The sequence below is a fragment of the Bufo gargarizans genome, chromosome 10 (genome assembly GCF_014858855.1).
Source record: "Bufo gargarizans isolate SCDJY-AF-19 chromosome 10, ASM1485885v1, whole genome shotgun sequence".
Lineage (NCBI taxonomy): Eukaryota > Metazoa > Chordata > Amphibia > Anura > Bufonidae > Bufo > Bufo gargarizans.
The window spans coordinates 123198830-123259777 of NC_058089.1; the positions used below are offsets into that span (position 1 = coordinate 123198830).

Here is a 60948-nt window from a genome sequence, read left to right on the forward strand (position 1 = left end):
TGATAGCAGGGAATACTTTATTCACAGCGGTATTAAAACTTCCACATACGCAGGGCAGTCAAATCTATGCATTTCGGACATTTACATGCTGGTCCTTAATCATGATAATGAACAGTATAGTTCATACACCGTGCTGCACAATATAATCCATACACCATGACGTATAATATACATTATAATTCATACACCATGCCGTACAATATACACAATAATCCCCCAGTGTAGGTGGTATACTGTATATTGTACGGCATGGTATCTGAACTATACTGTATATTGTACGGCACGGTGTATGAACTATACTGTATATTGTACGGCACAGTGTATGAACTATACTGTATATTGTACGGCATGGTATCTGAACTATACTGTATATTGTACGGCACGGTGTATGAACTATACTGTATATTGTACGGCACAGTGTATGAACTATACTGTATATTGTACGGCACGGTGTATGAACTATACTGTATATTGTACGGCACGGTGTATGAACTATACTGTATATTGTACGGCATAGTGTATGAACTATACTGTATATTGTACGGCACAGTGTATGAACTATACTGTATATTGTACGGCACGGTGTATGAACTATACTGTATATTGTACGGCACAGTGTATGAACTATACTGTATATTGTACGGCACGGTGTATGAACTATACTGTATATTGTACGGCATGGTACAGGGATTATAATGTACAGTATACTGTACAGCAAATGACAATATAACCCCTGTGCCATGCTGTACAATAAACAGTATAACCCCTACACGGTGTCCCTACACTGCACCTCTCTGTATATATTTCATTATTTTGCCCCTCTCTCCATCTCTGTATATATTCCATGATAATGAAGGATTTGCTGCCAGTGGGCCTGCCCTCATATGGCCGGCGTGGGCTCCCTTTTCTGAATTCAAGTGCGGCGTGCCCCCCCCCTCCCTATGAAGCCGGTGTGTGTGTGTGTGCATACATAAATAAAAATACCTTCTCTGCTCCACTCATCTGTCAGGACAATCCCGTCATACCCTCTCCGGCGCCGCGCCATTCAGTCATCCCGCCATTCGGTCATCCCGCGTGATCCTGCGAGACCTGTGACCTCAGTGCCGAGTCTCGCACTGTCACAGCTGGTGGCGCAGGCGCAGCACCGAAGAGGGTATGGGTTACTTAATGTGCGCACTGGGCCGGTAGCGCAGCCGGCCAATCGCACTGTAGGCGTCATAAAAATAAATTGCACAGAGAGGCCCCGAGCCCCTTACATAAAGTCCGGGCAGCAGCAGTGAGCGGGCCAGCAGAGGTGCTGAGCGGAGGCATAAAGGAAGCTGCGCGGCCGCGCGCCCGCGCAGCTTACAGGGAACACTGGTTGTATGCCCCTCTTAAATCTAATTTGGAAAAGACTTTAGCCCCAACAACCTGGTTAAATAGGTCCGGGATCAGAGGAAGCGGATAAGGGTCACAAATTGTGATATTGTTCAGCTCCCTGAAATCCAGACAAGGTCTTAAAGAACCATCTTTTTTCTTAACAAAGAAAAAACCAGCGGCAACAGGTGACTTAGAGGGTCGTATGTGTCCCTTTCTCAGACTCTCAGAGATATAAGCACGCATAGCGATCCTTTCAGGTTGGGAAAAATTGTATAAACGAGATTTAGGCAGCTTGGCGTCTGGGATGAGATTAATAGGGCAATCGTACTCCCTGTGCGGGGGCAAATCCTGAACTCCACTCTCAGAGAAGACATCCGAAAATTCAGAGAGAAAAGATGGTACAGTCTTAGTAGCAACCTCAGAAACAGATGTCGTGAGGCAATTCTCTCTGCAAAAGTCACTCCAACCATTTGCCTCGCTTGCCAATCAATGGTGGGGTTATGCTTAGTGAGCCAGGGCAGCCCCAACACCAGCGGGGTGGGTAAACCGCTAAGGACGAAACATGACACATCCTCAACATGAGCATCACTCACAATCAAACGGATATTGTGAACTATGCCCTTTAATGATTTCTGAGAAAGTGGAGCGGAATCGATAGCAAATACAGGAATATCCTTTCTCAAAGCGCACACCTGGAAACCATGAGTTATCGCAAAGTGATTATCAATGAGATTAACCGCTGCTCCACTATCCACAAAAATCTCACAAAAAATGTTCTTGCTCTCTAGCTCCACCCTAGCCGGCAGGACAAAACGGGAACTACAAGCAAACGGAAAATCTTCAATCTCCGCCTCAATCCTGCCAATAGTAACAGACGGAACATTTTTAAAAGATTTTTTCCTCTTTGTTTCTTTATTACTCCCAGAGAACTGCCTGAATCTCCTAGAGGGACAAATATTTGCCAAATGATTAATACCTCCACAACAAAAACAAACCCTCCCATGCGGGCTGAATCTTCTATTGTCAGAAGCAATCAACCCCAGCTGCATGGGCTCCTGCTCAGAAGGGGCTGACAGCGACTGAGACCCCTGCGCACAGAATGGGACCGCTGCACAGTCCTGGGACTGCGTATGACAGGAAGGAGATATCTCTCCTCTCTCTCTAAGACGCCTGTCAATACGAACGGCCTGAGACATAGCAGAGTCCAAAGAAATAGGCCTTTCATGAAAAGCAAATGCATCTTTCAATCCCTCTGAAAGACCATGGCAAAATTGACTTCGGAGCGCAGCATCATTCCAACCAGTATCAGCTGCCCATCTCCGAAATTCTGAGCAGTATATTTCTGCGGATTGTTTACCCTGGCATAGGAGACGTAGTCTAGACTCCGCCAGAGCAATACGATCCGGATCATCATATATCTGACCCAGGGCTAAAAAGAATTCCTCCACTGAACGGAGGGGCCGTGCCCCCTCCGGCAGCGAAAAGGCCCAGGACTGAGCGTTACCCCTGAGCAGCGATATAATGATCCCCACCCTCCGTTCCTCATCACCAGAAGAATGGGGAAGAAGGCGAAAATGGAGTTTGCAAGCCTCTCTAAAACGCACAAAATTCTCACTACCCCCGGAAAACGTATCCGGGAGCGAGATCTTAGGCTCAGAACAAGCTCCATGAACGCAAGCTGAACCGGTCACTTGAAGCTGAGAAAAAGTCCTGCGGAGATCAGCTACCTCCAATGAAAGACCCTGAAGGCGTTCAGCCAAAAGTGAAACCGGATCCATGCTTGAGACGGTTTTGGCGGTTTATAATGTCACGGACGGTGTACAGGAAACAAGGCAAAACAACATGTATAAACGACTCGCTGGATCCAACAGCTAAGGAACGAAAGGGAGACCCCTGCAGAAGACCTGGCACTTTCCCTGGCTGCTCAGCCTATGCATAGATCCGAATGGTGGAGGTTTGCATATCCACGAACCTTGACTATAAAGCCCTGAGCACCCTACAACAGTGAGGGGACACGACCACCGGCGCCCTACACAAGATACGGAGGGAGTCAGGGTCACCTGGGATCCAGCAAACAGAAAATAACAGATAACAGTGTAACACTTAACTTTGTGGAGGAGAGGAGAACCAGATGGGCAAGCACACATACTCCAGGAAGAAATATAAGCCGCCCAGAAAAGCCTTCTGGGGGAGAATTTAAAGGGAAACAATTAGTCCAACACATAACAGCTGAGAGACGCTAATGAGAGGAGGAGCTGAATACCAGAACACAGAACTCAAGGGGGAGGTTCTGAAAGGCCTCTGTCAGAGCTTCTCAGCTGTCTGGTTGTGACAGCTCCTCCTGGTCTATAACACGCTGCCTGCAGATTACACGGGGACAGGTTCTCTTTATATATAATCTGCTCAGATCCTCCTGCTGTATAACACACTGCCTGCAGATTACACGGTGACAGGTTCTCTTTATATATAATCTGCTCAGCTCCTCCTGCTCTATAACACGCTGCCTGCAGATTACATGGTGACAGGTTCTCTGTATATATAATCTGCTCAGCTCCTCCTGCTCTATAACACGCTGCCTGCAGATTACATGGTGACAGGTTCTCTTTATATATAATCTGCTCAGCTCCTCCTGCTCTATAACACACTGCCTGCAGATTACATGGTGACAGGTTCTCTTTATATATAATCTGCTCAGCTCCTCCTGCTCTATAACACGCTGCCTGCAGATTACACGGTGACAGGTTCTCTGTATATATAATCTGCTCAGCTCCTCCTGCTCTATAACACGCTGCCTGCAGATTACATGGTGACAGGTTCTCTGTATATATAATCTGCTCAGCTCCTCCTGCTCTATAACATGCTGCCTGCAGATTACATGGTGACAGGTTCTCTTTATATATAATCTGCTCAGCTCCTCCTGCTCTATAACACGCTGCCTGCAGATTAAATGGTGACAGGTTCTCTGTATATATAATCTGCTCAGCTCCTCCTGCTCTATAACACGCTGCCTGCAGATTACACGGTGACAGGTTCTCTCTATATATAATCTGCTCAGCTCCTCCTGCTCTATAACACGCTGCCTGCAGATTACACGGTGACAGGTTCTCTTTATATATAATCTGCTCAGCTCCTCCTGCTCTATAACACGCTGCCTGCAGATTACATGGTGACAGGTTCTCTGTATATATAATCTGCTCAGCTCCTCCTGCTCTATAACACGCTGCCTGCAGATTACATGGTGACAGGTTCTCTTTATATATAATCTGCTCAGCTCCTCCTGCTCTATAACACACTGCCTGCAGATTACATGGTGACAGGTTCTCTGTATATATAATCTGCTCAGCTCCTCCTGCTCTATAACACGCTGCCTGCAGATTACACAGTGACAGGTTCTCTCTATATATAATCTGCTCAGCTCCTCCTGCTCTATAACACACTGCCTGCAGATTACATGGTGACAGGTTCTCTGTATATATAATCTGCTCAGCTCCTCCTGCTCTATAACATGCTGCCTGCAGATTACATGGTGACAGGTTCTCTGTATATATAATCTGCTCAGCTCCTCCTGCTCTATAACACACTGCCTGCAGATTACATGGTGACAGGTTCTCTGTATATATAATCTGCTCAGCTCCTCCTGCTCTATAACACGCTGCCTGCAGATTACATGGTGACAGGTTCTCTTTATATATAATCTGCTCAGCTCCTCCTGCTCTATAACACGCTGCCTGCAGATTACACGGTGACAGGTTCCCTTTCTATATAATCTGCTCAGCTCCTCCTGCTCTATAACACACTGCCTGCAGATTACACGGGGACAGGTTCTCTTTATATATAATCTGCTCAGCTCCTCCTGCTCTATAACACGCTGCCTGCAGATTACACGGTGACAGGTTCTCTGTATATATAATCTGCTCAGCTCCTCCTGCTCTATAACATGCTGCCTGCAGATTACATGGTGACAGGTTCTCTGTATATATAATCTGCTCAGCTCCTCCTGCTCTATAACACGCTGCCTGCAGATTACATGGTGACAGGTTCTCTTTATATATAATCTGCTCAGCTCCTCCTGCTCTATAACACGCTGCCTGCAGATTACACGGTGACAGGTTCTCTTTATATACAATCTGCTCAGCTCCTCCTGCTCTATAACACACTGCCTGCAGATTACACGGTGACAGGTTGTCTGTATATATATTCTGCTCAGCTCCTCCTGCTCTATAACACACTGCCTGCAGATTACACGGTGACAGGTTCTCTTTATATATAATCTGCTCAGCTCCTCCTGCTCTATAACACACTGCCTGCAGATTACACGGTGACAGGTTCTCTGTATATATAATCTGCTCAGCTCCTCCTGCTCTATAACACGCTGCCTGCAAATTACATGGTGACAGGTTCTCTTTATATATAATCTGCTCAGCTCCTCCTGCTCTATAACACACTGCCTGCAGATTACATGGTGACAGGTTCTCTTTATATATAATCTGCTCAGCTCCTCCTGCTCTATAACACGCTGCCTGCAGATTACATAGTGACAGGTTCTCTTTATATATAATCTGCTCTGCTCCTCCTGCTCTATAACACACTGCCTGCAGATTACACGGTGACAGGTTCTCTTCCTATATAATCTGCTCAGCTCCTCCTGCTCTATAACACGCTGCCTGCAGATTACATGGTGACAGGTTCTCTCTATATATAATCTGCTCAGCTCCTCCTGCTCTATAACACGCTGCCTGCAGATTACATGGTGACAGGTTCTCTGTATATATAATCTGCTCAGCTCCTCCTGCTCTAGAACACACTGCCTGCAGATTACACGGTGACAGGTTCTCTGTATATACAATCTGCTCAGCTCCTCCTGCTCTATATCCTGCTGCCTGTAGCTCAGACACCATGTTTGTGATAGGTTCCCTTTAGGCCCCATTCACACGACTGTATTTTTAGCTGCATCTGGTCCACATTTTTTGCAGATCACACACAGGCCCACACATTTCTATGGCTCCTCCCTGTGCTGTCCGCATTCATGTCCGTTCCGCAGTCCTGCAAAAAAGAACAGACAAGACGAGGCGTTGTTACGACGGGTCCTCATGAAAAGAACGGATGCCACACGAACGTCACTAGTATTTCTTTGGATCTGCATTTAGTGGACTGCAAAATACATACGGTCGTGTGAATGTGCACTTCTCACTGTTACTCAGAGAAAAAGTTTTGAAATAATTTCTGTGAAGCTCGCAGTGTCAGCCAGGATTCCTGAGCTGTCCTCAGGGGTGTGAGGTTGGTAATCCTCAGGGGTGTGAGGTTGGTAATCCTCAGGGGTGTGAGGTTGGTAATCACCCTGGGGGCTGCCTCAGCTGTTGTCCTAGGGCGCCATCCTGAGGGTCCTTCATCACTGGATGTTCTGTCTGCTCCATCTCTAGTGCTGCACTACTACCTCTAGTGAACTCTGCTCCATCTCTGGTGCTGCACTACTACCTCTAGTGAACTCTGCTCCATCTCTGGTGCTGCACTACTACCTCTAGTGAACTCTGCTCCATCTCTGGTGCTGCACTACTACCTCTAGTGAACTCTGCTCTATCTCTGGTGCTGCACTACTACCTCTAGTGAACTCTGCTCTATCTCTGGTGCTGCACTACCACCTCTACGGAGCTCTGCTCTATCTCTGGTGCTGCACTACTACCTCTAGTGAACTCTGCTCCATCTCTGGTGCTGCACTACTACCTCTAGTGAACTCTGCTCTATCTCTGGTGCTGCACTACTACCTCTAGTGAACTCTGCTCCATCTCTGGTGCTGCACTACTACCTCTAGTGAACTCTGCTCTATCTCTGGTGCTGCACTACTACCTCTAGTGAACTCTGCTCTATCTCTGGTGCTGCACTACCACCTCTACGGAGCTCTGCTCTATCTCTGGTGCTGCACTACTACCTCTAGTGAACTCTGCTCCATCTCTGGTGCTGCACTACTACCTCTAGTGAACTCTGCTCTATCTCTGGTGCTGCACTACTACCTCTAGTGAACTATACTCTATCTCTGGTGCTGCACTACCACCTCTACGGAGCTCTGCTCTATCTCTGGTGCTGCACTACTACCTCTAGTGAACTCTGCTCCATCTCTGGTGCTGCACTACTACCTCTAGTGAACTCTGCTCCATCTCTGGTGCTGCACTACTACCTCTAGTGAACTCTGCTCTATCTCTGGTGCTGCACTACTACCTCTAGTGAACTCTGCTCTATCTCTGGTGCTGCACTACCACCTCTACGGAGCTCTGCTCTATCTCTGGTGCTGCACTACCACCTCTAGTGAACTCTGCTCTATCTCTGGTGCTGCACTACTACCTCTAGTGAACTCTGCTCTATCTCTGGTGCTGCACTACTACCTCTAGTGAACTCTGCTCTATCTCTGGTGCTGCACTACCACCTCTACGGAGCTCTGCTCTATCTCTGGTGCTGCACTACTACCTCTAGTGAACTCTGCTCTATCTCTGGTGCTGCACTACCACCTCTACGGAGCTCTGCTCTATCTCTGGTGCTGCACTACTACCTCTAGTGAACTCTGCTCTATCTCTGGTGCTGCACTACCACCTCTACGGAGCTCTGCTCTATCTCTGGTGGTGCACTACTACCTCTAGTGAACTCTGCTCTATCTCTGGTGCTGCACTACTACCTTTAGTGAGCTCTGCTCTATCTCTGGTGCTGCACTACAACCTCTAGTGAACTCTGCTCTATCTCTGGCGCTGCACTACTACCTCTAGTGAACTCTGCTCTATCTCTGGCGCTGCACTACTACCTCTGGTGAACTCTCTGCTCTGGTGCTGCGCTACTACCTCTGGTGAACTCTCTGCTCCATATCTGGTGCTGCACTACTACCTCTGGTGAGCTCTCTGCTCCATCTCTGGTGCTGCACTACTACCTCTGGTGAACTCTCTGCTCCATATCTGGTGCTGCACTACTTCCTCCAGTGTACTCTCTGCTCCATCTCTGGCGCTGCACTACTACCTCTGGTGAGCTCTCTGCTCCATCTCTGGTGCTGCACTACTACCTCTGGTGAACTCTCTGCTCCATCTCTGGCGCTGTACTACTACCTCTAGTGGGCTCTGCTCTATCTCTGGTGCTGCACTACTACCTCTAGTGAACTATACTCTATCTCTGGTGCTGCACTACTACCTCCAGTGAACTCTGCTCTATCTCTGGCGCTGCACTACTACCTCTAGTGAACTCTGTTCCATCTCTGGTGCTGCACTACTACCTCTAGTGAACTATACTCTATCTCTGGTGCTGCACTACTACCTCCAGTGAACTCTGCTCTATCTCTGGTGCTGCACTACTACCTCTAGTGAACTCTGCTCTATCTGGTGCTGCACTACTACCTCTAGTGCACTCTGCTCCATCTCTGGTGCTGCACTACTACCTCTAGTGCACTCTGCTCTATCTCTGGTGCTGCACTACTACCTCTAGTGAACTCTGCTCCATCTCTGGTGCTGCACTACTACCTCTAGTGAACTATACTCTATCTCTGGTGCTGCACTACTACCTCCAGTGAACTCTGCTCTATCTCTGGCGCTGCACTACTACCTCTAGTGAACTCTGCTCCATCTCTGGTGCTGCACTACTACCTCTAGTGAACTATACTCTATCTCTGGTGCTGCACTACTACCTCCAGTGAACTCTGCTCTATTTCTGGTGCTGCACTACTACCTCTAGTGAACTCTGCTCTATCTGGTGCTGCACTACTACCTCTAGTGCACTCTGCTCCATCTCTGGTGCTGCACTACTACCTCTAGTGCACTCTGCTCTATCTCTGGTGCTGCACTACTACCTCTAGTGAACTCTGCTCTATCTCTGGTGCTGCACTACCACCTCTACGGAGCTCTGCTCTATCTCTGGTGGTGCACTACTACCTCTAGTGAACTCTGCTCTATCTCTGGTGCTGCACTACTACCTTTAGTGAGCTCTGCTCTATCTCTGGTGCTGCACTACTACCTCTAGTGAACTCTGCTCTATCTCTGGCGCTGCACTACTACCTCTAGTGAACTCTGCTCTATCTCTGGCGCTGCACTACTACCTCTAGTGAACTCTGCTCCATCTCTGGTGCTGCACTACTACCTCTAGTGAACTCTGCTCTATCTCTGGTGCTGCACTACTACCTCTAGTGAACTCTGCTCTATCTCTGGCGCTGCACTACTACCTCTAGTGAACTCTGCTCCATCTCTGGTGCTGCACTACCACCTCTAGTGAACTCTGCTCTATCTCTGGTGCTGCACTACTACCTCTAGTGAACTCTGCTCTATCTCTGGTGCTGCACTACTACCTCTAGTGAGCTCTGCTCTATCTCTGGTGCTGCACTACTACCTCTAGTGAACTCTGCTCTATCTCTGGTGCTGCACTACTACCTCTAGTGAGCTCTGCTCTATCTCTGGTGCTGCACTACTACCTCTAGTGAACTCTGCTCTATCTGGTGCTGCACTACTACCTCTAGTGAACTCTGCTCCATCTCTGGTGCTGCACTACTACCTCTAGTGCACTCTGCTCCATCTCTGGTGCTGCACTACTACCTCTAGTGAGCTCTGCTCTATCACTGGTGCTGCACTACTACCTCTAGTGAACTCTGCTCTATCACTGGCGCTGCACTACTACCTCTAGTGCACTCTGCTCTATCACTGGTGCTGCACTACTACCTCTAGTGAACTCTGCTCTATCACTGGTGCTGCACTACTACCTCTAGTGAGCTCTGCTCTATCTCTGGTGCTGCACTACTACCTCTAGTGAACTCTGCTCTATCTGGTGCTGCACTACTACCTCTAGTGAACTCTGCTCCATCTCTGGTGCTGCACTACTACCTCTAGTGAGCTCTGCTCTATCACTGGTGCTGCACTACTACCTCTAGTGAACTCTGCTCTATCACTGGCGCTGCACTACTACCTCTAGTGCACTCTGCTCTATCACTGGCGCTGCACTACTACCTCTGGTGAACTCTCTGCTTTGGCGCTGCACTACTGCCTTGAGTGTTCTGCCTGCTCCGCTCTACCATACATACTTCATCAATACACCGACGGGATCGATAAAACATCAGCAATGAACAGTTATTTGCCCTTTGGTTCCGTTTTTCCTGATATGGTTCACCGATATTTCCTTCCTTGCAGCATGAAGCTCTAGGTCGATGATCTTCTCCTAATTCTCCTCTCACCTTCCCTCTCTGACCTTTCAGTACCAGGCTGCTTTGGAAATCAGCTGGAAGCCAAAGTGAACAAGGATGAGGTTGTGAGTTGGATGTGCTCCCGCAAGACGGACGATTACTTCACGGTCTGGCTCAATCTGAACATGTTCTTGCCTATAGGAATAGACTGCTGGGTGGATAATATCAGGTAATGTCAGGAAAGTCTTACAGGCTGTAATATCATCATCATCATCAGCCATGAAACCCTGCCCTAGATGTCAGCTAGCAAGAAAGAGTAGAAGACCACCAGGGTGGAGGTCCACCAAAAGTCTTCTCCTGGGCAGTGTTAGGGAGGTAGGCTATGTAGAATGGCAGTGGGTGTTATCCACTGCCGCTGACCACGTCCCATCAGATTTCTCCAATGTTCTCTGAAGGACCATACGTTGCTCCCAATCTCATTCCTAAGACAGCAGGATAAGAAACAGGGTGAGCAGGAGAAGGACACTTTCCTCTCCTCACTAAGCCACGTGTGATTGTGACCCTGGACTAATATGTGACTTGTGTCCTTTACAGGGTCATCTACAACAGGACCACCAGGGTGGCTTCTAACGCCCCAGGGGTTGACATCCGGGTGCCTGGGTTTGGAAAGACGTTTTCTGTAGAATATCTAGATCGAAGCAAGTTAGCTGGTAAGAGGTGCTACCTGCTGCGTCCGGTGCCGCTCCGGGCGGCAGGTGCTGCCATATAATATACAACCGACCGGTCCATATCCGCGCTCACCACTCTTCTCTACTCACAGGATATTTTCACACTCTTGTACAAAACCTGGTGAACAATGGCTACGTCAGAGACGAGACGGTGCGCGCCGCTCCCTACGACTGGAGAATTGCTCCCAGTAAGTACAGATAAGTATGAGAGCGGATCCAGCCTGGCCGGTCATCTCCAAAAATGTACGTCTATAACATTTTAACTACAAAATGTCATTACCCAAAAAGCCCGGGAATCAGCTTCTGTGACCAAATGGCGCCGGCAGATGAATTGAATGGTGAAGCAGGGAGTGGACGGCTCTCTGCTTCGTCATTATAAGTTGAGAGCGGGTCATTCCTCGGCCCTGCAGGATAGTCATTCGGGACCTTTTTACCGGATCCAGGACGGTTGGGAGCTATGTACTTGTTTGTGACATCTACCTGATTTAACCCTTGCTGTTCTGGGTCTTACTAACATGGACCTCTCCGTGCATCTGAATTATTCCCATCTCCAGTGATCGGCCCCGTTAACCCTTTGGCGACCACACTTTTCTATACTGCAAGCTCTCTGAGCGCAGCAGCCGTGATTTCCGACGTCGGAGCCACACCTAGAATTTTTGGAGCACATTTGTTGTCCCAGCTGCGGCCCATCGCTGAACACCAATGCAATCTTGTACATATAAGTACGTCCACGTATCACACGGGTACATCAGACCAGGGATGGCGGTATTAATACTTTGGGTGAAATTCTCTTTTCTTGCGATTTCGATGTCTCCCTGACAGATGTGTCTTTTGCACAGATGGCCAGAAAGAATACTTCGAGAAACTGAAGCTTCTGATAGAGGAGATGCACTCGCAGTACGAGAAGCCCGTCTTCCTGATCGGCCACAGCATGGGCAACCTCTATCTCCTGTACTTCCTCAACCATCAGCCGGAGCCGTGGAAGAAGAAATACATCAAGGGCTTCATATCACTGGGAGCACCGTGGGGAGGAGCGGTGAAGCCGCTGCTTGTCTTAATGTCAGGTCAGTGGGCAGACATTGGGCAGCCATATGCACATAGGGTTGTTTTGCATAGTGCACACAGCAGCAGGGAGATTACCATGGCAGCCAGGGCTTCAGTAGCGTCCTGGCTGCCAGGGTAACCGATTGGAGCCCCGGGATTACACTGCTGGGGCTACGATCAGAAGCTGCCACTGCACCACCAATGAGGAGGAGGGGACCCTGTGGCCCCGTCTCTCCTCAATGGCAGCGGCGGCACAGGGGGAGGGAGAGACTGCTTACTTCTCCCCTGTGCTGCTGAGAGAACTTAGAGCGCGCGGACAGCAGCGCGCTCCATGTTCTGTGATACTAGAGTGCGCAGTATCGCAGCCTAGTATCAAAGTAATGGAAATCCCGGTATCGTATCGAAACCGGTACAAAAGTATAGATTGGGTATCGAAATTTCGATACCCGAAACAACCCTATATGCACAGCGACCAAACCTGTCAGCAGGCAATCATTGTTGGGGCTCATTCAGACCACCATATGTGTTTTGCAATCCATAAATTGCAGATCCGTAAAACACGGATAGCGGCAGTGTACGTTTAGTATTTTGCGGAAGAGAAAGGGCAGGCCTATGATAGAAATGCCTATTCTTGACCGTAATTGCAGATAGGAATAGGACATGTTCTATCTTTTTTGTGGGGCCTCGGAACGGAAGTGCGGATGCAGGCGGCACGCGGTGTGCGGTCCACATCATTTACAGCCCCACTGAAATGAATGGGCCGCATCCGTTCTGCAAAATTGTGGAACGGGTGCAGACACAAAACATGCGGTCGTGCGAATAAGCCCTTACACCCGTCCCAATGCTTAGAAGGGCTAGCCTAGCTGAATGTAATGATCCACTTAGCAATCCATGGCTTCATTCTAGAGAAAAAGTGCTTTAATCCATATGCAAATGAGCAGTTAGGTGCAATGAGGGCGGGCTCAAGACACTGTGTGCACTCTTGTCCCTCCTACGTCCTCTTCCAGCTTCTCAGTCTCCTTCATCTCACTTGGGACTGTTAATCGCAAAGGAGAGGAAGGAGCCAGTGGGAACGTGGCCTTGGGGCCGCCCTTGGTGCACTCAGCCCTTAGGATACCGGAGGTTTTTTCGTTTTCGCATTTTCATATTTCTTCCCTATCTTCCTTGAGCCATAACTTTTTTTATATTTCCGTTCACATAGCTGTATGAGAGCTTATTTTGTGTGGGAAAAGTTGTACTTTCTAATGCCACCGTTTAATATGGCATATAATAGTGGGAAGCGGGGAAAAAATTCCAAATTAGGTGGAAGTCGAATTATTTTTTTAAGGGTTTTGTTCCCACGGCGTTCGTTTGCGGCGAAAAACTGACCTGTGCCCTTCATTCTCTGGGTTGGCACGATTACAACGATACCACTAGGGATGAGCAAATCGACTTCGGATGAAACATCCAAAGTCGATTCGCATAAAACTTTGTTTCAATATTGTACGGAGCAGGAGCAGGAGCTCCGTACAGTATTAGAATGTATTGGCTCCGATGAGCCGAAGTCATTACTTAATAACTTCAGAAATTAATTTGTACTGTGAAAAACAATTTCCCGAACTCGGGTTCGGTTCCAAGGTACCACTTGGAATCGAGCTCGAGTTCGGGAAATGTTTTTTTACAGTATAAATTAATTTCTGAAGTTATTGCGCAAAGTCTCGCGAGATTTCACAAAGCAATAACTTCGGCTCATCGGAGCCAATACATTCTAATACTGTACGGAGCTCCTGCTCCTGCTCAGTACAATATTGAAACAAAGTTTTATGCAAATCGATTTCGGATGTTTCATCCGAAGTCGCTTCCCTCATCCCTAGATGCCACATATGTAGAGGGTTTTTATGTCTAAATAGCGTAAAAATAAATTCAAACTTTGAGAAAAAATTAGAGCCTACAAAATCCTTTTTTTTAAAACAATTCTGAACGATCATTAATTGTTCAGAATTGCTCATTTCTTATGTTGGCCAAAATAAGAATTGCAGCTTTAATGCCCTGGGTTTCTTCAGCGAGACCCAGCGCATCGAAGTCAATTACCGGCATCCTCAATGGCCGCAAACTTGGTGCCTCACATGTCCTTGTGTTACCTGTCTTCATCTGGGTGCAGACTTTGCCAGCTGTCCACCATATTCTCATGTCCCCAGCACCCGGGTGATAACGCAGCGGTAAAATTTATACCTTCACTCACTACTTATTCACTGGTTTGCAGGAGATAATCACGGGATTCCAATGGTCTCCAACATTAAGATTCGAGAAGAACAGCGAATGACCACAACCAACCCATGGATGATTCCAACAAACCTGGGATGGCCAGAATCGCATGTCTTTATTTCCACCCCCGCATATAACTACACTTACAAGGACTACAAGAAGTTCTTCCATGATATTGACTTTGAAGATGGCTGGTATATGTGGGAAGATACAAAGGGTCTTGTGGAGGGGCTGCCCCCCCCAGGGGTGGACACATACTGCATATATGGCGTAGGTCACCCCACAGCTGAGACCTATGTGTACGGCGATGGCTTCCCCAATGAGCCCCCTATAGACATAACTTATTCTGATGGAGATGATACAGTACATAAGAGAAGTATGGAACTGTGCAAACGGTGGGAGAAGCAGCAGAAGGAGAAGGTCCAGGTGCTGGAGCTGCAGGGAATGCACCATCTCAGCATGGTCTTCAGCAACGATACATTAAATGCTATTAACGACATCCTGCTGGGGAAAGATCTCTAGACATCTGATATCATGAGATGGACTTTTCAGCAAGTGCCGACCCCCTGTATATGTGCCTGTTATTAAAGGGGTTATCCTATGAATAATGTAAAAAAATTAAAATCATATCATATAGTACATTACAGCATCTGTCTAACAAACTTAGATCCAGCCTTGTATCTCACATAGCTCCAGAGATGTCCCCATTCATTGCTCCAAATGTGTTGCTAGATGTTGGCGGGTAAGAGGCAGTGATCTTTCTCAGGGGGCATGTCCTTTCTGCTGCAGCTGGAGAAGGATCGAACGGAGCAGGTGCTTCCATCTCAGTGAGCTGGACAAGGAATTTTGAAAAAGAGCCAACAGCAGGTGGCGCTATACAGATTTTAGTGACTAACTTGGTAGCTATACAAAAATTTTAATTACATGTATTCAGGTCCAGGAGTTGTAGAAAATGTAGGATATTTTTCATGGGACAACCCCTTTAAGGGGCTCCATGTATATGTTCCTGTTACTACTGGGCCCCAGTGAATACTCTATGTGCTGTGGGGGTTTGCTCTGATAGGCAGGTTAGTGGACGCAGTATAGAGGCAAGGACCAGTTTATAACTCAAAAACTTCAGTGTTTATTCACACTTGTTTCAAGTACACAGTATGACAGTTCATTTGCAGTATTGGTGTTCGTTCACACCCAGACAGTTCCAAAAGCAAAAACTGTCACCTTTTATCCTGGGTGTTAATCCATAGCACAGGACAAAGCAGTCCTCCCGGATTCAGGCCTCCAGCCTGGCACAAGGCTCAGATCCCACAGAGATTGCCAGAGCTCCAATGTCAGAGAGAGATCCTCACCGCCACCTGACACTGCTGGCTGTTTTTTATAGGCCTGGAACGTGGGGAGTAGTCACCCACCCAGCACTTTGACTACTCCCAGTAAGAGCCGTCCCGGATCAGCTATTTACAGCCATACTAGATTGCAGGGTGTCAAACAGCAAATGCTGCTGACACATGAAAACTGGCTCTTACTCCACCGAGGCCAGGAACCTCAGTGACACGTACCTATCATCCACGATGACTCCTTGTACCTTCTTACAGTGCCTATAGGGATATGCAGCTCAATGACTCATTCACACGACCGTATGGTCACCGGGCCTGTGCTGCAGACTGCAAACATCGGTATGCAATGCACTGGCCGTGTGAACTCTGTGCTGCAGTGCGATCCGCAAAATATGGCAAAAGATAGGACTTGTACTATTTTTTGCGGTGCGGAGGCACGGACCCGAAAGCCCATGGGAGCGCTTCCAAGTGTTTCCGTGGGCTTGCGATCCCTGCCTCTGCTCTGCAAAAGATAGGACATGTCCTATCTTTTGCGGATCGCCGACCCATTTAAGTTAGTGGGTCCGCACTGCAGCACAGAGTTCATACAGCATAGCGGCCATACGATCATGTGAATAGGCCCTATCTCTGAGACAATAATCCGCTACATGTCCTCCTGCTCATATGTATGGCCATATACCTATATACAGCCGCCAGTTACAGTATTACTTGGTTCCATTGTATGTAGAAAATATTGTAACTTGAAATCATCCTATCACTATAAAAACTGGTGATTGGCTGCAAAGTGTCAGCCCCAGAAAAATAATAAGATTAGAAGTGAATGACTAATACAGATAACGGTGAGGAGAAGCTTCGGAAAGCCGTAAATCACTTTGTATGGTGAGGAGAGGAGCGTCGGCAGGTCCTGTATGGTCAACACTGTGCCAGAAAAATAAGATGGAAACCTCAACCGATGTGCGAGTAAGTACCGTATGTGATAACATTCACTGCACCAAATGTCTATGTCTTGTCTCCTTCCTATACAGTAGAAAGTCAGATGATGGCTTCGGCCTTCTGAGTGCCAAAGTGTCCTGATTATTATTTATTATTATTACAGCGCCATTCCTTCCATAGCGCTGTACATATGATAAGCGGTGCACATACACAATACAGATAATTGCACTAAGCATGAACAAGACGAGTTACAGACTGGTACAGAAGGAAAGAGGGCCCTGCCCGCGAGGCTTACAATCTACATGGTATGGGAGAAGGACATAGTAGGTGCGGGTGAAGCGGGTCATGGCGGTATAGAGGCAGCAGGGTCACTGGTTGTAGGCTTGGTGGTTTTCAGGTTTCTTTTGCAGGATTCCACTGTCGGTGAGAGTCTGATATGTTGGGGCAGCGAGTTCCAGAGTGTGGGGGATGCACGGGAGAAATCCTGGAGACGATTGTGGGAAGAGGCGATAAGAGGAGAGGAGAGAAGGAGGTCTTGTGAGGATCGGAGAGTGCGTGTGGGGTGTATCGGGAAAGTAGCTCAGAGATGTAGGAAGCGGACAGGTTGTGGACGGCCTTGTATGTGTTTGTTAGTATTTTGAACTGAATTCGCTGGGCAATGGGGAGCCAGTGAAAGGCAGAGGAGTAACAGGGTGAGAAGTGGATCAGTCGGGCAGCAGAGTTGAGGATAGATTGGAGGGGTGCGAGAATGCTAGATGGAAGGCCACAGAGGAGAGTGTTGCAGTAGTCTAGGCGGCAGATAATGAGGGCATGTACAAGCATTTTTGCAGATTCGAAGTTAAGGAAAGCACGGATGCGGGATAGGGCAGAATCTAAGGTCACTCCAAGACAGCGGGCTTTGTTGACTGGGGATAATGTGCAGCCATTGATGTTGATAGATAGGTCTGTTAGGGGGGTTGAGTAAGATGGGGGAAAGATGATGAATTCTGTTTTATCCATGTTAAGTTTTAGAAAGCGAGAGGAGAAGAAGGATGATATAGAAGATAGACATTGTGAGATTCTAGATAGTAAGGTGGTGATGTCTGGACCAGAGAGGTAGATTTGTGTGTCGTCAGCATAAGAGTGATACTGAAAGCCATGGGACTCTATGAGCTGTGCCAGGCCAAAAGTGTAGATAGAGAAGAGCAGGGGTCCTAGGACAGAGCCTTGCGGGACACCAACAGAGAGGGAATGAGATGAGGAGGTGGTGCGGGAGTGGGAGACGCTAAACGTCTGCTCTGTGACGTATGATGTGATCCAGGAGAGAGCCAGGTCAGTGATGCCAAGAGATGAGAGAGTTTGTAACAGAAGGGAGTGGTTGACAGTGTCAAAGGCAGAGGACAGGTCAAGGAGAAGGAGGACAGAGTAATGGGGAAGGCAGAGGACAGGTCAAGGAGAAGGAGGACAGAGTAATGGGGAAGGCAGAGGACAGGTCAAGGAGAAGGAGGACAGAGTAATGTGTAAAACACCAGAGGTTAGTGATAGGTTGAAGAGATGAGTTAGGGCTGGTGGTACATCCTGATCTGTGGTGGTACATTTCTATCATCATTTGTCTTTTCTGCGGGATACCACCACTTGAAATAAGGACTCATTAGTGAAAGGGTCAAGGGTTCTTTTGAACAGTAGGCCTTTTTGGATAAAGAGTTTTTTTTGCCACCATAAGTGGATCAAATCTGGATCAGCTATTACTCACATTCTGCCACTTGTGAACTAATCTTGAAATTCCCCAGTAACTTGGCTCTCAGTCTGGAGCTGGATCTATAGATCTATAGTGGTTCAGTTTTGGAGTTTGGGTTTTCATATGATAGGTATCTTGCTGGGTGAATTTGGAGTAGAATAATGGCATTTCTATATCTCCCCTGTAGTCATCTGAAGAAGTAGGATCTTCTTTTGTGAGCAAACTTGACAAGGCATTAGCATTTTTATTAGTTTTGCCAGAGCGATATTTGGTCACAAAGTCAAAGTTTGGGAGCTTGGAGGGCTCCTAGTCAAGTGGCATTTAGATGAGTAAGTACCGGCAGATTATTTTGGTCGCTAAGCAGTTCTTGAACTTCTCTGTTACGGCCCACACTTAAAGTGGATTTACATGGCCCGATTATCAGGCCAATTATTGGGAATGAATGTTCCTATGATTCTGTGTGTAAAGGCGCCCCAGATCACCCAACAAATGAGCAAAACGCTCATTCATAGTGTGAAATGATAGAAGGTGCGGGCAGCAGATTGTACAGCACCCTGCTGCCCAGGGGCAATGATTTTGTAGGGGGACGGAAAAAAAAGTTTGTACTCATACTGTGGAGGTGATCGATGCATGGAAATGCAACCCTTCACCTCCACTTAACGAGCAGCCCACTGTTGGGTAGGAATGCTTTCTTCCGGACAATCGTCTTCTCCTTGCCTGGTGTAAATGCACCTTTAGGAAAGAAACTGTAACTTTTAAGAGTTGTAGTGTTGGTCTATTGTCTCGGCTCCTCTCAAGAATCGGCTAGCATAAGCGATGTCTATTTGTTTCCCAGCTCGACCTTGAGATAATGTAGCTCCTAGGTCTTTTTTTACTCACATCTGTACACCGAAGCAAGTTGGTTGTAGTCAAGGACTCGTGCTTCTGTGAGCTTTTTTCGAGAAGTTGGAAGGTTATTTCACACTCTGCTCCAGTGAACAGGGATCTTGGCGTTCCGATAGGTCTTAGGATAGTCCTTCAGGAGTTCTTGGAGAGGCTCTGCAATTTAACTAAAGTGTGGTATGAATCTTCTGTAGTAGCTGGTGAAGCCGAGGAAGATTATACCTTCCTTTACTGTGGTTAGAGTTGGTCAGCTCTGAACTGCAGCTACATTTTCTGGTTCTGGTTTTACACCTTCTATGAACTGTTACCTTCAGGTTTAGTCTTGGTTTTTGGCCTCACGGAGGTGACTGCTCTCGGGGCCTCTAGCAAAGATAAACCAAAGTTTTGTAGCAGCTCTAGTCTCAAAGATTGTAAGTCTATCAAGGATTTGCCCTACAGTTCTAGATTATGGAGAGCAGCTCCTTCTAGGGTTTAGAATTTCTACTTTGTGGTCTGTGGCGACAGGATATAGCTCGAAGGCATCTAACATCTTTTCATGGAAGTATCTCCCATGTAGTGCGGGAGCCATGGCGCCCCCAAAATAGCACATAATAGTAAATGGCACCGTTGCAGGGTTGTGGCAGCTTGGCTGAACATTGTTCTCACTGTCAGACATGGCTATTGATGTTTTCTCCGGATTGCTTGGGTCAGCGGAAGGCAAAAGTCCAATTTTGAGGCACCTTGATGTGGGCAACAACAGCATACATTGTGTGTGGCCTCTTCAAGTGTTAGGGCTGTGTAGCAGAGGTGTGCAGCAGTGTTAGCGTTGGTCCCAGTCTTTTTATAGTTTTTTAAATTGTGTCTTTCTATTGTAAATATACATTTTTGTTCCCAAACAAAGAACATCCTACACCCCCCACCACTCCCTCAGAACATACAGATATTCCAGATCTGCTCTTGATCAGTAGTAGTCAATAAAGTCTCACCCAGGCAGGCCCCAAAAGGAATACAGAAAATAAATGGAGACTTAAGAGTACCCTATTAGCAGTAATAACACAAAGGCGGGATTGAAGGTGTCTCCTCCTGTTATTTCAACAAAGGTAGATATGGAGCCACCAACCACCAGGCTGAGCTCCAGGCCCTCTGATGACACCGGAATAAGATCAAGCCTTGACTGCAGAATATACTAGGCCCAAACGATACTTTGAGTTTCTGGGAAGGTAGACCAGGTTCATCAAGCCAAGCCTTCCGCATCATCTCAAATTTAGAGATCTTATCCCTCTTGTATATCCTTCCTTCAAGTTTAACCAGCCAGTCAATTTTGGCTACATACTCAGTTCTGATAGAACTATGTTCATCCAACCAGTGTTGGCTCATTCATTTCCGCGCCATATACAGTGGGGGAAATAATTATTTGACCCCTCACTGATTTTGTAAGTTTGTCCAATGACAAAGAAATGAAAAGTCTCAGAACAGTATCATTTCAATGGTAGGTTTATTGTAACAGTGGCAGATAGCACATCAAAAGGAAAATCGAAAAAATAACTTTAAATAAAAGATAGCAACTGATTTGCATTTCATTGAGTGAAATAAGTATTTGAACCCTCGAACAAAAAAAGACTTAATACTTGGTGGAAAAACCCTTGTTTGCAAGCACAGAGGTCAAACGTTTCTTGTAATTGATGACCAAGTTTGCGCACATTTTAGGAGGAATGTTGGTCCACTCCTCTTTGCAGATCATCTCTAAATCCCTTTGGTTTCGAGGCTGTCTCTGTGCAACTCTGAGCTTGAGCTCCCTCCATAGGTTTTCGATTGGATTAAGGTCCGGAGACTGACTAGGCCACTCCATGACCTTAATGTGCTTCTTCTTGAGCCACTCCTTTGTTGCCTTTGCTGTATGTTTTGGGTCATTGTCGTGCTGGAACACCCATCCACGACCCATTTTCAGTTTCCTGGCAGAGGGAAGGAGGTTGTCGCTCAGGATTTCACGATACATGGCTCCGTCCATTTTCCCGTTTATGCGAATAAGTTGTCCTGTGCCCTTAGCAGAAAAACACCCCCAAAGCAAAATGTTTCCACCCCCATGCTTGACGGTGGGGACGGTGTTTTGGGGGTCATAGGCAGCATTTTTCTTCCTCCAAACACAGCGAGTTGAGTTAATGCCAAAGAGCTCTATTTTGGTCTCATCAGACCACAGCACCTTCTCCCAGTCACTCTCTGAATCATTCAGGTGTTCATTGGCAAACGTCAGACGGGCCTGCACATGTGCCTTCCTGAGCAGGGGGACCTTGCGAGCCCTGCAGGATTTTAATCCATTGCGGTGTAATGTGTTTCCAATGGTTTTCTTGGTGACTGTGGTCCCTGCTAATTTGAGGTCATTAACTAACTCCTCCCGTGTAGTTCTAGGATGCTTTTTCACCTTTCTCAGAACCATTGACACCCCACGAGGTGAGATCTTGCGTGGAGCCCCAGAGCGAGGTCGATTGATGGTCATTTTGTGCTCCTTCCATTTTCGAACAATCGCACCAACAGTTGTCACCTTCTCTCCCAGCTTCTTGCTAATGGTTTTGTAGCCCATTCCAGCCTTGTGCAGGTCTACAATTTTGTCTCTGACATCCTTGGACAGCTCTTTGGTCTTTCCCATGTTGGAGAGTTTGGAGTCTGCTTGATTGATTGATTCTGTGGACAGGTGTCTTTTATACAGGTGACTAGTTAAGACAGGTGTCCTTAATGAGGATGACTAATTGAGTAGAAGTGTCTAACCACTCTGTGGGAGCCAGAACTCTTAATGGTTGGTAGGGGTTCAAATACTTATTTCACTCAATGAAATGCAAATCAGTTGCTATCTTTTATTTAAAGTTATTTTTTCGATTTTCCTTTTGATGTGCTATCTGCCACTGTTACAATAAACCTACCATTGAAATGATACTGTTCTGAGACTTTTCATTTCTTTGTCATTGGACAAACTTACAAAATCAGTGAGGGGTCAAATAATTATTTCCCCCACTGTACATTCTGGTTACTGCTTATTGACCAGGGTTGGTGATTGGCCGATCTTTGACATATCCCAGCACACATACACCGGGAGTCAAATCCACTGTAAGATAGTATACAGAGTGGATGAGATGTTCTACAGACCACAACATATGCAGCATGTCGGCCCCCTCCCTACCAGGGACATTTAGAATTCGATCTAAAGTCCTATACTAAAGAGGAACTGAGGAGTTTTAGAAACCCTATGAGTCAAATATATATAATAATATAATGTGAAAGCCTATGTGCCTCACTAAGCAGCAACTACAGGATCTTCTCCGGTATCTCCTAGCAATGGTTCTCCTCCAGGGGCTTTACCTCAGCCTCCCACCACTCCCTACTACATAGAGGATAATGGAACGATAGAGAGATGACCCCCGCCAATCAACGAGGCCAATGGTTTTATTCTGACTGATACATGTGATACCGCCACCATGGTCAACCTGGAACTCATGACGCAACTACAAGAAGATGGTGAAGTCTATGGAGACCCCATTGTTGCCATCCGCCTGTACCCTGTAAATGATATATGTGCTGCAGCCAAGGGGTGTCCTATATAAAAGTGTACTGTGTAGTCCCCTTTATATCCTGCGAATCCCTCACCTTCCACTAAACCTGATGCAGAGAAGTAAATTAGGAAATTACTGACCTGGATCTTCAACTTATTAGCCTCCAATGCCTCATACAGACTGGACACTCTCAAGAACGTCCCCAGTAGAGAAACCTAAGGATCCCTCACCTCCCAGGCCCGAACATGCCGAGGATGAGCTGACAAAGTAAACCTCAGGGTTGGGAAGGGCTTGGCCCAGTCCATCTTACTATGCTGAAGTCTCCAGTCTCATAGGTGCAGAACCTCTAAGCCACATGAACTCTCTAAAAGGCCTATTCATCAGATCGGAATACCTAAGAGGTATCCACAGGGCAAATTATGCAAAAGGCAAAGCAATTGAGGCATCCAGATCTTGATAAGGTTAAAGAGGACCTCTCCCGTCTCCTGACAGGCCTGTTTTAATAGCTTTGTGCATTCCCCATGTAATAATTCTGGAGCATCTATTCTTATGGCTCTATGTTGTGCCATTCCTTTATTATTTCTACTAGAAGTTATGAATGAATTGCTAGCAGTCTGCAGTAAGGGTACAGAGGGGAGGTAACCAGTTGGGGGTGTGTCCCTGCACAGTCTCCCTCTATCCAATCAGTGCTGCCATTTTCAGACTGTGCAGGACACACCCCCAACTTGTTACCTCCCCTCTGTACCCTTACTGCAGACTGCTAGCAATTTATTCATAACTTCTAGTAGAAATAATAAAGGAACGGCACAACATAGAGCCAGAAGAATAGATGTTCTAGAATCGTTATTACAAGGGGAATGCATGAAGCATTTAAAAAAGAGGTCAGGAGCGGTAAGAGGTCCTCTTTATCTCTTCCCACCACTGACCACGGTAACAGATCAGACATTAGTTTTTTTGCTTAAATCTACCAAGAAGAGGGGACAGATTAAGCTTTCATAATCTGTAAATCAGCGTCACACAACCGCCCCCATCGACCCGGAGTCCAGATGGGGCGTAATCCCCTAATCTGTCCACAATATCTAAGGGTAAAATAACTGATTTAGTCCAATTAATGAGTAAACCTGAATAGTGGCCGAAGGTACCAATGATTTTCATGACTATGGGTAAGGAGTCCCTAATATTAGCCAAAAACAATATGGCGTCGTCCACACATATTATGTGAGTTTCTCCAGTAAACCTGCCCGACTGAAACCAGAAACATCTGGATGATCCCTAATAATGGCCGCCAAGGGTTCAATAGCGAACAGCAAAGGAGACAGTGGTTATTCCCGATGGGTCCCTCTATACAGCCGAAACACATTGGATAAACAGCTACTCACAATCTAGTGAGCTGTGGCCGTGCGAACCCAGGATATAAACCCATCTCCTAAGTCAGACTATAATAAAACCTCCCAGAGATCCTTCCACTCAGGCTATCAACGCCTCGTCCCGGGGTTCTCCACTGGAGGTTGTAGGTATAAAGTCTCCTAATGTTGAGGACCGTGGATCCAGCCGGCGAGAATCCGGACTGATCCGTGTGTATGAGGGAGATAACTTTAGAAAGGCGCATGGCTAACAGTTTGGCCGGTATCTTAGTGACCGTGGGAAGCAGAAACATCGTCCGAAATGACTTCAGGACGAGAGGATTCTTCCCCAGTTCAGAGAGGACCACAATAATGTCCTCCTGCATGGACACAGGAAGAGACCCCAACCCTAAAGCTTCCTGAAATACCTGAAGTAATATATCCCAATGCTTCTTATATACCTCCACTGGGAGCCCGTCAGTCCCCGTCATGACCTCCTTGAGCTCGGCCATTCAAAAAGTCCCGAGATAACACCAGGAGCACCCCCCCCCCCTTGAATATAAGAAGAAATATCTCCCCGACTAGAAGGAAGACGAGACCGACGCAGGGCAGAACAGAAGGGGTGATACGCGGGTAAAATAGGCTGGGTGTCAAAACCTCCTTCCCTTCCGCATTCTTGAAGGCCATCTCTAATACCTCCCTCAGAGAAATTCCCAAAATTAAGTTTAGCCCTACTCTAAGACAAGCCTTCATGGCGTCCCACACCGTCCCTTTCATAGCAGACCCTTCATCGTGACTTAAGTATTCCTGTAAGGCCTGAGTGATATATGGACAGCCTATAACCAGAAAGGGTTAAATGACTATAACCACTCAGAGGGCAATATCATCGGGGGTGGGGCATAACCGTATCAATAGAGGGGAGTGGTCTGACACACCGATCCCACCTGCCAAATAATGGGTGCCAGATCAAAACAGGGTAAGTCCTCATGATTAGTGTTGAGCGAACTTCTGTTTTAAGTTCGGCGTCTAAAGTTCGGCTTCCGGTTAGCGGAGAATCCCGATATGGATTCCGAATTCCGTTGTGGTCCGTGGTAGCGGAATCAATAATCGGCCATTATTGATTCCGCTACCACGGACCACAACGGTATTCGGAATCCATATCGGGATTCTCCGCTAACCGGAAGCCGAACTTTAGACGCCGAACTTAAAACAGAAGTTCGCTCAACACTAATCATGAGACCTCGTATAGAATGAGAACTGGCGGACAAATACTCCACAGATACAAAGGTGATACCTCCTCCAGCACCTCCCAAGTGAAAATGGCGGACTATTCTCCTCCCCGCCAAACCTATCCCAATAAGAGAATACCGTATAATTAGTCGCCCGCCGTATTATTGGGTATGTCACTAGTAAAGGACAGAACGTCTCGAGAGCACTGGTATACAGAGGCGGTATATAAATGGAGACTGTGCCTTCACCGCCATCAAGCTCAACCCTGGACGTGTTCACCACAAAGGAATGGACTTCTGAACCAGTATACTAACCTACCTGAATGACTGACAAGTAGGGCTCATCCACAAGCTGTGGAATCCCTGATATAATCCACTCGCTTCGTCCGATTGCCCAAAACGCGCACATTCCAGCTCACAACATAAAATATATTAGCCGTAGTCAGAAAAAGGGATTATGGGGAACCCAGTAGAATGGGGCAGTGAGACCAGTACAGGGAGGGTAGAGCCAGTATCTCCGCACCTGCCGCAGCTGATTGATCCAGCCTCCGTATGCGGAAACGTTCACCTCAATGGTGCTTGGATAAAAAACGGAAATTACTCTGTGTGCATTCCGTGTCCGTATGTCTGTTCCGCAAAAAAGATAGAACACGTCCTATTCCTCTCCGTTTTGCGGACAAAGACAGGCATTGCTACAATAGATCTGAAGAAAAAACAGGAAAAAGACAAACTATTGCAAATTGATGGCGACATCGGCCTGTTCCTGGCGGCCTTGCAGACGGTGTCACGGTCCCTATAATGGAGCAACTTGACCAGCACGGATCAAAGTGGCGCTCCTGGGGTTAAAGGTCTAGTAGGGAACCGGCGTGCACGCTCCACCGCATACTGGACAAAGCACGGATGTCATCCGTATTCTTTGCGGATCCGTGTTTTGCATGAGACCTAACAGCTATGCGGACATATACGGAAACGGAATGCACACAGTCATTTCCACAAAAAAAAGCGGAGCGGCCATGGAAAAAATACGTTCATGTGCATTGGCGCTTTCTTTCAGCTTTTTTCCAGGCGGGTGATTCCAGACATCTATTGTATTACATGTTGCGCCTTCTCACATTTTATTGCTTTTTCTTCATATAAATATTTGTGGCATCGCATTCACAGTAATCACTAGCTGCTTTCGGAGATTTCTGGGCGTTTAGAAGCTCATTCTATCACACACACATATTCATTTCTGGCAGATAATTATTCAGGTCGCTGAATGTGAAGAAGGTTCTGACCCGTGCGTCTTCCGTGTAACCTGAGGAGCATTCCCTCCTGATGACGTCACCGACTCTCGGTAATATCCAGTATAATGGAGTTAGCGCCCTCTAGCGGCAGTTTCATAGCTATCACGGTGCCGCACGAGGGAGCCCCGCCCCTATTATAAATCACCCAATAACAAGGGTCGAAGGCAGTGATTGACAGGATGTCACCTGACGTCTGCACTAGAGGTCGAGTTGTGTGTTTCAGCGGCCATATTGTCAGAGACTTTGGTTGGTTACTGCGAGAGCTGTGCTGCTGCAGGAGAGCCAGGAGGCTGAAGGAGGAGCAGCAGCCTCTAGTGCTAGGAATGCTCAGATTTGAGTTAGGCGCCGAGATTGAAAGCTGAGGAGCGCAGGTAACGGAGGCAGGTGCGGCCGGAAGGGTCAGGGTGGGTCTGTACGGTACCGACCGGCTGGGTTTCTCTGGGTCTGTGGAAACAGCCTCGACTATGGGTGTGAAGGTCCTAGCACAGTACGACCTCTGATCTACCCGTCTGTACGGCGCAGTACGACCTCTCACCTGTCTGTACGGCGCAGTACAACCTCTCATCTGTCTGTACGGCGCAGTACAACCTCTCATCTGTCTGTACGGCGCAGTACAACCTCTCATCTGTCTGTACGGCGCAGTACAACCTCTCATCTGTCTGTACGGCGCAGCACGGCCTCTGGTCTACCCGTCTGTACGGCGCAGTACGACCTCTCACCTGTCTGTACGGCGCAGTACAACCTCTCATCTGTCTGTACGGCGCAGTACAACCTCTCATCTGTCTGTACGGCGCAGTACAACCTCTCATCTGTCTGTACGGCGCAGCACGACCTCTCACCTGTCTGTACGGCGCAGTACGACCTCTCACCTGTCTGTACGGCGCAGTACGACCTCTCACCTGTCTGTACGGCGCAGTACGACCTCTCACCTGTCTGTACGGCGCAGTACGACCTCTCACCTGTCTGTACGGCGCAGTACAACCTCTCACCTGTCTGTACGGCGCAGTACAACCTCTCACCTGTCTGTACGGCGCAGTACAACCTCTCACCTGTCTGTACGGCGCAGTACAACCTCTCACCTGTCTGTACGGCGCAGTACAACCTCTCACCTGTCTGTACGGCGCAGTACAACCTCTCACCTGTCTGTACGGCGCAGCACAACCTCTGGTCTACCCGTCTGTACGGCGCAGTACAACCTCTCATCTGTCTGTACGGCTCAGCACGGCCTCTGGTCTACCCGTCTGTACGGCGCAGTACAACCTCTCATCTGTCTGTACGGCGCAGTGCGACCGCTGATCCACCCGTCTGTACGGCGCAGTGCGACCGCTGATCCACCCGTCTGTACGGCGCAGGGCGACCGCTGATCCACCCGTCTGTACGGCGCAGTGCGACCGCTGATCCACCCGTCTGTACGGCGCAGTGCGACCGCTGATCCACCCGTCTGTACGGCGCAGTGCGACCGCTGATCCACCCGTCTGTACGGCGCAGCGCGACCGCTGATCCACCCGTCTGTACGGCGCAGCGCGACCGCTGATCCACCCGTCTGTACGGCGCAGCGCGACCGCTGATCCACCCGTCTGTACGGCGCAGCGCGACCGCTGCTCCACCCGTCTGTACGGCGCAGCGCGACCGCTGCTCCACCCGTCTGTACGGCGCAGCGCGACCGCTGATCCACCCGTCTGTACGGCGCAGCGCGACCTCTGGTCTACCCGTCTGTACGGCGCAGCGCGACCTCTGGTCTACCCGTCTGTACGGCGCAGCGCGACCTCTGGTCTACCCGTCTGTACGGCGCAGCGCGACCTCTGGTCTACCCGTCTGTACGGCGCAGCGCGACCTCTGGTCTACCCGTCTGTACGGCGCAGCGCGACCTCTGGTCTACCCGTCTGTACGGCGCAGCGCGACCTCTGGTCTACCCGTCTGTACGGCGCAGTACGACCTCTCATCTGTCTGTACGGCGCAGTACGACCTCTGGTCTACCCGTCTGTACGGCGCAGTACGACCTCTCATCTGTCTGTACGGCGCAGTACGACCTCTGGTCTACCCGTCTGTACGGCGCAGTACGACCTCTCATCTGTCTGTACGGCGCAGTGCGACCGCTGATCTACCCGTCTGTACCGCGCAGTAGCACTGTGGTTTTTCTCCCACAGATCTCTCGCGTGTGACGTGCTTCGGTCCAGATCCTTGTGACTGCGGAGGATGGAGATGAAGCGGCAGCCCCTCAAGCGTCTGTGTGAGTTTTCCCCTCAGGGGTTGATACAGCGGAGCGTGCCGTCCGATGTGATTCCTTGTGAATTTTGCTTTTTTTCAGGTTCAGACTTCACCAACGAGTCACCGAGGAAGAGACGCTACACTGCAGCAGAGGATGGAGCTGAGAACAGAGTCCCCGGGGCCCAGGAAGAGCCCTCCAATGGGACGTGGCCTTCTCTGCTGCGCTGCACTGAGCGAGAGGTGAAACCAGACACCCCGGCCATCGCATCAGTGAGGTCCCGCATTCAGAGGTTTCAAGAGAGGAGGAGAAGAGGTACGAGGCACACGGACGTCATCTGTATTATTGTGCGGATCCGTTTTTTGGAAACCGCAAAATACATACGGTCGTGTGCATGAGCCCTAACCCTTATCTTACCTCCTGAGTCCTCTGTGCTGCTTTGGGCAGTCTTGGTTTGCACCTCTCAGCTCTTGGTTCTCTTCTTACAGCAGATGGCGCTCATGATATGAAAGTCGACTCTTTGCCCTGGACGGAAAGTGAAGTGGTAAATGCCCTCTTTTTGCGCCCGCTGTGGGCTTCCATTTACTTGGTGTGGAGAAGCTTCCGGCTGGTCGCCGGCCGGCGCGAGCTCCCTGCTGGCTGGTCGCCGGCCGGCGCGAGCTCCCTGCTGGCTGGTCGCCGGCCGGCGCGAGCTCCCTGCTGGCTGGTCGCCGGCCGGCGCGATCTCCCTAAGTTTAGTAAACTCTTTATGCACCTATGATAAAAAAATATAAATATAACTGTCCTGCAAACAAATGAGCGAGCTCCATAGACCAGCACCCAAAATGTCACTTTGCTGACGCCCTTATCCTACAAAGAGAGGTTATGGTAGCGAGACATCTTACCCTGATGTCTTCAATGGAGCTGAGCTCTCTGTTCCAAAACGTAGTGTTTTCTATTCTCCTAGCCCCACTAAAGGTCAGTACACCTGTACACTTACCTCACACTGCAGAAATGTGGCCAGGTATAGACATCACTAAGCAGTTACTTGAAGTTAAGGGAGAAGATCCAGTTACACTTCGGCTGATGCCATGTCTCCTAGGCAGTGGTGTACTAATCGGTATGGCTGCTCTGCTCTGTTGTGTATGATGAACCCAGCTCTCTCCTCACAGGTTGTCTCGGGGCTGATGGACGCTGTGTCTGAAGAGGAAGTGGAGCAACTGGCAGGTAGCGCGCAAGCTCTGAGGTGCTGTGCATGCAGTGGAGCTGCAGTGACGTCACACTTTGTGCTGTTCTTGTAGGATGCAGGGATGAGGGGACCGTGGAGAAGGCTGGAGGTAAATGGGGACTGGAAGAACATCTGCCGATGGCTCATAGCACCTTGGCCACTCAACGCCCTCTACACTCAGACGAGGAGCCTGCAAGTACAGAAACGGCTAGCCGCCTCCGCAAGGTCAGTTCTGTGGGCTGCATGTCACGTTTTCCAGGAGCCACTGACGTCCCTCACACAGCTTTTCTGCTTCCTCCAGGAGCGTCAGGAAGAGCTGGCAATGGTGTGTGCAGTGCTGGACCGCAGCAACCCATGGAGAGCGGCCTCAATGAGGCAGCCACAGAAGAGGGCCCTGATGCCGACCACGCAGGTAATGGAGGGCGTCACAGAGTGGGGATGTCAGGTGCTGAGGTGTTTTTTTGCACTGGTGGAGTTTGGTCACTTGTGGTGAAATGCAGCTGATTTCATGGACCTGAACCCTCCCTCACTGGTCTCCAGGACCTCAGCGGAGGGAGAAGGCGACGCCGGGTGAGAACCGGACGTGGGCGTGTGAAAATGGGCCCCATTTTGGATTCAGACTCAAGTGTAAGTGACAGCCGCCCCATTAAAGAGCAGCTGCATTGTGGCCAAATCCATGGAGACCTCTGCAGTCAGCACCCTGTCTTCTGCTCACCTACCGTCCTTGTCTTCCATGCAGGGATCAGAGAGCGTGGAGTACTCTCTAGAAGGCAGCGATGGATCCCTCGATATATCAGATGATCGATGCGTTTCTTCTCTTGAAGTTCGGCTCAGAAGATCCTGTGATTCTGGTGAGGCTCCTTCTACAATTATTAGATGCCATTTACCATTTGTCCCCTATAGACCTCCCAGTCTGCTGCAAAGAAATAGAAACTGATGATTACTGGCCAGATGGAGGCCAAAATGACTGTCGTGGTCTATGGAGCCGTTTAATGCCGGTGCCGGGAGAGCTTCCCTGGTGCCAGAGCCTAATGTGCAGCGCAGGAGATGCCGGCATGGGGATGGTAACTCATTTCTGTCTATTCCAGACTGTCTTGCCCCAGAGGAACCTCCGTCTTCCTTATGTGACGCAGCAGACGGGAGCTCTCCAGAAGGTACTGTGCGTGGTATACCTCGCCGAGCTGCTCTGCTGCATGTGGCCAGACAGGTGGAAGAAGCGGCCCTTAGTAATAGTGGTAGCAGTGACACCTGGCAGCAGCTCCTCAATGATCAAGACTCCTTGCTCGGTGTCTAGTACTGGCCTTAGTTTCCTTTTTAGCCATTCCTAGGACACGTAGCTTTTCACTTGCTTACTCGTGTTCCACATTGAGCAGCCCCCGGACATCATGGTTTCTCCTCGTTGTCTCCTGTCACACCATGAATTGTGACATCTCGACTTCATAACACAGAAATAAAATGGCCCCTTTTTCACCATTGGAGCATAATCTCTTACCCAGGGTAGTGCCCATAATGGCCTGTCCTTGTAGAAATAGGTAGGAGGTTCATGGGATGCAGCTCTCTGGGGTTATTTCCCATATACTCCAGCCATGTCTTCTGACAGCAGTGATTCCAGATGGAGATGAGAGGCGGATAACCCTGAACAGCTCGGAGCTGATCGATAGAATATTTGAGGGTGTGCTGGATGTGAGCGAGGCCGCTGAAGAGCCTGACGTGGACCTTCCTCCGGTGTCTATTCTGTCTCCTCTTACCAAGTCCCTAGATATTCAGGCTGCTATCAGCCCCCTGGTGAGTCCTGCTCTGGGCAAAGTCTTTCCTCCAGGCTCCTCCACGTTTCTTATTCTCTACTGTTCCTGCAGAGTTCTGTTGTGTCCAGTTTGCCAGAACTGCACGAAGAGCCCCCAGAAACCCCAAAGACCTCAATCATCGAGGAGACCCATCTTCCCTACAGGTATGTTGGGGTGATGATGTTATTGTGGCTGGTGAGTCCTTTGTCAGAAGAGTCCCTGGACTCATGCCCTGTATGACATGAGGGATATCGCCTGCTCTCATTGCAGCATTGACACTTACCGGACTCTGCAGAGGAATGTCCTAGAGGAGCCCACTTCCCAGAGGCGTTTGGCTATCAAGAACCACCTACCCAAGAGGCAGACCGAGGAGCGCGTGCCAATGGATGCGAAGGAGAAAATCAAGGTGTGAGACGTCCTAATGGCAGCTGTGATCTCTAGGGACCCTTTTGGAGCCTGAGGAATGTGTTCTTGTCTGACAGCTCCTGAGTAAAGAGGTGACCTCACTCCAACGCATTATTGAGCAGTCCTGCTGTGCGCTCAGCTACTGCGTGGACGCTGAACATGGGAAGGGAACGCGGCAGGAGGCGGAGGCCGAGCGTTTGCTTCTGTTGTCCTGTGAGTGAGTCCTTCGGGTGTGTTATGTGCAGTAAGTGGATAAAGAGTAATGGCGGTCTCTTCCTGGTTAGGTGAGAAGAAGGCCGCGCTGCTGACAGAGTTGGAACGACTTCGAGGAGGAAGATCAGAGGAGCCACTGTCCAGTCCTGGTGGTGAGCTGAGACCTTGTCGTGGCTCGGTCACCTTATCTGAAATCCGTCTGCCCCTGAAAGTGGACTATGTGTGCTCCACCATCCTGGAAACAGGTACTGCTAAGGCTAGCTTCACACCATTTGTTTTCATCCCATGAAAGGGTACTCTAAAGGATTGGGCAAGATATGTACCGCACAGATGGATATACAGTTTACATTGCTGGGGTTGATGGACCATAGTTTGTAACAAGATGCAGAATCTGTAGTCTCTCCTCTTCCTCAGGGCCTGCCGGGCATTACTTCGTTATACTGATCCGTTACGGAGCCTATGATGTGGTGGCTACACCTCTAGCCAGTGCTTCCGATGCTCAAACAGGGGACACCATAATATTCCCTACAACGGTGACGCTGTAAGTGCTGTGACCTAATCTGCTGGGGTCCCTGAAGAGTTGGACCCTGGGCCACATCACATAATAACTTTTTATCTCCACAGGAAGGATGCCTCCGCAGACTTCAGAATCGAGATAGAGGTCTACAGCCTGGTGAGTAGATGCAGCACATGTAAACTTCTCATCCCCTGGACAGACTACTGCAGACGGGTCTGCTGGAGGCTAAAGCCTCTCTAGACTACAAACCGCCCTGCAGGGTCTGCACCTGCCGAATATATGGAAGTGCAGCTGCAGGATCAGACTACGCAGGGTTTAATCGTAGTCCATGGAGAGGCACCATTCTGCATGGGAGCTGCAGCCGCATAACCATTGGAGACTATCTTAAAATAGATTTGTTTTAGATCCACAGGAGCAATAGCACGAAACATGAGAAAGGGGTCAGATGGTCTTTAAAACGTTTCCTGCCGAGAGCGGCTGGAACATAATGGCTGCAGGTTTTACTGACCGTTTTTAAAGCCCAGACTCTTGGACGCCTTTACATGATCACTTTGAAGCAATAATCACCGATGTGGACACCTTAATCCTTGTCCAGAATTACGATTACAGCGCCGACGATTCTACAGTCGGCAGAAATGCGTCTGTCTGCCTGACAAACGATCTGTTACACAATACTCTGCACATCCGAGGGTTGGCGAATAACAAATCGTTTGTCGCTCATCAAATCAATTATCTACTTCTGTAAAATGGCAGGGATCGGAGTGAGAAGGTTCTTGGTTATGTTCGTGCTGAAGGAGAGGTGCAGGTACTAGGTGGGGGAGTTTGCATCAGTGATCTGTGCCCCCCCCATCCCCCATTGGATGGTTAGGCGAGGATATGTGCTTGTTAGTATAGACCAGGGATCAGCAACCTTAAGCACTACAGCTACTGGGAAACTACAACTCCCAGCATGCTCAGCTGTTCTCACAACTCCCAAGAAGTGAATGGAGCATTCTGGGAGTGCCAAATTTTACTCGCATCTGAAATGTCCATAACCCCCTGCTGTGAAAGACTGAGATGGGCCAGTGACGGCCGATCCTGTGCTGATCTGTATAGGGGGATGTTGGCTTTGGGCTGCCTTGCTTCTGCACAGTCATTGTAAATGTCTTCCAGGCACAAGTCGGAACTGCCCTGATCCTGGATAAGAGGAAGTCGCTGAAGCCCAAGGTACTGTGACCTGATAAACCATCACCAGTTGGCGACATGAATTGACAGTCTTGTTCCCATTTGGATCTAGTCCCACCACTGCGGCTCCTTGTAGTGACCAAGTGCCGTAGATGTATGGCGTGGGATTAAAGCCCTACGCTCCTGATGATATCAATTTGTGTCAACTTGCACATTTAAAGAAAATGAAACTATAGATTACATAAAAATATTTTTCTTAAAATGAAACAAAAAAGAAAAAAAAATCTCTACAAAGCCCATAACAGAGCCCTATGTGTCATGTAGAAAGCATTGCACTAATTGTTCTGATAGTCCAGCAAATAAAAGTTGTCAGGGCCCTTTAACCACTGTAGCGGGAGTGGGCAAGGTGCCAACTAACCGCTCTGACTGTGGGCTAGTTCTAAGGGTGCTATCCTGATAATCCCCTTGTTTTCACCCTTTAACCCCTAAACGTGGATCTGGCCTTCGCTGCAGGGGACCCACCAGGCCACCACCTCTAGAAATAGTCCCGATGTAGTTGACAGCTGACCTACAGAGATCAGAGACACCGATGTGAAGTGCCAAGGGGTCAGGCAATATTCATAACAGTCAGAAGGCAGCAAAGGGTCAGGACGGTAGACGGGCTAATGGCAGGCAGCAGAGTCGGTAAACAGGTAGAAGTTCGGTACACGGGCAGACAATCAGAAAAACACAACTTCACTGGTTAAACCAGTAAACTAGGATCTGGAACTCGGGCAAGAGTGAGACGGCAGCTTAGCATTTATAGCAGAAGCCGATTAACAATTGGAGGCCGTTGTGGAACTGCACATATTTATTATATGCACTTGTATAGCGGTGACATATTCTGCAGCGCTTTACAGACATTAGAATCACGCTGTTCCCAATGGGGCTCACAATCTAAGGTCCCTATCAGTCTGTCTTTGGAGTCTGGGAGGAACCGGAGAACCCAGAGGAAACCCATACAGACACTGGGAGAACATACAAACTCTTTAATGTCATTCACCAGTCAGTAAGTGCATGGTTCGTGCAGTGGTCCCCCATATACTGGTTCTCCACACAGTAATAACAGTCAGAGCTCGCCCTCATGCAGGCTCACCATCCTCCCCCAAAGCTGTCAGCATCTTGCTCCCCATCATCCCCGTATGCTCCCTAGCAATCAGATGCATGCTCACCATCCTCCCCCCCCCCCCCACCCCCCCAAAATAGTCGAAAGCATGCTCCCCATCTCCCACCAGCAGGCTTGCCCACCTCTCCCACACCTTTGCTCCCCATAGTCCCACCATCCTCCCTCCACCCCAAAATAGTCACCATGCTCATTAGCTTTATCCCCATGCTCACCAGCGTCCGTACACGTCAGGAGAGGGGACGGCTCCTCTAAGTATCAGAAGAAGCAGGGTGATGTGGGGCACTGCACGCAGTAACCCTATTCATTGGTGACAAAACATTTTGGGGGAGATTTATCAAAACGAGTGCAAAGGAAAACAGACTTAGTTGCCCATAGCAACCAATCAGATTGATCCATTCATTTTCCAAGAGCTATGAAATATTAAAAGTGGAATCTGATTGGTTGCTTTGGCAGCTTCGCCAGTTCCCTTTTGCACCAGCTTTGATAAATCTCCCCCCTTTGTCTTTATAGCCGCAGCGCAGCGTCGGGGGTTTTGCTTTAGGTAGGTCAATGCTGTGGGGGGCAAGTGTACGGTTTTATTTTAGCACAAGGACTGCAAATGAGACAATTGTCAGCGGAGACTCCACAGCGGTCTAATATCGGGGTGACGGCTCTGTGTGCCAATGAGACCGCTGCTCTTCAGGCCGTTTACTGTTCTAGGAATACATAGTAAAAGCGTGAAACGCACGATGAACAGTTCAGAAAAACCGCATCATCTAAAGGAAGGATTTCTATAATCCAGTTCCTCCAGAGCAGACTGTTCGCACAGCGCCGCCCTTGTGAGGATGAGCATTTCTCCGGTATAGGCAGCGTGACAACAGTCACATCGTACATGGCTGTCGTTGGTTCTCGTGTTCAGCGTCCCGTCCTCCATGTAATATGGACGTCTGATGTGACGTATATCCTGCCTACAGCGCCGCTCAGGAATCCTGTATTCCTCCTCTGGACCTGGGTTATAGAAATCCTTTCTTTCGATTATGTGATTTTTCGGAATTGTTCGTGTGTTTGACGCTTTTTACTATGTGTTTCTGGAAGCGGTCTCATCGGCACACGGCGCCGTCACCTGATATCGGACTAAGTCTCCGCTGATGATGACGCCATCATACTGTTAGCGCTGTACATTCTCTAGAAGTCCTGATCGCTGCTCCTTCTTCTCAGATCACACCCAAGAAGCTCCTGTCCTCCCGAGTAAGTGCCGCCACGTTCTGTCTGTTGATTTCCTGCGGTTATGAGGTAGGTTCTCACTTCTCTTGTCTCTTCTGTGCAGAAATCCTCTTTGAACTCTCCAGGTAAGTGTGCGTGCTGCTCCCCTAAATGAATCCTCCTCATTCTTCTAGTCATCTTCCTGAACCCCCCACACGGGTTTTCTTTATGTGCTGGTAGTTTGTAATCTTAACGCAAAGAAGCGCCCCCCAATGATTCACTCTCCACCTGCAGCCTATAGTCCTGCACTGAGGAGCGCCCCCCAATGGTTCACTCTCCACCAGCAGCCTATAGTCCTGCACTGAGGAGCGCCCCCCAATGATTCACTCTCCACCTGCAGCCTATAGTCCTGCACTGAGGAGCGCCCCCCAGTGCTTCACTCTCCACCTGCAGCCTATAGTCCTGCACTGAGGAGCGCCCCCCAGTGATTCACTCTCCACCTGCAGCCTATAGTCCTGCACTGAGGAGCGCCCCCCAATGGTTCACTCTCCACCTGCAGCCTATAGTCCTGCACTGAGGAGCGCCCCCCAGTGATCTACTCTCCACCTGCAGCCTAATGTCCTGCACTGAGGAGCGCCCCCCAGTTATTCACTCTCCACCTGCAGCCTATAGTCCTGCACTGAGGAGCGCCCCCCAGTGATTCACTCTCCACCTGCAGCCTAATGTCCTGCACTGAGGAGCGCCCCCCAATGATTCACTCTCCACCTGCAGCCTATAGTCCTGCACTGAGGAGCGCCCCCCAGTGCTTCACTCTCCACCGGCAGCCTATAGGCCTGCACTGAGGAGCGCCCCCCAGTGATTTACTCTCCACCTGCAGCCTATAGTCCTGCACTGAGGAGCGCCCCCCAATGATTCACTCTCCACCTGCAGCCTATAGTCCTGCACTGAGGAGCGCCCCCCAATGATTCGCTCTCCACCTGCAGCCTATAGTCCTGCACTGAGGAGCGCCCCCCAATGATTCACTCTCCACCTGCAGCCTATAGTCCTGCACTGAGGAGCGCCCCCCAGTGATTCACTCTCCACCTGCAGCCTATAGTCCTGCACTGAGGAGCGCCCCCCAATGATTCGCTCTCCACCTGCAGCCTATAGTCCTGCACTGAGGAGCGCCCCCCAATGATTCACTCTCCACCTGCAGCCTATAGTCCTGCACTGAGGAGCGCCCCCCAATGATTCGCTCTCCACCTGCAGCCTATAGTCCTGCACTGAGGAGCGCCCCCCAGTGATTGTCTTTTCTCACTGCAGCCTATAGTCCTGCAGTCAATACTCCTCTGCGGTCCAGTAATTTTCTGCTGGTTGGATCTCTGAACCTCACACTGGATTCTCTGGGAAGGCTCAAGTTTCCCCTGGAAAAGGTAAGACTAATGATGTACTGCCAGCCCCTCTGACACTATGTGCCGTCACCAACATCTGTCAGAAGAGTGCTGCTGTGATGTACCCAGGCCACTCAGCCCGAGCTGCACCTTGGGGACCTGACTTGCGAGTGGACATTGCTGTCCTGTATTGTATTTCCCACATTACAATCATTTTCAAGACTCTCTTTTTGTAAATTTGAATGTCCTCCTCTTCATGTACTATTTGTATTGTCTCCTCCACTTCTCTGGTCAGTGACTGCCCCCCGCACTGTATGTGCAAGGTGTACCCCTGTTATCTGATCGTCCTGTCCCCCCTCTTCTCTGGTCATTGACTGCTCTCGCACCATGTATGTACGGTGTACCCCTGTTATATGATCCTCCTCTTCTCTGGTCAGTGACTGCCCCCCGCAATGTATGTGTACGGTGTACCCCTGTTATATGATCCTCCTCTTCTCTGGTCAGTGACTGCCCCCCGCACTGTATGTGCAAGGTGTACCCCTGTTATATGATCGTCCTGTCCCCCCTCTTCTCTGGTCATTGACTGCTCTCGCACCATGTATGTACGGTGTACCCCTGTTATATGATCCTCCTCTTCTGTGATCAGTGACTGCTCCCCGCAATGTATGTGTACGGTGTACCCTTGTTATATGATCCTCCTCTTCCTGTGTGTGTCCGATGTACGGTGTACCCCTGTTATATGATCGGCCTGTCCCCCTCTTCTCTGGTCAGTGACTGCCCCCCGCACTGTATGTGTACGGTGTACCCCTGTTATGATCCTCCTCTTCTGTGATCAGTGACTGCTCTCGCACCATGTATGTACGGTGTACCCCTGTTATATGATCCTCCTCTTCTGTGATCAGTAACTGCCCCCCGCACTGTGTGTGTCCGATGTACGGTGTACCCCTGTTATATGATCGGCCTGTCCCCCTCTTCTGTGATCAGTGACTGCCCCCCCCCGCACTGTATGTACGGTGTACCCGCTTTTTTATGTTCGGCCTGTCCCCTCCCGCTCCTCTCACGTTTCCCCCACTGTCTGTCTCCTTTTAGATGAAATTGGAAGGGAAGGTCGGTCGTCTGCTTGGGAATCATTTCCAGGATAAGGTGGTTATAGCTTCCTCGTAATTGTAGCGGGTAGAGTCCCTTCCCCTGGTGCGTGGCTGTCTGGTGGCTTCTGGTGCAGGACAATCTGTGGTTTTATTGTGAGCTGTGACACGTGGCCACCGTCCTGTCCTACAATTTAAGCTTCATCCTCGTAGATAGTAGTTTTCGATCTTTTTTTTTGTGCAGTATACTTTTATTTTTATCAGTCGGGCACCAATTTCAAGATCTCTGCTTGCTGCCGATGAATGGAACCATTAGACGTTATCCTGATCATGTGTTACAGCAGGATGATTGCTACAGTGTATCAGTGCAGACTGCCCCCTCTCATGACAAGTCTCCTCAATTCCCCTTTTGATAACCATTCTGGAACGTCTATTCTTATGTATGTAGTGTTGTTCCTCTATTATTCCTGCTAGAAGTTTGAGTGAAGGTATTTCTGGGTGTTGTTTCTGTCCCTGCACAGTCTGATGGTGTCTAATCGATGCCTCCATATTGTACAAGGACCCCCTACACACAATGGTGACCCCCTGATTGCCAGGTCATAACCTTCTACCAGGAACAACAGAGGAACGGCTCGGCACAGTCACAAGGATAGATATATCAGAACAGTTACTACATGGAGAATGGAGGTAGTTGTCGGCATGGCAGGAGAGGTGGCAGGACGTCTTTAATCCAATAGTAAATACCCATATACGCCGGTAAGTCGTCCCTCATGGAGTCTTCATGAGCTGCATTCTACGTGGTGAATGCCAGAATCTACGCTAGAATTACGTTTTTTGGGGGGAGGGGTTTATCTTGCCCCTCAATAAAAAGCTATCAAAAAGTTGTAAGTACCCTAAAATGTCCCGCGTACCCCAGGATGTGCCAATGAAAACCTCAGCTTGAGCTGCAAAAAACAAGGCTCACGTCTGGAAAAATACTGGTGATGGTCTTGAAATGCGATAATGGAAAAAAATTGCGCAAAAGTAGTTCTGTGAAGGTACCGGTACTGACCTGTGAATGTAGGGCGAAGCCATTTATATTGCGCTCATCCAGCTGAATACAACACCGTGAACCAATAAGTCGTCCGCACCACAAAATGGTGCCTCTGAATGTGCGCCTCAGCCTGCCTGGGAATTCTGAGCGCAGCAACAACCAAGAGGACGCCCACTCATTACCCCTTCATGGGAGATGGCGTATGTATATGGCAGAAGGTAGGTTTTAAACAGGGCGCCACCTCAAGAGTGGAGTGGGCACCTTAGCCGCTGGCAGCGTCCATGATCTGAGATGAGTGGACTGCTCCCCTCTGAGATTGTGGGGCCCAAATCCCTGCATGTGGTGGTTTTACCATAGACTGCAGTGGAAAACTATTGCAGTCTGTGGTACAAGTGATATAGTCGTCGCATGTTGGTCTGCTAAGCGGGCTAAAATTCTGAGAAAAAGGTTTTAAAAACGCAAAAATCCAAAGGATAAAAAATTCAAATTAACTCCTTTTCATCATTTAAAATCCATTCTAAAATGCGTGAAAAGAGTTTATCCCACACACTGAACGCCGTAACGAGAAGAATCGCCATTTTGGTCTAAAAAAATTATAATAATATGTAATAACAAGTGATTACAAAGTCGGACGTACCACAAAGCAGTACAAGTGAAAGCTACGGCTCCCACCACAAACCTAAAGTTATCGAGGACGGAATATGGCCATGAAAATGTATTTATTTTTTTCAAAATGGATGCAGAAAACTGATGGGTTTTCTCCTGAACATCATAAATGTGGTATCTCTGTAATCGTACTGACCCAGAGAGTGAAGAGAACAGGTCAGCTTCATCTCATAGGGAACAACGTAAAAACAAAACCCATAAAACTATATAAATGTGGTATCTCTGTAATCGTACTGACCCAGAGAGTGAAGGGAACAGGTCAGCTTTATCTCATAGGGAACGCCGTAAAAACCAAACCCCTATATAAATGTGGTATCTCTGTAATCGTACTGACCCGGAGATGGGAACAGGTCAGCTTTATCTCATAGGGAACAACGTAAAAACTAAACCCATAAAACTATATAAATGTGGTATCTCTGTAATCGTACTGACCCAGAGAGTGAAGGGAACAGGTCAGCTTCATCTCATAGGGAACAACGTAAAAACTAAACCCATAAAACTGCGGTGGGATTGTATTTCTTTCCAATTGCACTTTTTTTAGAATTTTTTTCCAGTCTCCCAATATATTTGATGGAATGTTAAATGGTGCCATTAGGAAATGCAGCTTGTCCTACAAATGAAATGGTCCTTGGAAGACGGGGAGGAAAAAGGAAAACTGCTGTTGTGTTGACAGGGTTAAGGGGTTAACTCTCTGGCCTCCAAGTTAATTGTTTTTACATGCACTGATCCACTGTAACAGATATTCAGCTGCGTGAGAAGAACCTACGGACAACAAGCAGAGGGGACGACAGTGGTGAGAATTGTCACGGTGGCAGAGGTCTGGTTACAGGATACTGGATGTGACTGAGTCCTGGGAAGAATTCCTCCATCTTGTAGCCTGTAGGTGTCTCCGCCATGGCGGTCACCTGTCACCTGGTCCACCACTTTCTTGCTTTTTATGTCATTGACATGGGGAAGAGATGACAAAAATTTTGTATAGTAGTTGTCGTCAATCTGCAGTTCCCAGCATGCCCTCAGAGCTGCAGGTGTAGGGTCATGGGTGATGTGCAGTCACCATCCCTCCATCTTGTTCACACCTCACAATAACTCCTGGCACTGACCTGCGTTTACTGACGCTGCGCTGGCCGATGTGCCACTACTAACCGCTGTGCTGCTGCCCTTCCTCTGCCTCATCCTCTTGTCTTCTCAGGTCCCATTTCTGTCTCCCTTGGAAGGAAACCTCTACCTGAAGGTGCAATGTCAGAGTCATTCCAGCGTCCAGCGCAGCGGATTCCTGGTATGTACTAACCGGGGGGTGGGGTCTTCCATGTTTTATCTTCTGATCCCACCACCTTCCGTTATCTCCTTCTAGACCATGTTTGAGGATGTCAGTGGACTGGGTGCTTGGCACAGACGTTGGTGCGTCCTATCTGGAAACACTCTCTCATTTTGGGCATATCCAGACCAAGAGAACTGTAAGGTGAGTCCTCGGCTGACACTGTGCTGGTGACCGATGTCCCTGCAATAGACTGACGGCATCTGTCATACAGGAACCTCTTGGGAGGACCAACCTCATCAACTGCACCAGTGCCAAGGTGGAGGCTGCCATGAGAGAGAGCTGTGCCCGGCCCAACACTCTGGAGCTCGTCACCATGCGACCACAGCGGGAGGACGACGTGGACAGCCTGGTGACACAGTGCCGCAACATGCTCTGCTTCACCAAGTGAGTGCACCAGCGGTCCAGCCCCCAGTAGGAATGTAGAACATAGATCAGAGTGTGACTGCCCCTAGGAATAGTCTGAGGGTCCAGTCTGTGGAACATAGATCTGGGGCTGGTCCAGGGTGGGAGGTAAGTACTGCAGTGACTGTAGATGTCCCCGATCCTTCTGGTTGAGATGGAATTTTGCGCAGTGTGAAGGATCCTCCCTATGGTTGGCGGGTGTTACATCCTCTGATATAAGGACCACATTCCGCCAGGCAAGACACGGACTGTTTCTTCTCTCCACTCATGGGCCGGGCAGTGCTGACTGGCTGAGGATCCGCTAACCAGCACTATGCTTCTGCATTCTGCACTGCTCCATAGCGGTATTGCAGAGTGCACAGCATCTTTTGGTAAGATCTGTGATTTTAAACACCAGGGGGCAGTAGACCACGATGATGCAGCCTCGGCCCACCCACTGGTCCATGTGGCGTCCACCCCGATTCTACTTCATTTACCATAGAAACATCTGACAAAAATATCCCAAAACTCTGAAGCTGAAAACCAAGATTTGTGTCGGCCCCTTTTAATGTTAACGTATTGTCTGTGGCTGGCCGTGGAATGGGTCTTGGTGGCAGTTAACCTTTTAGTGGAGCTGAGCCCCATTTTCTGTTCCTCCAGGAGCTGGCTCTCTGCGGATACAAGGGAAGATCGGCAGCTGTGGATGGACTCCCTGAACCAAGTGCTTCTGGACCTCCGAACCTGGAAGACGAGTCCTGGGAAGGTGCCCTCAAGACGCCAAGCGCTGCCCGCTGTCGCCACTGCCCACTGAGCGGTCCTGCCGACTGCGGTCATTCTTTTATGCACATTTTATATAGCAGCACTACATTGTATGGTGAGGTGGAGGGGGTATGTATTCTTGTATACGTGTGTGTATATACAGTCTCTGTATGTCCTAGGCCGGACCCTGTGCTCTGCTGCCTGTACTCGTGGAGCTTTCGTTTTAATGTTCCTGTTGATTCTAATAAATAATATGGTATATTTGAGCGCTGGACTGATCCTTTGGCTGCAGGTTTGTAAGGGTTTAAGGTGATTATTTTATTACTTAGTCCTTTTTATATGAAGGTAAATTTGTAAGAAGGCGCTCGGCTCGATGCAGTCTCCTCTGCTGAGCATCGGCTGACTCGGGGTTAATGGCGACAAGTAGGGATAAGCGAACTTGTGTTTTCAAGTTCTGCGAAGAGGGTTTGTGTTATCTAAGAATTCAGGGAATTCCATTAGACACAAGACTATAAGGTCATAGGTGAAGATTGATTCAATAAGCAAGTTTGCGCAGTGATGCTGTGTAAAGGGGTTGGAGCACTGGGGCCCCAAAAATTGTTGTATCTCAGGGGCCACGGCTACATGCAGCTCCTGTCGTAGTTGGAGCAACTGAACTGACACTGATCAAGGACGGTCACATTAAATGACACGTGAGCTGCAAAACCTCTGGAGCAAGGCTGCGTTGCTAAGACACCTCACACAGCGCAGGACCCTTGAGCAGCTCACTACAGTACCAGGCACCATGCCCAATAAAGGGGGGCAGATGCCGCAGAACTCTGTCATGTGGGCGCTGCAACTCTGCCAGCACCATCATCATGTAAGACTAAAGGGTCTCCATGTACAGCGCGGGACTGCACACATAGTAACCTCCAGCCTCGTCCTGGTTATATCGGCCAGCAGCGTCATCATGCAAGACTGTAGGGCAGAGGTAGGCAACCTCCAGCTTATGTGAAACTACAACTCCCAGCATGCATACATACTTGCTCTGCTTTTCTGAGGGCTGTCATAGAAATGAATAGCACATGTTTCACAACAGCTAGGGTGCCAAGGTTTCTAATTTCCCCCCCGCTGTAGGTTCTCCATGTACAGGTCAGTACTTCACATAGTGACCTCCAGGCCTCGTCCTGGTTATATTGGGCCAGTGCCTTTTATCACGTAAGACTGTCGGATCTCCATTATGTACAGCGCAGGACTGCACATGGTGGCCTCGGCCAGCAGAGTCATCACGTAAGACTAGGGCCGAGGTAGGCAACCTCCAGCATTCCAGCTATTGTAAAACTACAACTCTCAGCATGCATACTTGCTCTGCTCTTCTGAGAACTGTCATAGAAATGAATGGCACATGTTGGGAATTGTAGTTTCACAACAGCTAGAGTGCCGAAGCTTGCTGATCCCCGCTGTAGAGTCTCCATCATGTACAACACAGGACTTCACATGGTGATCTCCAGCCTCGTCCTGTTTATATCAGCCAGCGGCGTCATCACTTAAGACTGTCGGGTCTCCGTTATGTACAGCGCAGGACGGCACATAGTGACCTTCAGCCTCGTCCTGTTTATATCAGCCAGCGGCGTCATCACGTAAGACTGTCGGGTCTCCGTTATGTACAGCGCAGGACGGCACATAGTGACCTCCAGCCTTGTCCTGTTTATATCAGCCAGCGGCGTCATCACTTAAGACTGTCGGGTCTCCATTATGTACAGCGCAGGACGGCACATAGTCACCTCCGACCTCGTCCTGGTTATATTGGGCCAGCGGCGTCATCATGTAAGACTGTCGGGTCTCCATCATGTACAGCGCAGGACGGCACATGGTGACCAACGGCCTCGTCCTGTGGGACACCCCACCCCCCACATCCTGCCTCTGTCGGGATCTGCAGAGGATGTTTGTGCCCCCCTCCCTTTCCTCAGTGACTGGAGAGGCGGCTCAGCATGTCTGCGGAAGGTGAGTCCTCGCTGATGTCCAGCACTGTATGGTTCTGTCCTTCTGACAACTGCTCCACTTTGTTAGCGCCATGCTCCGTGTGCACAATGCAATGTATGCCTTCCGTGGCCTTTCCCATGTACAGTAGGGTCACGTATGACAGCCCCGTCTGTATGTGTCACTTGTGTGACGCTGGTGTGTTGTGTGATGCAGACGAGACTTTGGCCCTTGAGAAGGCAGACAGTTTGGCACGAGGGGCAGCTCTGAAATGGGCCTCGGGTATTTTCTGTCGTCCTGACCAGCTGACGCACCTGGGCCAGTACCGGAGGCGTGAGACGCAGCGTAATAACTCCATACAGTCCCGGCTCAAGGTAAGTGTCTGCTATTTTCCCTCTTTGGATTCAGATTTTCCACTTGTTACTCTCTCCTGTTTCTGGTCCTGCCCGAATTTGACAGCCCTCGATCCTGCCTTGTCCCCCCCCCCATATTGGAGGAGATGCTGCCTGACACCCCATAGATAAGACTGGTTGTTACCATGTATCCAGGTAACTTATCTACCAACAGGCATCGGAACATAGCAACGTTTCGACTTCAAGCTTGAAAAAGACTAAACGTTGCTGTGTTCTGATGCTTGTCAGTGAATAGATTACCTGCGCTTTAATTGGAAGAGTACTGCAGATCTTTTGGATTCCTGTGTACTGGGATCTGACACTGCACACACCAGGTACCCTCAGAATAATTATGTGGTATTAAAAATTGGCTTTACCCACTGGTGGATTTGGAGCGCTGCTCATCGGTGAACTTTTTTCATAGCAGCCAGGCTGTCGGACCTGGATGACGGGCTCCTAGATGGTTGTCCTGAGTGTGCTGTGGATGGAGGATCTCTGGGCATGTGCTCCTTCTCCAACCCTTGCCACTTCTGAGAAGGGCTCCTTGGGTAGCCTGTGTCTCACTTTCCCAACAGAACTTGTGCCTAGTTTTATCTGAAGAACTGCAAAAATCGGGGTTGATCCTGCCATGAATTTGTGAACTTGGCTGGGGTGGTGTGTAACACCCAAAGAAAGGAGGTACCCCACAGCAAATGTCCCTAGTGCTGAAACCTGCATTGTGTGTGGGATGCTGAGTATCTCTTCATGTACAGTTGTACCCGTCCTCCTCAGATAGAGCTGCCTCGGAGGCTCCATATATCTGCTTCTCAGGGCAGGGCCATAGATATCTAGTCCTTTTCATGTCACAATTCATAGATAAGACCGAAGGATCCTGACTTGTCTTCATTGTGCTCCTAGTCTGCACTGCAGTCATACCTGGAAGGGGTGGACCATGGCTTATCACAGCTTCAAGGGGCACTCTCAGAGGTTCGCCATGTCCAGCAGGCCCTGGGTGAGGTGCAGGAAATTTGGCGGGAGGGTGAAGGGACCCTCGCCAAGCTAGAATCCATTCGGCAGCTGGTGATGGAGCATGTCCAGCTCTCTGTGGTCATACAAAGCCTGCCATACATCTACGCTGGTAAGTGCATATCTACAACAAAATGGCCAGCATTTCTGGATTATGACCAGCCTCTGTGTCCCTGATAGTCACACTGATTGTGTCCTGTCTGGGCTGCACAGGTTCCTCTATAAGATGGCCACAGACATCTGTACAGTTAACCTTATCTCTTCCTGACCTCTGTCCACCTAGTGCCAAAGCTGATTGCTCAGACTCAAGATCTAATTAAGAACCAGCGTCTTCTAGAGGCCCACGTCAACCTCCGAGAACTAGAAGGCCTTAGAGATGATGTTTTGTACAGATTACAGAAGGTTGGTCCCTTGGTCAACTCCACTGATGATCAGCCCAACACAGAAGCAGTAGATTTGGTTCAGCAGTTTTTTTCGGGTGTTCAGGGTTTGAGCGAGGAGCTGGCTCATACACTTTCCTCCCTGGGCAGATCAGCATTAGGGGTAGCCCGCTCTGACCCTTCTCTTTTAGTCTCTGCTGTCCGTATCATTGAACGAGAAGAAATCCTGGATGTTGAAGAGTTCAGAGGTTCTGTGCAGAAGCCGCCCTGGAAGCCACCAGGACGACCCAAACACTGGAGAGAACTCTTCTTTCATGCTTTGGAAAAAGGCATGTGTGACCGACTAATAGAGCGAGAGCTGCCACTGGAAAATCTCAATGCAGCGTATCTGGCGAATCATTTAAAGGAACTTCAAGATCGAGTGGTGGAAGAACTTCATTCGGTGTGCTCAGTTCTGGTACCTTGTGTCCCGCCGCACTATGACCTGGCTCGAGCCATGGCCTTGATGTGCCACCATGGCATTGCTCGTCACCTTCGTGATCTCCTTAGCCATGACCTTCCTCATCCTGCCCTGTACCACGTTCTAAATTGGATGGCGACTGTTTACCCCAGGTAATTTCCTGCAGGTGGGTGCTTCTCATGGTCATGCCATGCATTCGGGGCAGTTTCCAGGTGGGGTCTGTGCACTGTGGGTGTTTTTATGATGAGGTATTTACCCTCCTTACTTCCCACAATATCTGTTTTCTTTTCCCCAGTGAGAATATGATGGGACACCATAACTTCTCATCGGAGATTGATGTTTCTGAACTTGGACCCCTCATCCCCTCAGAAATGTTGGAGGAACAGCTAAGGCGTTACACACGCAGCATGCGGGTGAGCCTTTCTTGTTGTCCATTTATACCAAGACCCCGGGAAGCTGAAAATGTGTCCTTAGTCCTGATGTTTGGATGATTTTCTGTAGATGGAGGGAGCAGCTCGCGCCTCCCTAGGAGCACGTCTCATCTCTTGACATCACCAGTAGATATCAATAGAATGCAACCCAAAAACTAGTTGTGTTGATCTGGCTCCTGGGATTTTTCCAGCCAGGCACCTGCTTAGGCACCACTGCACAGAGGACACGGTAGTGCACAACTACATAGGTGCTCAGTTTCACAGTTATGAGGCATGTGCCGAAGTCCTGGTACCCTTTTTGTTGAGGCTTGGCACTGTTTAGTGGCTTCATGTCTTCATTGTGTTCTTGTTTAGATCCTTTTCTTTTAGTTCAGAGGGGAGCTGTGGTTGTCAGCATTGTGTTCTCCATGTTGTTGTGATGTTCCAGGTCTGCATCAGCCAGTGGATACGCAAGGCATTAGACGTGGAGTTCTCAGACTGGCTGCGGGATCAGGAACCAGATAAGGAACAGGACGGCTTCTATCTGTCAACTTTCCAGCACATCGTTATGCAGGTGCGAAAATCTAGACCTTGGGCACAGCCCTGGCCACCATTCATGACCGGAGAAAACACGTAGAATCTAAATATCACAAGAGTAGAGAAACGGATCTAAATCTACATACTGTACAATATGGTGATCGGGGGCTCCCACTTACCACACGCAGAATATATGACTGAGCAACAAGGTACAGACCAAACAGAGCATGTACTATATGAAGGAGACACGGCCATGTAGTATGTGAACACAAACCAGGCCTGTGTACAATATGCACACATGCCCTCCACGATACCTACCCTCTGTACACATGCTGCAATTATACCACAGGTGTATAACATCCAGCCTCTAGCCATGCAGTCTACCATTACCACAGTGTATAACATCCAGCCTCTAGCCATGCAGTCTACCATCACCACAGTGTATAACATCCAGCCTCTAGCCATGCAGTCTACCATTACCACAGTGTATAACATCCCGCCTCTAGCCATGCAGTCTACCATTACCACAGTGTATAGCATCCAGCCTCTAGCCATACAGTCTACCATTACCACAGGTGTATAACACCCAGCCTCTAGCCATGCAGTCTACCATTACCACAGTGTATAACATCCAGCCTCTAGCCGTGCAATCTACCATTACCACAGTGTATAACACCCAGCCTCTAGCCATGCAGTCTACCATTACCACAGTGTATAGCATCCAGCCTCTAGCCATGCAGTCTACCATTACCACAGTGTATAACACCCAGCCTCTAGCCATGCAGTCTACCATTACCACAGTGTATAACATCCAGCCTCTAGCCATGCAGTCTACCATTACCACAGTGTATAACATCCAGCCTCTAGCCATGCAGTCTACCATCACCACAGTGTATAACATCCAGCCTCTAGCCATGCAGTCTACCATTACCACAGTGTATAACATCCCGCCTCTAGCCATGCAGTCTACCATTACCACAGTGTATAGCATCCAGCCTCTAGCCATACAGTCTACCATTACCACAGGTGTATAACACCCAGCCTCTAGCCATGCAGTCTACCATTACCACAGTGTATAACACCCAGCCTCTAGCCATGCAGTCTACCATTACCACAGTGTATAACATCCAGCCTCTAGCCGTGCAATCTACCATTACCACAGTGTATAACATCCAGCCTCTAGCCATGCAGTCTACCATTACCACAGTGTATAACATCCCGCCTCTAGCCATGCAGTCTACCATTACCACAGTGTATAGCATCCAGCCTCTAGCCATACAGTCTACCATTACCACAGGTGTATAACACCCAGCCTCTAGCCATGCAGTCTACCATTACCACAGTGTATAACATCCAGCCTCTAGCCGTGCAATCTACCATTACCACAGTGTATAACATCCAGCCTCTAGCCGTGCAGTCTACCATTACCACAGTGTATAACATCCCGCCTCTAGCCATGCAGTCTACCATTACCACAGTGTATAACATCCAGCCTCTAGCCATACAGTCTACCATTACCACAGGTGTATAACATCCCGCCTCTAGCCATGCAGTCTACCATTACCACAGTATATAACATCCCGCCTCTAGCCATACAGTCTACCATTACCACAGTGTATTACATCCAGCCTCTAGCCATACAGTCTACCATTACCACAGGTGTATAACATCCAGCCTCTAGCCATGCAGTCTGCCATTACCACAGTGTATAACATCCAGCCCCCAGTCTTGCAGTCACCTTTACAGACTTTGGTGACAGAATGGCTCGTTGTAAAGAGCCCCTTGAATTCTAGCATGGTCCTGTATTAGGATGTCACCACTGCCACCAGTCACTTCCTGAAATGTTTTCCTTCCTAGATATTCCACCATTATCTGTGAATGGTGGTATTGTAAAGTGGAAGGAACCACAACAACTGAGCCACAAAGTGTAGACTACGTGAAGTTACAGAGCAGGGTCACCAAGTGCTGAGGAGCATAGAGTATAACCGTCACCAACGCTCTGCTGAGTCCAGACCTCCTCTGTTATTAACATCAGCACAAACCCTGTGCTGGGAGCTTCATGGCATCAGTGTCCATGGCCACTGCATGGCAGCCTTCCATCACCAAGCACAATGCCAGGCGTGGGATGGAGGGTGTAAAGCATGCTACCACTAGACTCTGGAGCAGTGGACATGGAAACATCTCAGCCCTATCCAACACCAGAATTGAGACTGCGAGCTGGGCCCTCTCCTCCAACATTAGGGTCTGACCTCACAAATGCTCTTCTGGATGAAGGGGCAAAAATTCCCACAGATACCATCTTTTTAGAAAGCCTTCTCAGAGGAACAAAGGAGGGACCTTCCCACAAGAGCAATGGGGGGACCAACTCCATATTGATGCCTATGGATGTAGAATGAGAGGTCACAGAAGCTTCTGGAGTGTGTAGGTGACCAGTATGTTTCTCCATAAGGTGTACGTATGTTTTTTTTTTTTTGGGGGGTGCAGCAGCTGTCTATTGGGGTTTGGGTTTTTCAGATAAGATTTATGATAATATCTTGACCTTTTTCAGATTCCATTCTTCATGTTTTCTCATATTGGCCCGTAGTCTCCATTACACATGACCTGTCATTTCGCTGTAGACCACTCTTCATACATGATGTATTGGGAACTTTGGCTCTTGGCGGGCCCCAGGAAGATGGGGGGGGAATGTTTTCACAATGGCTGTCCGTAAAGACATGTTACTTGTGACAGATGCTGATGGAAAATGTGCAGCTGGCAGCAGCTCTGGGGGAGAGTCTGGAGAATCTGGTGAGGAACGCAATGGTCTTTGAGATGGACAACTGTCTGGTCTGGTAAGTGGTGGCATCCATGGCTGATAAGGAGCTGCTGTAGAGACAGATCTGAGGCAGACTGTTTTGTTGTCTACAGGCTGCGAGAGGCACTGGTGAAATATGGCATCGAGCACATGAAGGACAGGACATATCCCACCCACTACTCACAATACCTGCTGGCCGTAATCAATGGATGCTGTGCCTTAAGGTATAAGGAAGAAGGAAACCACATGTACTGGGTGGAAGATTATACATGTATGGAGCGGGCTCAGTTCATGGCACTGCTGGCTCTGCTACATGGCTGACACCTGCCTGGAGCGACCAGGATCAGCAATAAGTCAAATACCAGCCATTTAACCCCTCACTTGCTGTGGCCCAGTGGCGGCCATGGCATCTGTGTGGTCTGATAGAGGGTCTGGGCTCCCAGTGGTGCAGCCATGAGATGCGGAGCCACAGTCATGGCAGCCAGAGGCCTTGTGAAAGCCTAACCCTGTCATGTTAGGACTCCTATCACACAGATGAGTTGCATTGTACAGTGCAAGCTGTTGTAGGTTCAAGTCTCTGAGGTGACCAAAAATAAAAGTAAAAGCAAAAATGCTCAAAAATTATTCGAAATTAAAAAAAAATTTAAAAGGGGAAAAAAAATGATAATTTGCATTGTCTGAACTATTACAATATCTGGTGGACAATGGGGGAATTATGTTTTTTTTTTTTTTTTTTTTTTTTTTTCTTTTCTTATTTCACCCCTATAAAATAAATAGTTTTCTTTCTACAGTTTCACAATACATTCTATGGCATTAAATGGCGCCATTAAAAAATACTAATCGCCAACAATAACCAGGCCTGTGCACCGTGTGAGGCAATACAGTATCCTGTCCTAGACATAAACCGATATACAGAATGCGATAACACCAAGTCCCAAAAACAAGGAGTAAATGTCATGCCCTGCTCAGACGGTGTGCGGAGGTCTGTCAGATTGGCAGCACGTGTCTAACCTTTTGTTTTGGATCATGCTGGATCTGCCTTCCTTCAGGTGCTCTGGGTGGGGTCATTGGCTTAAATTGCCTTCAATCCCAGAGGGCCGTGCGGGTTATAGATTTCAGTCTGGCCTTGGATTCAAGGAAGGAAGGAAGGATTGTCTGTTCCAGCTCAGATAAGTTTGATTTCTGTTTGTGTTTGCGGTCTAGGCCATTTGTGTGTCTTCTGCCCCTTCTCCCCTTTCACCATCTCAGGGATTCTAGGGTGTTTGCAGTCCAGGCACGAGGACACTTCATTCCTACCATCAAGGTCTGAATGTGGGCTTAGCAGCATAGGGAGAGAAGTCCGGGATGTGCTAGGAGGTGACCTGTCCCCAGCATCTAGCCTAGACACTTGTGTATTTGGTTGTCTGTGTATCTGAGTTCCTGTCCGCCGTGGCAGTAAAGGACCCTTAAAATACACAAATTTATTCCGTTCATTTAAAATAGACTCAGTCTCCGGGCTGAGGGTGAGCATAGGGTGTTTGCAGGGACATCTCCTTACCAAACTGTCTCCCCTCATCTCCTTATTGACCTCAGGCCTTGATTTCTTTTCTTTTTTTTCGTATTTTGCTCATTTGTTCTCTATTATCTAATATATACTTAACGTACCTACGGTTTAGTGCTGCGTATACTTGTAGTAAGTCTCATCGAGTCTATTTTTAAATGAACGGAATAAATTTGTGTATTTTAGGGGTCCTTTACTCCTTGCTTTGGTAATACAGTGTCCTGCCTGCGCTAACCTCTCCTTCTGTCCTCAGCTCCACAATCTCACACTTGCAGCCAGAAGGGTCCGGGAGTCCTGCCTTCAGAAAAGTGGCACCCTGCTTACAGACATCACTGGAGAAGACGCAGAAGAAGGCCTGTCATCTTTTGCTGGATGACCTGCAGACCGAGCTACAGGTGATTTCCACCCCCCCCCCCCACCCCCCCCCCCCCCCCCCCCGCTCTGGCACCCTGGAAATGGCCACTGGAGATTATAAAGTACAGAATGATGACGAGTGTGAGGTGTCGGGCTGCGTGTGTCAGGCCACACAGTGTCTGTGTCACAGGGCGCCGACGAGGTGCTCCTTCTCCTCAGCTTCGCGCGCGAGGACACGCGATTCGTCCTAGTCTCCAGAGTAACAAGGGGCGGGGAGGACTCGGCCGCGCACATCTCTCCAGCGTGGCTGATGTCCTCCGCTCCCATAGTAACAGTGCTGAGTCTGAGCACCGAGCTGAGCACTCGGCGCTCCGCTGGATGCAGGAGAGCGAGTCATGTGACGCTGGCCCTGTCACATGACTCCTACTCCTCACTATTTAACAGGCAGCCTGCAGGCCACAGGTTGTCTGTGATTAAGGACCTTCACCTAGTGTATATTTCTGCGTGATTTCCTCTGGTTTAGGTATTGACTCCCGGCTCGTATATTGACTCGTCCTCTTCTGCTCCTTGTGTCTTGTGGTATCTCCTGGTATTGACTCCCGGCGATATAATGTGCCGCAATATGGTATTTCTGACTCTGCTTTCTGTCAGTTTGGGCCCACTACAAAATAGGGCCACTTTTAGTTTTTCTAGACCACTTTAAGTTCTAAGTCCACCCATGAGGGTGACGTCAGAGAAGATGAAGGGTGATGGTGAAAAGGCTTTGGGCTAATACCTGCAGGATGGCGTGAAGGTGCAGAGGCTACGCATTGACAGCTGTGGGGTGAAATGAAGGTGGAAATGCTGCAGAATGAAGATGATGAGTGATGGTGGAGAGGCTGTGGAGCACCTGAAGAGGGGCTCGGGGGTGAATTTCCCTTGACATGTGATGGAAAGTTCAGTGTTTCGGCTGGGTTGATTGAACATGGCTCCGCTCCACAAGATCAGCTATTTCTGTATTTTCTCTGCAGCCTCTATTCAGGGACATCCCCTCCCGGCCCTGGCTGACGGGCTCCAATAATGTGCATTTTATATGTGAAAAGATGGAAGATTACAGCCAGTATCTGAGCAAGGCCAGAGCCCCAGCATGCCAGGTGAGCAGACCTTCACTGAGCGCCGTCTGCAGATCCAGGTCATAAGGAGAGGACACATCACTGAGCTCAATCTGTAGATCCAGGTCACAGGGTCAGGACACATCACTGAGCTCCATCTGTAGATCCAGGTCATAGGGTGAGGACACATCACTGAGCTCCATCTGTAGATCCTGGTCACAGGGTGAGGACACATCACTGAGCTCCATCTGTAGATCCAGGTCACAGGGTGAGGACACATCACTGAGCTCCATCTGTAGATCCAGGTCACAGGGTGAGGACACATCACTGAGCTCCATCTATAGATCCAGGTCATAGGGAGAGGACACATGAATGAGCTCCATCTGTATATCCAGGTTATAGGGTGAGGACACATCACTGAGCTCCGTCTGTAGATCCAGGTCACAGGGAGAGGACACATCACTGAGCTCCGTCTGCAGATCCAGGTCATAAGGAGAGGACACATCACTGAGCTCAATCTGTAGATCCAGGTCACAGGGTCAGGACACATCACTGAGCTCCGTCTGTAGATCCAGGTCATAGGGTGAGGACACATCACTGAGCGCCGTCTGTAGATCCAGGTCACAGGGTGAGGACACATCACTGAGCTCCGTTTGTAGATCCAGGTCACAGGGTGAGGGCACATCATTGAGCTCCATCTGTAGATCCAGGTTATAGGGTGAGGACACATGAATGAGCTCCATCTGTAGATCCAGGTCATAGGGTGAGGACACATCACTGAGCTCCGTCTGTAGATCCAGGTCACAGGGTGAGGACACATCACTGAGCTCCGTCTGTAGATCCAGGTCACAGGGTGAGGACACATCACTGAGCTCCGTCTGTAGATCCAGGTCACAGGGTGAGGACACATCACTGAGCTCCGTCTGCAGATCCAGGTCACAGGGTGAGGACACATCACTGAGCTCCGTCTGTAGATCTAGGTCATAAGGAGAGGACACATCACTGAGCTCCGTCTGTACATCCAGGTCATAGGGAAAGGACACATCACTGAGCTCCATCTGTAGATCCTGGTCACAGGGTGAGGACACATCACTGAGCTCCGTCTGCAGATCCAGGTCATAAGGAGAGGACATATCACTGAGCTCCATCTGTAGATCCAGGTCACAGGGTCAGGACACATCACTGAGCTCAGTCTGTAGATCCAGGTCATAGGGTGAGGACACATCACTGAGCGCCGTCTGTAGATCCAGGTCACAGGGTGAGGACACATCACTGAGCTCCGTTTGTAGATCCAGGTCACAGGGTGAGGGCACATCATTGAGCTCCATCTGTAGATCCAGGTTATAGGGTGAGGACACATGAATGAGCTCCATATGTATATCCAGGTTATAGGGAGAGGACACATCACTGAGCTCCATCTGTAGATCCAGGTCACAGGGTGAGGACACATCACTGAGCTCCATCTGTAGATCCAGGTCACAGGGTGAGGACACATCACTGAGCTCCGTCTGTAGATCCAGGTCATAGGGTGAGGACACATCACTGAGCTCAGTCTGTAGATCCATGTCACAGGGTGAGGACACATCACTGAGCTCCGTCTGTAGATCCAGGTCATAGGGTGAGGACACATCACTGAGCTCCGTCTGTAGATCCATGTCACAGGGTGAGGACACATCACTGAGCTCCGTCTGTAGATCCAGGTCATAGGGAGAGGACACATCACTGAGCTCCGTCTGTAGATACAGGTCACAGGGTCAGGACACATCACTGAGCTCCGTCTGTAGATCCAGGTCATAGGGTGAGGACACATCACTGAGCGCCGTCTGTAGATCCAGGTCACAGGGTGAGGACACATCACTGAGCTCCGTTTGTAGATCCAGGTCACAGGGTGAGGGCACATCACTGAGCTCCGTCTGTAGATCCAGGTTATAGGGTGAGGACACATGAATGAGCTCCATATGTATATCCAGGTTATAGGGAGAGGACACATCACTGAGCTCCGTCTGTAGATCCAGGTCATAGGGTGAGGACACATCACTGAGCGCCGTCTGTAGATCCAGGTCACAGGGTGAGGACACATCACTGAGCTCCGTTTGTAGATCCAGGTCACAGGGTGAGGGCACATCACTGAGCTCCATCTGTAGATCCAGGTTATAGGGTGAGGACACATGAATGAGCTCCATATGTATATCCAGGTTATAGGGAGAGGACACATCACTGAGCTCCGTCTGTAGATCCAGGTCATAGGGAGAGGACAAATCGCTGAGCTCCAATCGGTAGATCCATGTCATAGAGAGAGGGCACATCACTGAGCTTTGCTTGCTTGGAGGTGCCATCCATCTTGGCTGGTGTCCTTCTGGCACTGTCCTCACAGCAGTGTACACTGATTGTGTGCTGACCTCTAACCTGTCCTCTTAGTACCTGTTGGCGCAGACGGAGCGGATGGTGACAATAGAGTATGTACGCGCTCTGATGGACAGCAAGTTTGTATGCCGAAGCCCCGATGAGCGGCAGCAGGTGGCCCACAGGATGGCTCTGGACGCAGAGGAGCTGAGAACAGTGCTGCACACCATGGTGAGGTGATACATTGTGCAGATCCAGGGGGATGTAGTGTCATTTTGATATAACAGAAGTCTGATGGGAAAGATCGTGCCCACAGCAGGATGCCCTCCGTCATAATCTGCGGTGCACACAGGGGCTCAGTGGGGTGCAGATTGTGGGCATTCCTATTTATGCTGTAGAGATACAGTGAGGAACAGAAGTGTTTCAACACCCTGCGATTTTGCAAGTTCTCCCACTTAGAAATCATGGCGGGGTCTGACATTCACATTGTATAAAAAATAAAAAAAATATTTGTATTTGTAAAGAATGTCTTTGTCTTGCACGGCTGAACAGAAGTATCTGGACACCTGAGAAAATCAGTGTTAATATTTGGTCCAGACGCCTTTGTCTGCAGTTCCAGAGGTCAGACGTCTCCTGCAGTTCTTGACCAGGTTTGCACACACGGCAGCAGGGATTTCGGCCGACTCCTCCACACTGATCTCCTCTACATCTGTCAGGTTTCGGGGCTGTCGCTGATCAACACAAAGTTTCAGCTCCCTCCAAAGATGTTCTATTGGATTTAGGTCTGGAGACTGGCTAGGCCACTCCAGAACCTTGATATGCTTCTTACGGAGCCGCTCCTTGGTTATCCTGGCTGTGTGCTTCGGGTCGTTGTCATGTTGGAAGACCCAGCCATGACCCATCTTCAATGCTCTGACTGAGGGAAGGCGGTTGTTGCTCAAAATCTCACAATAAATGGCCCCATTCATCCTCTCCTTAATACAGCGCAGTCGTCCTGTCCCCTTCGCAGAAAAGCACCCCCAAAGCATGATGTTACCCCCCCCCCCCCCATGCTTCACAGTAGGGATGGTGTTCTTGGGATGCAACTCATTCTTCTTTTTCCTCCAAACACGATGACTGAAGTTTAGACCAAAAAGTTCTACTTTGGTCTCCTCTGACCACATGACTTTCTCCCCGGCCTCCCCTGGATCATCCAGATGGTCATTGGCAAACATCAGACTGGCCTGGACATGGGATGACTGGAGCAGGAGAACCTTCCGTGCAATGCATGATCTGAAACCATGACGGCGTAGTGTTCTACCGACAGTGACCTCTGAAGCTGTGGTCTCAGCTCTCTTCATGTAATTGACCAGCTCCTCCCTTGTAGTTCTGGGCTGATTCCTCACCTTTCTTATCATCAGTGATACCCCACGAGGTGAGCTCTTGCATGGAGCCCCAGTCCGAGGGAGACTGACAGTCGTCTTTAGCCTCTTCCATTTTCTAACAATTGCTCCAACAGTTGATCTATTTTCACCAAGCTGCTTGGCAATTGCCCCGCAGCCCTTTCCAGCCTTGTGGAGGTCCACAATATTGTCTCTGGTGTCTTTTGACCGCTCTTTTGGTCTTGCCCATGGTAGTAGTTGGCGTCTGACTGACTGTGGGGTGGACAGGGGTCTTTAAAGAGCTCAGACAGGTGCTACTAAGTTAGATGAATGAGTGGAGTAGAGGTGGACTTTTTAAAGGCACAGTAACAGGTCTTTGAAAGCCAGAATTCTTGCTGTTTCTCAGGTGTTCAGATACTTCTGTTCAGCAGCAAGACAAAGACATTCTATACAAATCCTACAATGTGATTTCCTGAATTATCATTATTATTTTTTTAATTCTGTCTGTCTGAGTGGGAATGCACCTCCAATGTGAACTTCAGACCCCTCCATGATTTCTAAGTGGGAGAACTTGCAAAATCGCAGAGTGTTCAAATACTTCTGTTCCTCACTGTATAGGGAAGAACATATAACGAAGCAGGTACAGCAGGATGTAGTGTAATAAATAAATCAGATGTAGTGGTGGAGATATATATTTTATAAGATGCATAATGTACAGGGTGAGTGGGATGTAGTGTATTATGCAGAGAAGGTGCACCGTAAGTGGGATGTAGTGTTTGGGGGGTACTATCTCTCCTTGGGGAGGAGGAGGAGGAGGAGGAGGAGGAGGAGAACGCCTTAATCGGTGTGAGGAGACTTATAGGCCATACATCTCCTCTGGAATTCTGGGAAGAAAGGGATGCAAATTGGCTCTTAACAAGCTCCGCCTTTGATGCCACCAGATGTACTCTCTGCTCTGCATTGATGAGGGACAATCACCCCGAAACAGCTGTCTGCAGATGAGATGCTGGCTTACTTAATATCCGAGTCATGTCTCAAGGCCTATTTAACCTCCTAACAGTCACGTTACAATTGGAAAAAAAACTCCCAAAAATGTCACTTTTATTATAGATTTTTAATGTGTGCCTGCAATAAATCTTGTTGGCGCACAACTCAGGATGCACAATTGCATATTTAACCCCTTAGTGACATCATTAAGTATAGCCTTAAGGACCAATAATATTTCCCCCCTTTGTGTTCCAGCAGTTAAATTTTTCTTAATTATTATTTTTTTTTTTTTACTTAGCAGTATTAGTTGTAGTTTTTTTAGGAACCATTTTGGGGTATATATAGTGTATTGAATAACTTTTATTATTAGGGGGAAAGATAAAAAACAGCAATTTTTACATTATTTTGCGGAATTTATTCACAGCATTCACTGTGTGGTAAAAATAACATAATTGTGTTATGTGGGTCCATACAGTGATGATGATTGTCACATTTTTATATATTTTTTACTATTTTTTCTTTCCTCCTGCAGGCTGTCAGCTCTGCAACTGCTCCCTCCTCCAGACTGATGGGGGGGGGGGGGGGGGACTTTATCTGCTCATATCTCTGGTTTGGTACCAGCTAGAGGTATGAGCTCTGTATTGTTTGAAAATGTCCAAGTTTTCAGTCAGACAATACCAGAATGACAGCAATATCTTCAGTAGATGGGAAGATATCACTGATAGAAATCGGGATGCAGTAAATATAGCTGAAAGTGAAAATAAAAGCAGATTTTATCTGCAATTATTCCTGATTTTCTAACAGTGATATCTCCTCTGCTACTTGGACTAATGCTGTCATTTTGGTCTTTTATGAAAGCCTTGTATGACCAGTTGCATGCTTCTAACTACTACCATTCATGAGATATCGCCAGCTAAAGCAGCCCTTTCCCCTCCACTTCTGCCAGAGCTCAGCTTGGGAAAAACAGTTAGGTGGTTAAAGGGTCGAACATTGACTACATCTGGCGGCATCAGAGACAGAACTTGGTAAGAGCTCATTTGCATCCCTTTCTTCCTGGGAGGTAGTGTAGTATGTAGAGAAGGTGCAGCATGAGTGGGATGTAGTGTATTGTCCAGAGAAGGTGCAGCATGAGTGGGATGTAGTGTAGTATGCAAAGGAGGTGCAGCGTGAGTGGGATGTAGTGTAGCGGGCGGGCAGTCGTGGATGATGCGGGGCCATTTGGCCTGTGCCTTGTCGGATTGTGCTGGTCTTGATAGCCCTTTCTGCCGTTGGTTGCAGGGTCTGGAGGAGTCGGCACTCTGTGTCCCCCTCATTCACTCCCTCCAGGAACTTTTTGCCCTGATGGACTCCTCACTGCTCAGTCTGGAGGTGTCAGGACTGATGACAGCGTTCCCTGACATAAGGTAAATGGGGTGATGCCGTTAATGAGAGGATGGGATTGGTGGAATGAACCGTAGATGGCACCGCATGCTGGGGATCGGCAGAAGTCATGATGGTTCCTTTCTCTCTGCAGTGATGAACACGTGTTGGCGCTGCTGGATCTGCGGGGTGATTCGACCCGGGATCTTCGTCACACAGTCCTCAGCACTATGCACCGCCAGGCGCTGACTCTTCCAGACGACTACCGGCCCATCTTCATAAGTATCCCGGTCCCTGCCCGAGCGCCCCCGTTCTGCCTTCACCCGAGCTCCTGTGCCTGAGGTCCGGGGGATCTGGCTGATGCTGCCATGTGTATACGGCGCCCTCCTGTGGAAGCTTTTGTCCTGCCCCTGCAGACAGTCCTTACGGTGTCCCTTACATTGTGAACCTCCATGATAAAGCTGAAATAAATATTTTCTAGACCTCTGCTTATTGTCAGTGACTGAAGGCTGGTCCCTAATTGCTATAGGTGACATCTGCTCCATTTCTCCTCAGATGGGGGCTGTGGATATGGTCTGCTCTACTTTCTTTGCATATTTGTGTGTGAACTCTGCTTTAGAAGAAAGCTCGTATGCAGCTGTTAAAGGGGTTGTCCCACAAAAAATATTCTAGTTTTCAAATCAGCACCTGGATCTCAATACTTTTGTAATTGCAAGTAATTAAAAATATAGCATAGCCACAGAGTTATTCAATAAAATGTATCTGTATAGC

General features: G+C 48.8%; 3 protein-coding genes across 8 annotated transcripts in view; all 3 read left to right on the forward strand.

Annotated features, from left to right (window-relative positions):
- LCAT (lecithin-cholesterol acyltransferase) overlaps positions 1–15147 on the forward strand; it is a 27108-nt gene extending 11961 nt beyond the window's left edge. The window contains exons 3-7 of the mRNA XM_044270095.1: positions 10565–10721; positions 11087–11202; positions 11313–11408; positions 12060–12284; positions 14507–15147. Coding sequence (XP_044126030.1) covers positions 10565–10721; positions 11087–11202; positions 11313–11408; positions 12060–12284; positions 14507–15030 — 1118 coding nt within the window. The 3' untranslated portion in view covers positions 15031–15147. The remainder of the gene's footprint in view (positions 1–10564; positions 10722–11086; positions 11203–11312; positions 11409–12059; positions 12285–14506) is intronic.
- An 11932-nt stretch (positions 15148–27079) lies between these two features.
- On the forward strand, positions 27080–43473 carry LOC122920528 (anillin-like). Of its 5 annotated transcripts, none has more exons than XM_044270098.1 (26): positions 27080–27121; positions 28898–28980; positions 29059–29271; positions 29445–29500; positions 30108–30162; positions 30237–30388; positions 30465–30575; positions 30704–30790; positions 30903–31014; positions 31252–31317; positions 31767–31948; positions 32020–32111; positions 32218–32353; positions 32430–32565; positions 32637–32810; positions 32980–33106; positions 33190–33238; positions 34235–34288; positions 36609–36638; positions 36718–36739; positions 37896–38005; positions 39053–39106; positions 41937–42023; positions 42099–42206; positions 42277–42449; positions 43107–43473. In XM_044270098.1, exons 2-26 carry the CDS (start codon positions 28947–28949, stop codon positions 43255–43257), a joined length of 2571 nt encoding a protein of 856 aa, XP_044126033.1. In that variant the 5' UTR covers positions 27080–27121; positions 28898–28946; the 3' UTR covers positions 43258–43473. The 5 variants fall into 5 exon arrangements, with proteins under 5 accessions (XP_044126033.1, XP_044126036.1, XP_044126037.1 ...); XM_044270101.1 differs by having other exon boundaries at positions 29448–29500; XM_044270100.1 differs by having other exon boundaries at positions 27117–27134.
- Positions 43474–44875: 1402 nt separating this feature from the next.
- LOC122920963 (exocyst complex component 3-like protein) lies at positions 44876–60659 on the forward strand. 2 transcript variants are annotated; one of them, XM_044270810.1, is made up of 13 exons: positions 44876–45188; positions 45381–45538; positions 46454–46673; positions 46845–47553; positions 47697–47814; positions 48260–48385; positions 51079–51179; positions 51256–51366; positions 52936–53077; positions 54047–54169; positions 56546–56701; positions 60097–60221; positions 60332–60659. In XM_044270810.1, the coding sequence occupies exons 1-13, from the start codon at positions 45176–45178 to the stop codon at positions 60516–60518; spliced, it is 2289 nt and encodes a 762-aa protein (XP_044126745.1). In that variant the 5' UTR covers positions 44876–45175; the 3' UTR covers positions 60519–60659. The 2 variants fall into 2 exon arrangements, with proteins under 2 accessions (XP_044126745.1, XP_044126744.1); XM_044270809.1 differs by lacking the exon at positions 44876–45188 and having other exon boundaries at positions 45196–45538.
- The last annotated feature ends 289 nt before the right edge of the window (positions 60660–60948 follow it).

Coding starts and splice junctions, on each gene's coding strand:
- LOC122920528 (XM_044270098.1), top strand. CDS start 28,947: ATGGAGATGAAGCGGCAGCCCCTCAAGCGTCTGT. Junction 32,811..32,979: donor CTCCACCATCCTGGAAACAG/GTACTGCTAAGG, acceptor CCTCTTCCTCAG/GGCCTGCCGGGCATTACTTC. Junction 39,107..41,936: donor GGAATCATTTCCAGGATAAG/GTGGTTATAGCT, acceptor TTGTCTTCTCAG/GTCCCATTTCTGTCTCCCTT.
- LOC122920963 (XM_044270809.1), top strand. CDS start 45,203: ATGTCCAGCACTGTATGGTTCTGTCCTTCTGACAACTGCTCCACTTTG. Junction 45,539..46,453: donor CCATACAGTCCCGGCTCAAG/GTAAGTGTCTGC, acceptor TTGTGCTCCTAG/TCTGCACTGCAGTCATACCT. Junction 46,674..46,844: donor CCTGCCATACATCTACGCTG/GTAAGTGCATAT, acceptor CTGTCCACCTAG/TGCCAAAGCTGATTGCTCAG.